Below are 69274 nucleotides of genomic sequence, written 5' to 3' on the forward strand. Positions count from 1 at the left end.
GAACAAGACTGTTCAGACCGTTGAGTCTACCCTTTTCTCTGAACTGTTTTATAACACTGTATTCTCTCTGTCATCAAACCTGCCTACCCTTATCTTTATAATATCCCCAGTCTCCAACTCTACCTCAGTGCTGTTGCTGAATTAGCCACCATCTGCCTCCTTCATAACCTCATATTCTGTGGCTCCAATCCTTTTCTGACCACTCTTCCAGTTACAAGTATTTTGACCACAAACCTTTTCTTGTCTCTCCAGTTATTTCATAATAGGGACCTCATATCAGAGTAATAATGTCCCTGGCCGTGTAATTCAGATGGAATTCACAGGCACAAGTTATGACTTTAAATGCATTGTTTCAAATCCTACCACAGCCGATGTTAGAACTTAAATTTGAATGGCAACCATTGGATGAAACCTCATTTTACAAACGGCAACCATAAACAATCAGGATTTCTTTTATTATTTCACTGATAGCCTTTGGTAAAGGAACTACGTGTGACAAAAAAAAGATCAGCTCCATATGGACTTAACAAATGGTCTCGCAGTCAACGGCAATTAGTGATGGATGACAAATGCTGGCCTTGCCAGTGATGCAGACATTCTGTGAAACAACAGCATTAAAGGTGAAATAAACCAAGGAACTGTAAATGATGCAGATCTGAAATAAAATTCTCCAGTGTCTGAAAACATTGGAGAATCTCAGCAAGTATGACAGCGTCTATCAGGAGAGAAAAAACATATAAAGAGTGAAAGAGAAATGCAAAGCGAACAAAGGGACTGCTGATGATGAACCAGAAGGAAAATAAAATGGGAGTTTATTCTCAGATTTCCCCTTGTCACATCTTCCTGAATATCATGTTAATTTTGGTGTGTCCCTGTTTAAACTGAATTATATTCCCTCTGCCCTTCTTTTCGAAGTGTGGTGATCTACTCCATCTGCAATACAAGTGCTGCCATTGTAGTTGCTGAGATACAGAGAAAGGCAATGTTACATTGTCGTCTGCTTCTTTGGAGAGAGGAACTGTGAGTGTGGGACTGTGGAGAGATGTAACGGTTTTTTCCGCTAAGAAGAGAAACACTTTCAGCACTAAATGGGTGCACCGTGTGTGTGAGGATTTGACTTGCTCGTGTCATTACAAAGTAAAGAGAGGTTCTATGGACACTTTTTCCGGGTTTGTGTTATCAGCTGCTGCGTCCATTCAGAGAGACCCAAACATATGGTTACCGTCTAAGCGTCACGACATAGAGAGAGAACACAGGGGGCCAACACCGTCGACATATTGTCTAGCTTTCACCATAGTGAACAGCTAATCAGACAATGAAACTTTTTAAAAAATGTTTTGAGATTTATGCATGAAAGAACTGAAACTATCACGGTATTCTAACAGATGAAAGGCTAAACAGACAGTCAATTTTTCGAAGTATCATTTCAGTTGCATCATACTGTACATTTTTGCTAAAAATCCTGCGTGTTAGGATTGAGCCCTCCACTACCACCTGATGAAGGAGCGACGCTCTGAGAGCTAGTGTGCTTCCAATTCAACCTGTTGGACTATAATCTGGTGTTGTGTGATTTTCAACTAAATATTTATAACAGGATGGAGAAGACAACCAGGAAAATAAATAGCTTTACATCAGCTGTGAGCAACACATTGTAACACTTTATAAGGAACGTGACAACTGACGCTTTGAGAATAATGATATGATATGGTAGAGTCAGCCTCGATTCAGGAAAGGGAAATTATCTTTGACAAACCTGCTGGAGGTGGTGGAGATTGTCCGTTGTGATATCGACAACTGAGAATCAATGGGAGTAGAGCATTTGAATTTTCACAAAAAGTTTGGCATGGTTGAATGCTGGTGATTGGGGAATGTTAGAGTCCATGGGTAGGTCGGGGTGGAATACACCAAATGGATCAAAATTGGATAATTGGCAAAATGAAGGGAGTAGTGTTTTTCTTTGGGTAGAAGTCTTGTGTTGTATCAGAAGGATCAGTGCTTGGGAAATAACTGTTCGCTTCGTATAAAATGATTCAGATGGGTACAACAAATATTATGATTCTCATTTATATTTATTAAATGGTGAGAGGTTGGGAAGTTCTGTTGTTGAAAAGGACCTAAATGCCCTTGGTTATAAATCAGTAACATAATGCATATGGGACAGGAAGTAAATGATATATGGCTTTTCGTACAAAATGATTGAAGTACCAGAGTTAGTATATCTTTCCTAATGGTGTATTTTGTTGAGAGAGTATTTTATTTCATTGTGTACACATTTGGTCAGCTTTATCAATAATGATCTCTTTGTCACCAAGACAATGCAAAGGAGTTTCTACGGACTAAACCCTGGTACGATGGCACCATGTGGAGAGAGGGCATAACTCTGTGTTTAATCTGTAGCCTTGTGACAGAATAAGAAGCTGAACCTTGATGGCTATGGACGAATACTCATTACATCCCAAACAGCTGAATAAGGTGAAAATTCCGTATTTTTAACTGGATGATTGACTCCCGATAGTTTACATGCCTGTGCAGAACCCTCATGTCTATTGACAGAGAGGTACATGCTCTGAATGAACCCTGACATTTTAATACACAGTTACTGTGTTGCACTGAATTGAATGTCACTTTGGACACAATCCTGTCAGCAGTCACAATACCATCAATATGAAAGAGTTAACAATTCTGCAACACCTTCTGACCCCTTGGAGATGCAAGACACCTCGGTGAATGAGTATAAAAAGTTGGCTTCATTACTACTGCCAGAAAACCATGTTAAAGTTACACATATGTATTAGAGTAATTAAGGGACGAGGAACAAGGTGGTGCAGTCTATCTGTTTAGTCCATGCTCCATTTGTTTGTGAAGTTGGAGCATTTCTGACACCTTCCTGTTCCTGGGTTGGTGACTTGAGAAGGTGAATTATCGCTTTCTGCCCCTCAGTAAGTAACTCCAGTTGCAACACACTCTCTTTCTGATCCCATGTAAGTGAGGGAGTGAGCAGATTCCTTCTCTTGCTGTGTATTTGGCAGGAGGGACTGAATGAGCTATCACACAACTTGTCCAATAGTTTGATTGGTTGAATGACTTCTACATATTCTTGTGAACCCAGATTGAGGTGTCGAATGAGCTGTACCTTTTACTGTGGAAATGTACAGTGTCTAGCAGTGCTGTTACATGAATGCTATCCAGACTTTAACAGCACAATCTTGAATGATGTCCAGGTCTTGTTGCACATAGACACAGCTTCAATAGCTGAGCAGGGTCACCTTGTTCTGAAAACTATGTAAACGTCAGTGAATATCCCCAATTCTGCTCAGCTTGGACTCAATGGGCTGAATGGCCTCCTTCCATGCTGTAAGGATTCTATGATGACAAATTGGGGATGCCTGGGCTGAGGGAGCTACCCTGAGAATCTCTTGCAGTGATGCCCCACGGCTGCGATAATTGATGTCCACTGATGATAAATATCTTCCCTTGTGATGTGAATGATTCCAAACAGTGTAGAGACCGTAATCAATTCTTATTAAGTGCGATTTTCCTCAGACTCCTTGATGTCAACCACAGTCTAATACTGCCTTGAGTTCAGGGCCAGTCGCTCTGTCTAATCCCTCGTGTTTCCTCTTTTGTTCATATTAACACGTCATGGTGTAGAAGCACAGAATGCTTTCTTCATACATAGGATAGTGAATGTCAGGAATTCTCTTGCACAGAGAGTTAGGGGAGTTAGATCTCTGAAAGCGACAAGTGGTGTTCCGCATGGATCAGTTCTGGGACCTCTTCTCTTTGTGATTTTTATAACTGACTTGGATGAGGAAATGGGATGGTGGGTTAGTAAGTTTTCCGATGACACAAAGGTTTGTAAAGTGTTACAAGGGTGTTTGCAGGGCTTTTGTAGGTTGCAACAGGACATTAAGATAATGCAGAGTTGGGCTAAGAAGTGGCCAATGGAATTCAAGCTGGAAAAGCGTGAAGTAATTCCCTTTGAATGTTCAAATTTGCAGAATATAGGGTTATAGGCAGGGTTCCTGGCAGTGTGGAAGGACAGAGGGATTTTGGCGTCCATGTCCATAGATACCTCAAAGTTGCTACCTAAATTGATAGGGTTGTTAAGGAGGCGAATGGTGTGTTAGCTTTCATTAGAAGGGAGATTGACTTTAAGAGCAGTGTGGTTATGCTGCAGCTCTGTAGAGACCTGGTTAGACCGCACCTGGTATATTTTGTTCACTTCTGATCATCCCATTATTGGAAGGATGAGGAAGCTTTAGAAAGAGTGCACAGTAAATTTACCAGAATGCTGGCTGGACTGGAGGGCAGGTCTTATGAAGAAAGGTTGAAGGAGCTAGGGCTTTTCTCATTTACATTAAGAAAAATGAGAGGGGACTTGATAGAGGTGTAAAAGGTGATGAGAGGCAAAGAGAGAGTGAATAGCCAGAGACTTTTCACCAGGGCAGAAATGTCTATCACCATCGGCCATAATTTTAAGGTAATTAAAGGAAGGTTTAGGGGAGATGTCAGTGATAAGTTTTTTTCCACACAGAGACTGGTGGGTGTAGAGTCAATTACGTGAGGAAAACGTGGGAGATTCTTGGATAGGCACATGGAAGAAAGTGCACGGAAGAATGCAGGCAATTCTGATCTTAGAGTAGGATAACAGGGTGGTACAACATCAAGGGTCGAGGGCCTTTACTGTGCTGTACTGTTCAATGTTCTGTGTTCGATGGATGTGTTTGGAGAGGTTGGAGATGGATTTTGACCTGTCAGAGAGTTGAGAGTTATGAAGATTTGGACTTTAAAGAGGATTTGAGACTAGGAACAGATCAGTCACGATCTTAGTGAAGGGCAAGGCAGGCTTGTTTGGCGGGTGGGGTGGTGGTGAACAACATACTCTTGTTTCTGATGTTCTCACATTCTGTTATTGGAAAGTTAGCGGTGTTATTTTCCTGGAAGGTCTATTTGAATGCTGTGGCCTGGGAGACTAGAGAATCTTGTGAGCCATCTCTTGGTGTGGTATGGGGGCTGTATTCACAATGAATCTGGGTCTGCAACATGACCACTAAATGACACACAAGTTGCAGAGAGGGGCAGCTCTGTAACGAGAGATGAGGGTTTTCTTCCATAATCATTCTGGGATTTCCGATTACATTTTCCAAATCTCCCCAAATTGTATGTGACAGCATTAAGGGACTGAATGGCAGCCTCTATTTCTGGCACCAGTTTACAGCAGCAAGTGGTCTCCAACTGCTCCTGTCTAGCAGGTTTTAGGGGCTCAATGGATTACAGAAACATGAGACTGAGGAGCTGGAGGGGGTCATGTGATACTTCGAGCTTTTTCCACCAGGCACTAAGATTGTGGCTGATCAGGTTGTGTTGACAACCCCACTTTAATGTCTGTATTCCAATATCCGTGATTCACTTCTCTGTCAAATATTCAACTAACTCAGCTTTGAATTCTTGTAATCAGAGAGGCACCTCAAACTTCTGGGGAAGAGAATTTTCACTTGAAAGACCCACTTCAGAATGTTTCCTCGTCCTTCTGATTCAATTCCAGAGTCATACAGCGTTGACACAGATCCTTTATTCCAGCTCGTCCGTGCTGACCAGATATCATAATCTGACCTAGTCCCACTTACCAGCATTTAGCTCATATCATTCTGAACCATTCCTATTCATGTTCCTGTACAGATATATTTAAACATATAATTGTACCCGCTTCCATCACTTTCTCTGACAGCACTTTCTGTACATGCACTACGCTCTGCATGAAAAAACTTACCCCTAAGGTCCCTTTTAAATCTTTAACAGTCACCTTCAACTTATGACTCTACTTGTGGACTCCCCGACTCTGGGGAAAAGACCTTGGCCATTCAGGCTACCAAACCCCTTATGATTTTATAAACCACTTTCATGTCACCCCTCAGCATCTGACAGTCCAGGGGAAAAAAAACTTTAACCTGTTCATCCTCTCCCTGTAGATGAATCCTTCAGGTTCCAGAAAGCCATTATAAATGTTTTCTGCACCCTTTCCAGCTTAACAAGATCAATCCTTTAGCAGAACCAACCAAATTGTACGCAGGATTCTTAATGTGGCCTCACAAGCGTCCCTGTGCAAGCGCAACATTCTACCCCAACATCTATACTCAATGTTCTGACCGATTCAGGCAAGAATTCCAACTGCATTGTTCACCACCCTGTTTACCTGCAACTACACTTTCAATGAACTATGAACCGGCATCAGGAGATCACTTTGTTCAGCAACATTCCCCAGGGCACGACCCTGCTTTAACTTACCGAAATGCAAAACCTCATAAATATCTAAATTAAACTTTCTCTCCCCGTCCTTGGCTCTTTGATGGTCAACGGTGCCGTTGTACTCTGAGATAATCTACTTCACTGAATCTTCTACTGCACCATGATTTTGATGTTATCTGCAAACTTAATAACCATGCCTCCGATATTCCCATCCAAGTTATTTATGTCCATGATGAAAAGCGATGTTTTCAGTACTGATTTTTTCAGCATATCGCTGGCGACAGGCCTCCAGTCTGGAAAACAATCCGTTGCCTTCAGGACAATTTTGTCTCCAACTGGTTAGCTTTCCCTGGATTCCTTGTGATCTAACCTTAGTAACCTGTCTCTGATGGGGAACCTTATTAAACACCTTGCTGAAGTCTGTGTAAACAATATATACAACAGTGCCTTCTTCACTCTTCTTCGTCACATCTTCAAAATACTCAAACACATCAATGAGACATGATTTTCATCACACAAAGCCATGTTGACTATCCCTAATCAGTCCTTGTCTATCTAAATGGATGGAAATCCTATTCCTCAGAATCCCCTCAACCAAACTCCTCTACACTGACGTTAGGCTCACTGAGTCTATAATTTGTTATGCTTTTGGAACGCGGTTACCTTTTCTCGCGCCACTCCTCCACAAAAAAATATAACTAGTATGGTGATGTGGCCAAGGATATAGTTCTGAGTGTGTGTCAGAGTCAGTGTTAGGAACAAGTCAGATGGATTTTTTAAATCTGCTAAAACAACACCTTTATGACAAAAGCAAAATTCGTCAAACTGTGATGGAAACAAGAATGAAGAGAGGATTTGCAAATATGTACATTGAAATTTCCCTCTAAAAACTACTGTGGAACACACACACACACACACACACACACACACACACACAAAAACAAACCGAAAAGCAAAATTTCTGCAAAGTTAACTTGAAAGAACCTTTACCAAATATTATTCGAACTCATGATCAAAGGTAAAACGAGAGTTTGAAACAAATGCTGTTCTATTGATACAGTAATCAAGTCCTACAGCATGGACAGAGGCTCTTTGACCCAAACGGGTCCATGCTGACCCAAATGTCCATCCACACTAACCCCATTCCCCAGCACTTGGCCCATAGACTTCTCTTCCTTTCCTGCCCATGTACCTGTCCAAATGACGTTTAAATATTGTTATTATGAATGCTTCAACCACTTCCACTGGCAGCGCATTCCCTCTGCGTACTACTCATTGTGTAAAACAGTTTCCAACAGTTTCCCTTTACTCTTTCCCCTCTCACCTTAAAGTGATGTCCTCTCGTCCTCAATTCCACAACTCTGGTAAAATAGGCTGAGTCCATTCACCCTATCCATGCCTGTCATAATCTTGTGCACTTCTATTGGATCCCTCTCAGTCTCCTACACTCAAAAGAAGAACGTTCTCCCTTGTCCTACCTCTCCCTATAAGTCACAATGTTGAGTCCTGGCAACATATTTGTAAATTCCATCTACACACATTCCAATTTAAAAATATCCTTCTTATTGCAATGTGACCAAAACTGAACACAACACTATAACTGCAGCCGCACCAACATCCTGTATAACTGCAACATTTAATCCCAATTTTCTCCTCCATGTCCTGACCAATGAATGCCAGTGTGCCAAAAGCCTTCTTCACTGCCACGTCCACCTGTGACTCCAATTTCAGAGAACGGTGTACCTGAACTTCATGGTCCATCTGCTCAGCTGCACTCCTTAAGCCCTACCATTTACCATGAAACTCCTGCCTTGATCTAACAGCACTTCTCCAGTTGACCAAGGTCGTGCTGCAATTTCTGAAGTACTTCCTCACTGCTCACAATACCACCTATTTTAGTGTCATCCTCAAATTTACTAATCATGCCTTGTACATTCTCAAGAATATAATTGACATAGATAATAAACAGAAATGGACCCAGCACTGACCCCAGAGCAACGTCTTGTGTCTCAGGAAGTCCTATTCATCAGAATTCCCTCCAACAAACTCCTGTACACTGACGTTAGGCTCACTGAGTCCAAGAGCATCTTTCCACTATTATGCTCTGCTTACTACCATCAAGCCAATTGTATATCCAATTTGCCAGCTCCCGCTGTATTCTTTGCGATTGTAACCTTCCAGAACAGCCTGTCAAAGCCTTACTGAAAACCATGCAGACTATGTCTACCGCCCTGCCCACATCAACGTTACTGGTCACTTCATCAATGAACTCAAACAAATTTGTGAGGCGTGATCTCCCACTCACCAAGCCATGCAATCTGTTAAGTTTAAAAACAACAATTAATAATAATTATTAAAATGAATAATAACAATCAATATGAAATAATAATAATATGACATTTTCAGTGGAGAATAAACTATCCATGGTATGTTTTATTGGATCTTGCATCATGGGTGAAGGGCAGAATAGATTTTGTACCTGTGTCTTTGAACTGTGTTGACAACAAGCAAGTGTGGCATGGTGGCTCACTGCTGCCTCGTTGCCCCATGGATCTGGGCTTGATTCCAGCTTCTGGTGACTCTCTGTGTGGAGTTTGCACATTCTCTCTGTGTTTGTGTGGATTTACTCTGCGTGCTCCATTTTCCGCCCACAATCCAAAGATGTACAGGTTACGTGAATTGGCCATGCTAAGTTACCCATCGTGTTATGTGCGTTCGTCAGGGGTGAATATAGGGTAGGGGAATGGGACTGGGTGAGTTACTGTTTGGAGGGTCTGTGTGGCCCTGTTTCCATACTGTAGAGAATCTGATAAAAGCAATTTCTAATCAAACGCTGTCTTTCCAAATCCATGTGCATGTTAGCCCTCAGACTCTTCTTAAGTAACCTACGTGCCACAGATGTTAGAGTTCCTGGCCTATAGTTCGCAGATTTTTCTTTCCTTCCCATCCTGAATTATGGCACAACATTTGCTACCCTCCAATATTCGGGACCCTAACCTGTAGCTAATGATGATGCAAAAATATCAACAGGTTCCTGCAATTTCTTCTGTAGACTCTTGCAGTGCTCTTGGATACATCTGCTTAAGATCAGGAGATTTATTCTTCTTCATACATTCTAATACATCCAACACGTCCTCTCCTGTGATATTGACTCACCCCCAAGATAACATCACGACCTTTGTTAAGCTCTCAAGTCTTCATGTATTTCTCCACGGTAACGACAGATGAGAAATATTCATTGAGAATCTCGCAAATCTCCTATGGTTCCAAACATGCGTCCACATTGGAACTTGAGAGGTCATATTCTCATTTAGTTATTCCTTTTACTTTAATATACTTTAATAATGTCTTTGGATTCACCCTAATCTTCTCAGGCAAGGCTATCTTATGCCCCCTTTTCGATCTTCTGATTTCCATCTTCAGTAAACTCCTGTATCCCCTGCACACCTCCACGGATTCCCTTGATCCCAGCTGCATGGATCTGAGCCACGCCTCATATTTGCTGGTCAAAGCCTCAATATATCCTGAAATCCAGGGTTCCCTATTCCTCCCAACCTTGCCTTTTACCCTCACAGGAACACATAGACCTTGAGCTGTAGACATTTCACTTCTAAAGTCCTCCTACTTGCCAGAAGTCCTTCCGCCTGCAAACAAACTCCTCCAACCAACCTCTACAAAGTCCTGTCTAATTCCATCAAATTTTGCCTTGCCCCAATTTAGAACTTGAACATATGGACCAGTTTTGTCCTTCTCCATAACTATTGAAAAATGAATACAACAATGGTCACTGGTCCCATAGTGCTCCCCCACTGTCACCTGTCCTGCCTTAGTTCTTAGAGTATGTTAAGTATTGTCCCTTCCCGAGTGGCACCCTATACATACTGCTTGAGGAAACTTTTCTGAGCACACTTAATAGATACAACCCATCTATTCCTTAATTCTCGGTCATTCCCAGTCTATGATAGGAAAATTAAAATCTCCTACTATGGCAATCCTATTGACCCTGCAAGGCTCCCCAATCTCTTTACATATTTTTATTACTCAAACTCCCCATTTACTATTTGGGAGCCTCTAGAACAACCCAAATACTGTCACCATTCCCTTCTCATTTCTTACCTCTACCCACAAATCATCACAGGATGATCCATCAATTATTTTATCTCTGATTACTGCTGTGATACTTGCCTTTATCAAAAATGAAACTCCCCGTCCCCTCCTTCCACCGTCTCTGTCCCGCATAAAGCACCTGTACCCTGGTACATTAAGCTGCCAATCCTGTCCGTCCCTTAGCCATGTTTCTGTAATGGCTATAATATCCAAGTCCCACATACCTATTCACATCCTGAGTTCATCGGGCTTACCTGTCAGCCATCGTGCATTGAAACAGTTGCAATTTAATTCAACAGACATTCCTTGCTCCCTGTCGTGTTCAGTCTAACCTGTCTCTTCAATTTTCTGTTTCTGATTACTGTATCTCTTTCCAGCCTCACAGTTGCCAACCTGCTGTTGAGGATCCCACCCCTCCCCAACCCCAGCCAAACTCGTTGAAACACTCCTTGCAAAGCCACCAAACATATGCAGTCGGTTAGCTCAGCTGGTTAGAGCGTGGTGCTAATAACGCCAAGGGCGTGGGTTCAATCCCCACACTGACCATGTGCAGCGCTCGTCTCGTCAGCTGTGCTGTGTCAAGGTTTGTCGTGGCTTTTGCTTTCACCGTCTGCAAGAATTGTCACATGATCGATTCAGATGTCTATTCATTCGAAAGCCGACCATCGCTGTCATGGAACATCAACTCGTTGGTCCTATGCCGGATCTCAGCTGCGTTGCTGTATTTCCAAACAAAGTGCACCACGAAACCACAAAATCACCAAGCAGAAAGCCTCACCGGCGCAATAAAACATTTGACAAGGATAGACGCACAACTCGATCACCGTACCCATGATGACTGGTGGATGTTGTCTGCAGCAAATCAATCAGTCTCAATTGTTTTCACAAAGAAATGCAAAACATGAAATATATAAAGTATTAAGTCGACCTGGCACAGTCTCGGAGGAGAACCAGAGTTCAGGCTTCAATTCACTTCAAAGATTCGTTCAACGCATTTTCCTGGATCTCTGTTACTACATTTCCCGCGACTTCCAGAGGCAATTCATTCGCTTGCTCACCTCTCATGCATCGACACTGGAGTCATCATATCCCCAGCAATATCACAGAGTCATTAATAAAAGCAAATTACTGCAGATGCTGGAATTCGAAAGCAAAAGATAAAATGCTGGAAAATCTCAGCAGGTCTGGCACCATCTGCAAGGAGAGAAAAGAGTGACGTTTCGAGTCTAACTGACCCTTTGGTAAAGATTTTGAAAAAAGGGGAGATTTACAGAGCTATTAACACCAGGCTGAGAGAAGGTGAGTCAGGGCTCCAGATGCAAAGCTGATAATGACAGTGCACGGAGAGATTAAAGGGAGATTAGGAGCCGCGAATGACCAAGACTGAAGCCAGTGTTACGAGACAAAATATGTGGGGGATGTGTGAAACAGAGACAAAATGGAAAACAGGGGAGAAGCGTAGCAAAGCGGGAAGAGGAGAGGAAAAATGTATTGACAGAGTGGGAAGCGACAGAAAGAGAGACAATCAAGAAATAAGAGGTACACAACAGTGAGAAAAACGCAAATAAAAAAGGTAAGTAAAATAATTGAAATAAAATTATCTGAAGTTGTTTGAATTTAACAACTTCAGACAATTTTACTTCATTATTTTATTCATCTCTTTTATCATTTCACCTGCAATATCATAGAGCCATTAGATATGGACAGCACTGAAAACACAATCTTCGGTCTGGCTCGTCCATTCCGAACAGATATCCTCAACTGATCCAGCCACGATTGCATGCACTTGACCCATGTCTCTCTAAACCCTTCCGATTCAAATACACATCCAAATTCCTTAAAAATATTGGAATTGTAACAGCCATCACCAACTCGTCCGGCAACTTATTGCAGACACTCACCACCCTTTGCGTGACGCCGTTGCTCCTCACTGCCTGTCGAATTCTCACCCTCCCACACCAGATTTATACCCTGTCGTGCTGCACTGCCCCACCTGAGCGAAACGAACTTATCTATTTACCCGAAAAATGCCCCTCATGATTGAAAAACCTTCATAAGGTCAGCTCCCAGCCTCTGACGCGCCAGGCAAAATAGTGAGAGAGTGTTCAGCCTGTAAGCGTTTGCACCTTTTCCATTTTCAAATGTAGGATGTAGCATGCTGTCTGAAGCAGTCAGCTTAGCAGCTGATCTGTCGCTGACAAACGCTGCAGGAAGGCGTGATAACCTGCTAAATATGCTGTCAAACGAAGATTGCAAAAGCAACATGAGTCATTGAGCAAAAGGTGCAATTGAGTTCTGCGCTGTTGCTGACTCTAAAGCAACTGCGTCCTTCGGGAGCAGAAAGAATCCCACAGTTGGGTTACAATTCCAATGCATTTGGCACAAGGTTCGCAGCAGTTTATCAGCAGCACGTAACCCTGACTCCAAAGGTCTGTGAGTTTCCAGAAGCACAGGGAGCGATCGTTGAAGGTACGTCTCAACCAGATGATATTTGTCAACATGACAAGCTGCAGCTGAGCTGGTGGCATTGCGATTGAAATTGCATGCGTCCGAATATTGTGCTTAATTTTGGATATCAGAGCAAATGGTTACCTCGAGTGTGCGCGTTCGGAAAAGTCAATGATTTTTTTTGTTAAAAAACTTTGCAACAGAAGGAAATACTTCAGACGATCATGCGATCGATTGCTAATCAGAAAACGAATAGCCGCCGTGGTTGTGAGCGCAGGCAATATAAGCCTTTGTTTTGAGCGAAGGGCTCCGTCGGTCGGTTAGCTCAGCTGGTTAGAGCGTGGTGCTAATAACGCCAAGGTCGTGGGTTCAATCCCCACACTGACCATGTGCAGCGCTCGTCTCGTCAGCTGTGCTGAGTCAAGGTTTGTCGTGGCTTTTGCTTTCACCGTCTGCAAGAACTTGTCACATGATCGATTCAGATGTCTATTCATTCGAAAGCCGACCATCGCTGTCATGGAACATCAACTCGTTGGTCCTATGCCGGATCTCAGCTGCGTTGCTGTATTTCCAAACAACGTGCACCACGAAACCACAAAATCACCAAGCAGAAAGCCTCACCGGCGCAATAAAACATTTGACAAGGATAGACGCACAACTCGATCACCGTACCCATGATGACTGGTGGATGTTGTCTGCAGCAAATCAATCAGTCTCAATTGTTTTCACAAAGAAATGCAAAACATGAAATATATAAAGTATTAAGTCGACCTGGCACAGTCTCGGAGGAGAACCAGAGTTCAGGCTTCAATTCACTTCAAAGATTCGTTCAACGCATTTTCCTGGATCTCTGTTACTACATTTCCCGCGACTTCCAGAGGCAATTCATTCGCTTGCTCACCTCTCATGCATCGACACTGGAGTCATCATATCCCCAGCAATATCACAGAGTCATTAATAAAAGCAAATTACTGCAGATGCTGGAATTCGAAAGCAAAAGAGAAAATGCTGGAAAATCTCAGCAGGTCTGGCACCATCTGCAAGGAGAGAAAAGAGTGACGTTTCGAGTCTAACTGACCCTTTGGTAAAGATTTTGAAAAAAGGGGAGATTTACAGAGCTATTAACACCAGGCTGAGAGAAGGTGAGTCAGGGCTCCAGATGCAAAGCTGATAATGACAGTGCACGGAGAGATTAAAGGGAGATTAGGAGCCGCGAATGACCAAGACTGAAGCCAGTGTTACGAGACAAAATATGTGGGGGATGTGTGAAACAGAGACAAAATGGAAAACAGGGGAGAAGCGTAGCAAAGCGGGAAGAGGAGAGGAAAAATGTATTGACAGAGTGGGAAGCGACAGAAAGAGAGACAATCAAGAAATAAGAGGTACACAACAGTGAGAAAAACGCAAATAAAAAAGGTAAGTAAAATAATTGAAATAAAATTATCTGAAGTTGTTTGAATTTAACAACTTCAGACAATTTTACTTCATTATTTTATTCATCTCTTTTATCATTTCACCTGCAATATCATAGAGCCATTAGATATGGACAGCACTGAAAACACAATCTTCGGTCTGGCTCGTCCATTCCGAACAGATATCCTCAACTGATCCAGCCACGATTGCATGCACTTGACCCATGTCTCTCTAAACCCTTCCGATTCAAATACACATCCAAATTCCTTAAAAATATTGGAATTGTAACAGCCATCACCAACTCGTCCGGCAACTTATTGCAGACACTCACCACCCTTTGCGTGACGCCGTTGCTCCTCACTGCCTGTCGAATTCTCACCCTCCCACACCAGATTTATACCCTGTCGTGCTGCACTGCCCCACCTGAGCGAAACGAACTTATCTATTTACCCGAAAAATGCCCCTCATGATTGAAAAACCTTCATAAGGTCAGCTCCCAGCCTCTGACGCGCCAGGCAAAATAGTGAGAGAGTGTTCAGCCTGTAAGCGTTTGCACCTTTTCCATTTTCAAATGTAGGATGTAGCATGCTGTCTGAAGCAGTCATCTTAGCAGCTGATCTGTCGCTGACAAACGCTGCAGGAAGGCGTGATAACCTGCTAAATATGCTGTCAAACGAAGATTGCAAAAGCAACATGAGTCATTGAGCAAAAGGTGCAATTGAGTTCTGCGCTGTTGCTGACTCTAAAGCAACTGCGTCCTTCGGGAGCAGAAAGAATCCCACAGTTGGGTTACAATTCCAATGCATTTGGCACAAGGTTCGCAGCAGTTTATCAGCAGCACGTAACCCTGACTCCAAAGGTCTGTGAGTTTCCAGAAGCACAGTGAGCGATCGTTGAAGGTACGTCTCAACCAGATGATATTTGTCAACATGACAAGCTGCAGCTGAGCTGGTGGCATTGCGATTGAAATTGCATGCGTCCGAATATTGTGCTTAATTTTGGATATCAGAGCAAATGGTTACCTCGAGTGTGCGCGTTCGGAAAAGTCAATGTTTTTTTTTGTTAAAAAACTTTGCAACAGAAGGAAATACTTCAGACGATCATGCGATCGATTGCTCATCAGAAAACGAATAGCCGCCGTGGTTGTGAGCGCAGGCAATATAAGCCTTTGTTTTGAGCGAAGGGCTCCGTCGGTCGGTTAGCTCAGCTGGTTAGAGCGTGGTGCTAATAACGCCAAGGTCGTGGGTTCAATCCCCACACTGACCATGTGCAGCGCTCGTCTCGTCAGCTGTGCTGAGTCAAGGTTTGTCGTGGCTTTTGCTTTCACCGTCTGCAAGAACTTGTCACATGATCGATTCAGATGTCTATTCATTCGAAAGCCGACCATCGCTGTCATGGAACATCAACTCGTTGGTCCTATGCCGGATCTCAGCTGCGTTGCTGTATTTCCAAACAAAGTGCACCACGAAACCACAAAATCACCAAGCAGAAAGCCTCACCGGTGCAATAAAACATTTGACAAGGATAGACGCACAACTCGATCACCGTATCCATGATGACTGGTGGATGTTGTCTGCAGCAAATCAATCAGTCTCAATTGTTTTCACAAAGAAATGCAAAACATGAAATATATAAAGTATTAAGTCGACCTGGCACAGTCTCGGAGGAGAACCAGAGTTCAGGCTTCAATTCACTTCAAAGATTCGTTCAACGCATTTTCCTGGATCTCTGTTACTACATTTCCCGCGACTTCCAGAGGGAATTCATTCGCTTGCTCACCTCTCATGCATCGACACTGGAGTCATCATATCCCCAGCAATATCACAGAGTCATTAATAAAAGCAAATTACTGCAGATGCTGGAATTCGAAAGCAAAAGAGAAAATGCTGGAAAATCTCAGCAGGTCTGGCACCATCTGCAAGGAGAGAAAAGAGTGACGTTTCGAGTCTAACTGACCCTTTGGTAAAGATTTTGAAAAAAGGGGAGATTTACAGAGCTATTAACACCAGGCTGAGAGAAGGTGAGTCAGGGCTCCAGATACAAAGCTGATAATGACAGTGCACGGAGAGATTAAAGGGAGATTAGGAGCCGCGAATGACCAAGGCTGAAGCCAGTGTTACGAGACAAAATATGTGGGGGATGTGTGAAACAGAGACAAAATGGAAAACAGGGGAGAAGCGTAGCAAAGCGGGAAGAGGAGAGGAAAAATGTATTGACAGAGTGGGAAGCGACAGAAAGAGAGACAATCAAGAAATAAGAGGTACACAACAGTGAGAAAAACGCAAATAAAAAAGGTAAGTAAAATAATTGAAATAAAATTATCTGAAGTTGTTTGAATTTAACAACTTCAGACAATTTTACTTCATTATTTTATTCATCTCTTTTATCATTTCACCTGCAATATCATAGAGCCATTAGATATGGACAGCACTGAAAACACAATCTTCGGTCTGGCTCGTCCATTCCGAACAGATATCCTCAACTGATCCAGCCACGATTGCATGCACTTGACCCATGTCTCTCTAAACCCTTCCGATTCAAATACACATCCAAATTCCTTAAAAATATTGGAATTGTAACAGCCATCACCAACTCGTCCGGCAACTTATTGCAGACACTCACCACCCTTTGCGTGACGCCGTTGCTCCTCACTGCCTGTCGAATTCTCACCCTCCCACACCAGATTTATACCCTGTCGTGCTGCACTGCCCCACCTGAGCGAAACGAACTTATCTATTTACCCGAAAAATGCCCCTCATGATTGAAAAACCTTCATAAGGTCAGCTCCCAGCCTCTGACGCGCCAGGCAAAATAGTGAGAGAGTGTTCAGCCTGTAAGCGTTTGCACCTTTTCCATTTTCAAATGTAGGATGTAGCATGCTGTCTGAAGCAGTCATCTTAGCAGCTGATCTGTCGCTGACAAACGCTGCAGGAAGGCGTGATAACCTGCTAAATATGCTGTCAAACGAAGATTGCAAAAGCAACATGAGTCATTGAGCAAAACGTGCAATTGAGTTCTGCGCTGTTGCTGACTCTAAAGCAACTGCGTCCTTCGGGAGCAGAAAGAATCCCACAGTTGGGTTACAATTCCAATGCATTTGGCACAAGGTTCGCAGCAGTTTATCAGCAGCACATAACCCTGACTCCAAAGGTCTGTGAGTTTCCAGAAGCACAGTGAGCGATCGTTGAAGGTACGTCTCAACCAGATGATATTTGTCAACATGACAAGCTGCAGCTGAGCTGGTGGCATTGCGATTGAAATTGCATGCGTCCGAACATTGTGCTTAATTTTGGATATCAAAGCAAATGGTTACCTCGAGTGTGCGCGTTCGGAAAAGTCAATTTTTTTTTGTAAAAAAACTTTGCAACGGAAGGAAATACTTCAGACGATCATGCGATCGATTGCAAATCAGAAAACGGACAGCCGCCGTGGTTGTGAGCGCAGGCAATATAAGCCTTTGTTTTGAGCGACGGGCTCCGTCGGTCGGTTAGCTCAGCTGGTTAGAGCGTGGTGCTAATAACGCCAAGGTCGTGGGTTCAATACCCACACTGACCATGTGCAGCGCTCGTCTCGTCAGCTGTGCTGTGTCAAGGTTTGTCGTGGCTTTTGCTTTCACCGTCTGCAAGAATTTGTCACATGATCGATTCAGATGTCTATTCATTCGCTGTCATGGAACATCAACTCGTTGGTCCTATGCCGGATCTCAGCTGCGTTGCTGTATTTCCAAACAAAGTGCACCACGAAACCACAAAATCACCAAGCAGAAAGCCTCACCGGCGCAATAAAACATTTGACAGGGATAGACGCACAACTCGATCACCGTACCCATGATGACTGGTGGATGTTGTCTGCAGCAAATCAATCAGTCTCAATTGTTTTCACAAAGAAATGCAAAACATGAAATATATAAAGTATTAAGTCGACCTGGCACAGTCTCGGAGGAGAACCAGAGTTCAGGCTTCAATTCACTTCAAAGATTCGTTCAACGCATTTTCCTGGATCTCTGTTACTACATTTCCCGCGACTTCCAGAGGGAATTCATTCGCTTGCTCACCTCTCATGCATCGACACTGGAGTCATCATATCCCCAGCAATATCACAGAGTCATTAATAAAAGCAAATTACTGCAGATGCTGGAATTCGAAAGCAAAAGAGAAAATGCTGGAAAATCTCAGCAGGTCTGGCACCATCTGCAAGGAGAGAAAAGAGTGACGTTTCGAGTCTAACTGACCCTTTGGTAAAGATTTTGAAAAAAGGGGAGATTTACAGAGCTATTAACACCAGGCTGAGAGAAGGTGAGTCAGGGCTCCAGATACAAAGCTGATAATGACAGTGCACGGAGAGATTAAAGGGAGATTAGGAGCCGCGAATGACCAAGGCTGAAGCCAGTGTTACGAGACAAAATATGTGGGGGATGTGTGAAACAGAGACAAAATGGAAAACAGGGGAGAAGCGTAGCAAAGCGGGAAGAGGAGAGGAAAAATGTATTGACAGAGTGGGAAGCGACAGAAAGAGAGACAATCAAGAAATAAGAGGTACACAACAGTGAGAAAAACGCAAATAAAAAAGGTAAGTAAAATAATTGAAATAAAATTATCTGAAGTTGTTTGAATTTAACAACTTCAGACAATTTTACTTCATTATTTTATTCATCTCTTTTATCATTTCACCTGCAATATCATAGAGCCATTAGATATGGACAGCACTGAAAACACAATCTTGGGTCTGGCTCGTCCATTCCAAACAGATATCCTCAACTGATCCAGCCACGATTGCATGCACTTGACCCATGTCTCTCTAAACCCTTCCGATTCAAATACACATCCAAATTCCTTAAAAATATTGGAATTGTAACAGCCATCACCAGCTCGTCCGGCAACTTATTGCAGACACTCACCACCCTTTGCGTGACGCCGTTGCTCCTCACTGCCTGTCGAATTCTCACCCTCCCACACCAGATTTATACCCTGTCGTGCTGCACTGCCCCACCTGAGCGAAACGAACTTATCTATTTACCCGAAAAATGCCCCTCATGATTGAAAAACCTTCATAAGGTCAGCTCCCAGCCTCTGACGCGCCAGGCAAAATAGTGAGAGAGTGTTCAGCCTGTAAGCGTTTGCACCTTTTCCATTTTCAAATGTAGGATGTAGCATGCTGTCTGAAGCAGTCATCTTAGCAGCTGATCTGTCGCTGACAAACGCTGCAGGAAGGCGTGATAACCTGCTAAATATGCTGTCAAACGAAGATTGCAAAAGCAACATGAGTCATTGAGCAAAACGTGCAATTGAGTTCTGCGCTGTTGCTGACTCTAAAGCAACTGCGTCCTTCGGGAGCAGAAAGAATCCCACAGTTGGGTTACAATTCCAATGCATTTGGCATAAGGTTCGCAGCAGTTTACCAGCAGCACATAACCCTGACTCCAAAGGTCTGTGAGTTTCCAGAAGCACAGTGAGCGATCGTTGAAGGTACGTCTCAACCAGATGATATTTGTCAACATGACAAGCTGCAGCTGAGCTGGTGGCATTGCGATTGAAATTGCATGCGTCCGAACATTGTGCTTAATTTTGGATATCAGAGCAAATGGTTACCTCGAGTGTGCGCGTTCGGAAAAGTCAATGTTGTTTTTTGTTAAAAAACTTTGCAACGGAAGGAAATACTTCAGACGATCATGCGATCGATTGCTAACCAGAAAACGAACAGCCGCCGTGGTTGTGAGCGCAGGCAATATAAGCCTTTGTTTTGAGCGACGGGCTCCGTCGGTCGGTTAGCTCAGCTGGTTAGAGCGTGGTGCTAATAACGCCAAGGTCGTGGGTTCAATCCCCACACTGACCATGTGCAGCGCTCGTCTCGTCAGCTGTGCTGTGTCAAGGTTTGTCGTGGCTTTTGCTTTCACCGTCTGCAAGAACTTGTCACATGATCGATTCAGATGTCTATTCATTCGAAAGCCGACCATCGCTGTCATGGAACATCAACTCGTTGGTCCTATGCCGGATCTCAGCTGCGTTGCTGTATTTCCAAACAAAGTGCACCACGAAACCACAAAATCACCAAGCAGAAAGCCTCACCGGCGCAATAATACTTTTGACAAGGATAGACACACGACTCAATCACCGTACCCATGATGACTGGTGGATGTTGTCTGCAGCAAATCAATCAGTCTCAATTGTTTTCACAAAGAAATGCAAAACATGAAATATATAAAGTATTAAGTCGACCTGGCACAGTCTCGGAGGAGAACCAGAGTTCAGGCTTCAATTCACTTCAAAGATTCGTTCAACGCATTTTCCTGGATCTCTGTTACTACATTTCCCGCGACTTCCAGAGGGAATTCATTCGCTTGCTCACCTCTCATGCATCGACACTGGAGTCATCATATCCCCAGCAATATCACAGAGTCATTAATAAAAGCAAATTACTGCAGATGCTGGAATTCGAAAGCAAAAGAGAAAATGCTGGAAAATCTCAGCAGGTCTGGCACCATCTGCAAGGAGAGAAAAGAGTGACGTTTCGAGTCTAACTGACCCTTTGGTAAAGATTTTGAAAAAAGGGGAGATTTACAGAGCTATTAACACCAGGCTGAGAGAAGGTGAGTCAGGGCTCCAGATGCAAAGCTGATAATGACAGTGCACGGAGAGATTAAAGGGAGATTAGGAGCCGCGAATGACCAAGACTGAAGCCAGTGTTACGAGACAAAATATGTGGGGGATGTGTGAAACAGAGACAAAATGGAAAACAGGGGAGAAGCGTAGCAAAGCGGGAAGAGGAGAGGAAAAATGTATTGACAGAGTGGGAAGCGACAGAAAGAGAGACAATCAAGAAATAAGAGGTACACAACAGTGAGAAAAACGCAAATAAAAAAGGTAAGTAAAATAATTGAAATAAAATTATCTGAAGTTGTTTGAATTTAACAACTTCAGACAATTTTACTTCATTATTTTATTCATCTCTTTTATCATTTCACCTGCAATATCATAGAGCCATTAGATATGGACAGCACTGAAAACACAATCTTCGGACTGGCTCGTCCATTCCGAACAGATATCCTCAACTGATCCAGCCACGATTGCATGCACTTGACCCATGTCTCTCTAAACCCTTCCGATTCAAATACACATCCAAATTCCTTAAAAATATTGGAATTGTAACAGCCATCACCAACTCGTCCGGCAACTTATTGCAGACACTCACCACCCTTTGCGTGACGCCGTTGCTCCTCACTGCCTGTCGAATTCTCACCCTCCCACACCAGATTTATACCCTGTCGTGCTGCACTGCCCCACCTGAGCGAAACGAACTTATCTATTTACCCGAAAAATGCCCCTCATGATTGAAAAACCTTCATAAGGTCAGCTCCCAGCCTCTGACGCGCCAGGCAAAATAGTGAGAGAGTGTTCAGCCTGTAAGCGTTTGCACCTTTTCCATTTTCAAATGTAGGATGTAGCATGCTGTCTGAAGCAGTCATCTTAGCAGCTGATCTGTCGCTGACAAACGCTGCAGTAAGGCGTGATAACCTGCTAAATATGCTGTCAAACGAAGATTGCAAAAGCAACATGAGTCATTGAGCAAAACGTGCAATTGAGTTCTGCGCTGTTGCTGACTCTAAAGCAACTGCGTCCTTCGGGAGCAGAAAGAATCCCACAGTTGGGTTACAATTCCAATGCATTTGGCACAAGGTTCGCAGCAGTTTATCAGCAGCACGTAACCCTGACTCCAAAGGTCTGTGAGTTTCCAGAAGCACAGTGAGCGATCGTTGAAGGTACGTCTCAACCAGATGATATTTGTCAACATGACAAGCTGCAGCTGAGCTGGTGGCATTGCGATTGAAATTGCATGCGTCCGAACATTGTGCTTAATTTTGGATATCAGAGCAAATGGTTACCTCGAGTGTGCGCGTTCGGAAAAGTCAATATTTTTTTTTGTTAAAAAACTTTGCAACAGAAGGAAATACTTCAGACGATCATGCGATCGATTGCTAATCAGAAAACGAATAGCCGCCGTGGTTGTGAGCGCAGGCAATATAAGCCTTTGTTTTGAGCGAAGGGCTCCGTCGGTCGGTTAGCTCAGCTGGTTAGAGCGTGGTGCTAATAACGCCAAGGTCGTGGGTTCAATCCCCACACTGACCATGTGCAGCGCTCGTCTCGTCAGCTGTGCTGTGTCAAGGTTTGTCGTGGCTTTTGCTTTCACCGTCTGCAAGAACTTGTCACATGATCGATTCAGATGTCTATTCATTCGAAAGCCGACCATCGCTGTCATGGAACATCAACTCGTTGGTCCTATGCCGGATCTCAGCTGCGTTGCTGTATTTCCAAACAAAGTGCACCACGAAACCACAAAATCACCAAGCAGAAAGCCTCACCGGCGCAATAAAACATTTGACAGGGATAGACGCACAACTCGATCACCGTACCCATGATGACTGGTGGATGTTGTCTGCAGCAAATCAATCAGTCTCAATTGTTTTCACAAAGAAATGCAAAACATGAAATATATAAAGTATTAAGTCGACCTGGCACAGTCTCGGAGGAGAACCAGAGTTCAGGCTTCAATTCACTTCAAAGATTCGTTCAACGCATTTTCCTGGATCTCTGTTACTACATTTCCCGCGACTTCCAGAGGCAATTCATTCGCTTGCTCACCTCTCATGCATCGACACTGGAGTCATCATATCCCCAGCAATATCACAGAGTCATTAATAAAAGCAAATTACTGCAGATGCTGGAATTCGAAAGCAAAAGAGAAAATGCTGGAAAATCTCAGCAGGTCTGGCACCATCTGCAAGGAGAGAAAAGAGTGACGTTTCGAGTCTAACTGACCCTTTGGTAAAGATTTTGAAAAAAGGGGAGATTTACAGAGCTATTAACACCAGGCTGAGAGAAGGTGAGTCAGGGCTCCAGATGCAAAGCTGATAATGACAGTGCACGGAGAGATTAAAGGGAGATTAGGAGCCGCGAATGACCAAGGCTGAAGCCAGTGTTACGAGACAAAATATGTGGGGGATGTGTGAAACAGAGACAAAATGGAAAACAGGGGAGAAGCGTAGCAAAGCGGGAAGAGGAGAGGAAAAATGTATTGACAGAGTGGGAAGCGACAGAAAGAGAGACAATCAAGAAATAAGAGGTACACAACAGTGAGAAAAACGCAAATAAAAAAGGTAAGTAAAATAATTGAAATAAAATTATCTGAAGTTGTTTGAATTTAACAACTTCAGACAATTTTACTTCATTATTTTATTCATCTCTTTTATCATTTCACCTGCAATATCATAGAGCCATTAGATATGGACAGCACTGAAAACACAATCTTCGGTCTGGCTCGTCCATTCCAAACAGATATCCTCAACTGATCCAGCCACGATTGCATGCACTTGACCCATGTCTCTCTAAACCCTTCCGATTCAAATACACATCCAAATTCCTTAAAAATATTGGAATTGTAACAGCCATCACCAGCTCGTCCGGCAACTTATTGCAGACACTCACCACCCTTTGCGTGACGCCGTTGCTCCTCACTGCCTGTCGAATTCTCACCCTCCCACACCAGATTTATACCCTGTCGTGCTGCACTGCCCCACCTGAGCGAAACGAACTTATCTATTTACCCGAAAAATGCCCCTCATGATTGAAAAACCTTCATAAGGTCAGCTCCCAGCCTCTGACGCGCCAGGCAAAATAGTGAGAGAGTGTTCAGCCTGTAAGCGTTTGCACCTTTTCCATTTTCAAATGTAGGATGTAGCATGCTGTCTGAAGCAGTCATCTTAGCAGCTGATCTGTCGCTGACAAACGCTGCAGGAAGGCGTGATAACCTGCTAAATATGCTGTCAAACGAAGATTGCAAAAGCAACATGAGTCATTGAGCAAAACGTGCAATTGAGTTCTGCGCTGTTGCTGACTCTAAAGCAACTGCGTCCTTCGGGAGCAGAAAGAATCCCACAGTTGGGTTACAATTCCAATGCATTTGGCATAAGGTTCGCAGCAGTTTATCAGCAGCACATAACCCTGACTCCAAAGGTCTGTGAGTTTCCAGAAGCACAGTGAGCGATCGTTGAAGGTACGTCTCAACCAGATGATATTTGTCAACATGACAAGCTGCAGCTGAGCTGGTGGCATTGCGATTGAAATTGCATGCGTCCGAACATTGTGCTTAATTTTGGATATCAAAGCAAATGGTTACCTCGAGTGTGCGCGTTCGGAAAAGTCAATGTTTTTTTTTGTAAAAAAACTTTGCAACGGAAGGAAATACTTCAGACGATCATGCGATCGATTGCAAATCAGAAAACGGATAGCCGCCGTGGTTGTGAGCGCAGGCAATATAAGCCTTTGTTTTGAGCGACGGGCTCCGTCGGTCGGTTAGCTCAGCTGGTTAGAGCGTGGTGCTAATAACGCCAAGGTCGTGGGTTCAATCCCCACACTGACCATGTGCAGCGCTCGTCTCGTCAGCTGTGCTGTGTCAAGGTTTGTCGTGGCTTTTGCTTTCACCGTCTGCAAGAACTTGTCACATGATCGATTCAGATGTCTATTCATTCGAAAGCCGACCATCGCTGTCATGGAACATCAACTCGTTGGTCCTATGCCGGATCTCAGCTGCGTTGCTGTATTTCCAAACAAAGTGCACCACGAAACCACAAAATCACCAAGCAGAAAGCCTCACCGGCGCAATAAAACATTTGACAAGGATAGACGCACAACTCGATCACCGTACCCATGATGACTGGTGGATGTTGTCTGCAGCAAATCAATCAGTCTCAATTGTTTTCACAAAGAAATGCAAAACATGAAATATATAAAGTATTAAGTCGACCTGGCACAGTCTCGGAGGAGAACCAGAGTTCAGGCTTCAATTCACTTCAAAGATTCGTTCAACGCATTTTCCTGGATCTCTGTTACTACATTTCCCGCGACTTCCAGAGGGAATTCATTCGCTTGCTCACCTCTCATGCATCGACACTGGAGTCATCATATCCCCAGCAATATCACAGAGTCATTAATAAAAGCAAATTACTGCAGATGCTGGAATTCGAAAGCAAAAGAGAAAATGCTGGAAAATCTCAGCAGGTCTGGCACCATCTGCAAGGAGAGAAAAGAGTGACGTTTCGAGTCTAACTGACCCTTTGGTAAAGATTTTGAAAAAAGGGGAGATTTACAGAGCTATTAACACCAGGCTGAGAGAAGGTGAGTCAGGGCTCCAGATGCAAAGCTGATAATGACAGTGCACGGAGAGATTAAAGGGAGATTAGGAGCCGCGAATGACCAAGGCTGAAGCCAGTGTTACGAGACAAAATATGTGGGGGATGTGTGAAACAGAGACAAAATGGAAAACAGGGGAGAAGCGTAGCAAAGCGGGAAGAGGAGAGGAAAAATGTATTGACAGAGTGGGAAGCGACAGAAAGAGAGACAATCAAGAAATAAGAGGTACACAACAGTGAGAAAAACGCAAATAAAAAAGGTAAGTAAAATAATTGAAATAAAATTATCTGAAGTTGTTTGAATTTAACAACTTCAGACAATTTTACTTCATTATTTTATTCATCTCTTTTATCATTTCACCTGCAATATCATAGAGCCATTAGATATGGACAGCACTGAAAACACAATCTTCGGACTGGCTCGTCCATTCCGAACAGATATCCTCAACTGATCCAGCCACGATTGCATGCACTTGACCCATGTCTCTCTAAACCCTTCCGATTCAAATACACATCCAAATTCCTTAAAAATATTGGAATTGTAACAGCCATCACCAGCTCGTCCGGCAACTTATTGCAGACACTCACCACCCTTTGCGTGACGCCGTTGCTCCTCACTGCCTGTCGAATTCTCACCCTCCCACACCAGATTTATACCCTGTCGTGCTGCACTGCCCCACCTGAGCGAAACGAACTTATCTATTTACCCGAAAAATGCCCCTCATGATTGAAAAACCTTCATAAGGTCAGCTCCCAGCCTCTGACGCGCCAGGCAAAATAGTGAGAGAGTGTTCAGCCTGTAAGCGTTTGCACCTTTTCCATTTTCAAATGTAGGATGTAGCATGCTGTCTGAAGCAGTCATCTTAGCAGCTGATCTGTCGCTGACAAACGCTGCAGGAAGGCGTGATAACCTGCTAAATATGCTGTCAAACGAAGATTGCAAAAGTAACATGAGTCATTGAGCAAAACGTGCAATTGAGTTCTGCGCTGTTGCTGACTCTAAAGCAACTGCGTCCTTCGGGAGCAGAAAGAATCCCACAGTTGGGTTACAATTCCAATGCATTTGGCATAAGGTTCGCAGCAGTTTATCAGCAGCACATAACCCTGACTCCAAAGGTCTGTGAGTTTCCAGAAGCACAGTGAGCGATCGTTGAAGGTACGTCTCAACCAGATGATATTTGTCAACATGACAAGCTGCAGCTGAGCTGGTGGCATTGCGATTGAAATTGCATGCGTCCGAACATTGTGCTTAATTTTGGATATCAGAGCAAATGGTTACCTCGAGTGTGCGCGTTCGGAAAAGTCAATGTTTTTTTTTGTTAAAAAACTTTGCAACAGAAGGAAATACTTCAGACGATCATGCGATCGATTGCTAATCAGAAAACGAATAGCCGCCGTGGTTGTGAGCGCAGGCAATATAAGCCTTTGTTTTGAGTACAGTGCTCCGTCGGACGGTTAGCTCAGCTGGTTAGAGCGTGGTGCTAATAACGCCAAGGTCGTGGGTTCAATCCCCACACTGACCATGTGCAGCGCTCGTCTCGTCAGCTGTGCTGTGTCAAGGTTTGTCGTGGCTTTTGCTTTCACCGTCTGCAAGAACTTGTCACATGATCGATTCAGATGTCTATTCATTCGAAAGCCGACCATCGCTGTCATGGAACATCAACTCGTTGGTCCTATGCCGGATCTCAGCTGCGTTGCTGTATTTCCAAACAAAGTGCACCACGAAACCACAAAATCACCAAGCAGAAAGCCTCACCGGCGCAATAAAACATTTGACAGGGATAGACGCACAACTCGATCACCGTACCCATGATGACTGGTGGATGTTGTCTGCAGCAAATCAAACAGTCTCAATTGTTTTCACAAAGAAATGCAAAACATGAAATATATAAAGTATTAAGTCGACCTGGCACAGTCTCGGAGGAGAACCAGAGTTCAGGCTTCAATTCACTTCAAAGATTCGTTCAACGCATTTTCCTGGATCTCTGTTACTACATTTCCCGCGACTTCCTGAGGCAATTCATTCGCTTGCTCACCTCTCATGCATCGACACTGGAGTCATCATATCCCCAGCAATATCACAGAGTCATTAATAAAAGCAAATTACTGCAGATGCTGGAATTCGAAAGCAAAAGAGAAAATGCTGGAAAATCTCAGCAGGTCTGGCACCATCTGCAAGGAGAGAAAAGAGTGACGTTTCGAGTCTAACTGACCCTTTGGTAAAGATTTTGAAAAAAGGGGAGATTTACAGAGCTATTAACACCAGGCTGAGAGAAGGTGAGTCAGGGCTCCAGATGCAAAGCTGATAATGACAGTGCACGGAGAGATTAAAGGGAGATTAGGAGCCGCGAATGACCAAGGCTGAAGCCAGTGTTACGAGACAAAATATGTGGGGGATGTGTGAAACAGAGACAAAATGGAAAACAGGGGAGAAGCGTAGCAAAGCGGGAAGAGGAGAGGAAAAATGTATTGACAGAGTGGGAAGCGACAGAAAGAGAGACAATCAAGAAATAAGAGGTACACAACAGTGAGAAAAACGCAAATAAAAAAGGTAAGTAAAATAATTGAAATAAAATTATCTGAAGTTGTTTGAATTTAACAACTTCAGACAATTTTACTTCATTATTTTATTCATCTCTTTTATCATTTCACCTGCAATATCATAGAGCCATTAGATATGGACAGCACTGAAAACACAATCTTCGGTCTGGCTCGTCCATTCCGAACAGATATCCTCAACTGATCCAGCCACGATTGCATGCACTTGACCCATGTCTCTCTAAACCCTTCCGATTCAAATACACATCCAAATTCCTTAAAAATATTGGAATTGTAACAGCCATCACCAGCTCGTCCGGCAACTTATTGCAGACACTCACCACCCTTTGCGTGACGCCGTTGCTCCTCACTGCCTGTCGAATTCTCACCCTCCCACACCAGATTTATACCCTGTCGTGCTGCACTGCCCCACCTGAGCGAAACGAACTTATCTATTTACCCGAAAAATGCCCCTCATGATTGAAAAACCTTCATAAGGTCAGCTCCCAGCCTCTGACGCGCCAGGCAAAATAGTGAGAGAGTGTTCAGCCTGTAAGCGTTTGCACCTTTTCCATTTTCAAATGTAGGATGTAGCATGCTGTCTGAAGCAGTCATCTTAGCAGCTGATCTGTCGCTGACAAACGCTGCAGGAAGGCGTGATAACCTGCTAAATATGCTGTCAAACGAAGATTGCAAAAGTAACATGAGTCATTGAGCAAAACGTGCAATTGAGTTCTGCGCTGTTGCTGACTCTAAAGCAACTGCGTCCTTCGGGAGCAGAAAGAATCCCACAGTTGGGTTACAATTCCAATGCATTTGGCATAAGGTTCGCAGCAGTTTATCAGCAGCACATAACCCTGACTCCAAAGGTCTGTGAGTTTCCAGAAGCACAGTGAGCGATCGTTGAAGGTACGTCTCAACCAGATGATATTTGTCAACATGACAAGCTGCAGCTGAGCTGGTGGCATTGCGATTGAAATTGCATGCGTCCGAACATTGTGCTTAATTTTGGATATCAGAGCAAATGGTTACCTCGAGTGTGCGCGTTCGGAAAAGTCAATGTTTTTTTTGTTAAAAAACTTTGCAACAGAAGGAAATACTTCAGACGATCATGCGATCGATTGCTAATCAGAAAACGAACAGCCGCCGTGGTTGTGAGCGCAGGCAATATAAGCCTTTGTTTTGAGTACAGGGCTCCGTCAGTCGGTTAGCTCAGCTGGTTAGAGCGTGGTGCTAATAACGCCAAGGTCGTGGGTTCAATCCCCACACTGACCATGTGCAGCGCTCGTCTCGTCAGCTGTGCTGTGTCAAGGTTTGTCGTGGCTTTTGCTTTCACCGTCTGCAAGAACTTGTCACATGATCGATTCAGATGTCTATTCATTCGAAAGCCGACCATCGCTGTCATGGAACATCAACTCGTTGGTCCTATGCCGGATCTCAGCTGCGTTGCTGTATTTCCAAACAAAGTGCACCACGAAACCACAAAATCACCAAGCAGAAAGCCTCACCGGCGCAATAAAACATTTGACAGGGATAGACGCACAACTCGATCACCGTACCCATGATGACTGGTGGATGTTGTCTGCAGCAAATCAAACAGTCTCAATTGTTTTCACAAAGAAATGCAAAACATGAAATATATAAAGTATTAAGTCGACCTGGCACAGTCTCGGAGGAGAACCAGAGTTCAGGCTTCAATTCACTTCAAAGATTCGTTCAACGCATTTTCCTGGATCTCTGTTACTACATTTCCCGCGACTTCCTGAGGCAATTCATTCGCTTGCTCACCTCTCATGCATCGACACTGGAGTCATCATATCCCCAGCAATATCACAGAGTCATTAATAAAAGCAAATTACTGCAGATGCTGGAATTCGAAAGCAAAAGAGAAAATGCTGGAAAATCTCAGCAGGTCTGGCACCATCTGCAAGGAGAGAAAAGAGTGACGTTTCGAGTCTAACTGACCCTTTGGTAAAGATTTTGAAAAAAGGGGAGATTTACAGAGCTATTAACACCAGGCTGAGAGAAGGTGAGTCAGGGCTCCAGATGCAAAGCTGATAATGACAGTGCACGGAGAGATTAAAGGGAGATTAGGAGCCGCGAATGACCAAGGCTGAAGCCAGTGTTACGAGACAAAATATGTGGGGGATGTGTGAAACAGAGACAAAATGGAAAACAGGGGAGAAGCGTAGCAAAGCGGGAAGAGGAGAGGAAAAATGTATTGACAGAGTGGGAAGCGACAGAAAGAGAGACAATCAAGAAATAAGAGGTACACAACAGTGAGAAAAACGCAAATAAAAAAGGTAAGTAAAATAATTGAAATAAAATTATCTGAAGTTGTTTGAATTTAACAACTTCAGACAATTTTACTTCATTATTTTATTCATCTCTTTTATCATTTCACCTGCAATATCATAGAGCCATTAGATATGGACAGCACTGAAAACACAATCTTCGGTCTGGCTCGTCCATTCCGAACAGATATCCTCAACTGATCCAGCCACGATTGCATGCACTTGACCCATGTCTCTCTAAACCCTTCCGATTCAAATACACATCCAAATTCCTTAAAAATATTGGAATTGTAACAGCCATCACCAGCTCGTCCGGCAACTTATTGCAGACACTCACCACCCTTTGCGTGACGCCGTTGCTCCTCACTGCCTGTCGAATTCTCACCCTCCCACACCAGATTTATACCCTGTCGTGCTGCACTGCCCCACCTGAGCGAAACGAACTTATCTATTTACCCGAAAAATGCCCCTCATGATTGAAAAACCTTCATAAGGTCAGCTCCCAGCCTCTGACGCGCCAGGCAAAATAGTGAGAGAGTGTTCAGCCTGTAAGCGTTTGCACCTTTTCCATTTTCAAATGTAGGATGTAGCATGCTGTCTGAAGCAGTCATCTTAGCAGCTGATCTGTCGCTGACAAACGCTGCAGGAAGGCGTGATAACCTGCTAAATATGCTGTCAAACGAAGATTGCAAAAGCAACATGAGTCATTGAGCAAAACGTGCAATTGAGTTCTGCGCTGTTGCTGACTCTAAAGCAACTGCGTCCTTCGGGAGCAGAAAGAATCCCACAGTTGGGTTACAATTCCAATGCATTTGGCATAAGGTTCGCAGCAGTTTATCAGCAGCACATAACCCTGACTCCAAAGGTCTGTGAGTTTCCAGAAGCACAGTGAGCGATCGTTGAAGGTACGTCTCAACCAGATGATATTTGTCAACATGACAAGCTGCAGCTGAGCTGGTGGCATTGCGATTGAAATTGCATGCGTCCGAACATTGTGCTTAATTTTGGATATCAGAGCAAATGGTTACCTCGAGTGTGCGCGTTCGGAAAAGTCAATGTTGTTTTTTGTTAAAAAACTTTGCAACGGAAGGAAATACTTCAGACGATCATGCGATCGATTGCTAACCAGAAAACGAACAGCCGCCGTGGTTGTGAGCGCAGGCAATATAAGCCTTTGTTTTGAGCGACGGGCTCCGTCGGTCGGTTAGCTCAGCTGGTTAGAGCGTGGTGCTAATAACGCCAAGGTCGTGGGTTCAATCCCCACACTGACCATGTGCAGCGCTCGTCTCGTCAGCTGTGCTGTGTCAAGGTTTGTCGTGGCTTTTGCTTTCACCGTCTGCAAGAACTTGTCACATGATCGATTCAGATGTCTATTCATTCGAAAGCCGACCATCGCTGTCATGGAACATCAACTCGTTGGTCCTATGCCGGATCTCAGCTGCGTTGCTGTATTTCCAAACAAAGTGCACCACGAAACCACAAAATCACCAAGCAGAAAGCCTCACCGGCGCAATAATACTTTTGACAAGGATAGACACACGACTCAATCACCGTACCCATGATGACTGGTGGATGTTGTCTGCAGCAAATCAATCAGTCTCAATTGTTTTCACAAAGAAATGCAAAACATGAAATATATAAAGTATTAAGTCGACCTGGCACAGTCTCGGAGGAGAACCAGAGTTCAGGCTTCAATTCACTTCAAAGATTCGTTCAACGCATTTTCCTGGATCTCTGTTACTACATTTCCCGCGACTTCCAGAGGGAATTCATTCGCTTGCTCACCTCTCATGCATCGACACTGGAGTCATCATATCCCCAGCAATATCACAGAGTCATTAATAAAAGCAAATTACTGCAGATGCTGGAATTCGAAAGCAAAAGAGAAAATGCTGGAAAATCTCAGCAGGTCTGGCACCATCTGCAAGGAGAGAAAAGAGTGACGTTTCGTGTCTAACTGACCCTTTGGTAAAGATTTTGAAAAAAGGGGAGATTTACAGAGCTATTAACACCAGGCTGAGAGAAGGTGAGTCAGGGCTCCAGATACAAAGCTGATAATGACAGTGCACGGAGAGATTAAAGGGAGATTAGGAGCCGCGAATGACCAAGGCTGAAGCCAGTGTTACGAGACAAAATATGTGGGGGATGTGTGAAACAGAGACAAAATGGAAAACAGGGGAGAAGCGTAGCAAAGCGGGAAGAGGAGAGGAAAAATGTATTGACAGAGTGGGAAGCGACAGAAAGAGAGACAATCAAGAAATAAGAGGTACACAACAGTGAGAAAAACGCAAATAAAAAAGGTAAGTAAAATAATTGAAATAAAATTATCTGAAGTTGTTTGAATTTAACAACTTCAGACAATTTTACTTCATTATTTTATTCATCTCTTTTATCATTTCACCTGCAATATCATAGAGCCATTAGATATGGACAGCACTGAAAACACAATCTTCGGTCTGGCTCGTCCATTCCAAACAGATATCCTCAACTGATCCAGCCACGATTGCATGCACTTGACCCATGTCTCTCTAAACCCTTCCGATTCAAATACACATCCAAATTCCTTAAAAATATTGGAATTGTAACAGCCATCACCAGCTCGTCCGGCAACTTATTGCAGACACTCACCACCCTTTGCGTGACGCCGTTGCTCCTCACTGCCTGTCGAATTCTCACCCTCCCACACCAGATTTATACCCTGTCGTGCTGCACTGCCCCACCTGAGCGAAACGAACTTATCTATTTACCCGAAAAATGCCCCTCATGATTGAAAAACCTTCATAAGGTCAGCTCCCAGCCTCTGACGCGCCAGGCAAAATAGTGAGAGAGTGTTCAGCCTGTAAGCGTTTGCACCTTTTCCATTTTCAAATGTAGGATGTAGCATGCTGTCTGAAGCAGTCATCTTAGCAGCTGATCTGTCGCTGACAAACGCTGCAGGAAGGCGTGATAACCTGCTAAATATGCTGTCAAACGAAGATTGCAAAAGCAACATGAGTCATTGAGCAAAACGTGCAATTGAGTTCTGCGCTGTTGCTGACTCTAAAGCAACTGCGTCCTTCGGGAGCAGAAAGAATCCCACAGTTGGGTTACAATTCCAATGCATTTGGCATAAGGTTCGCAGCAGTTTATCAGCAGCACATAACCCTGACTCCAAAGGTCTGTGAGTTTCCAGAAGCACAGTGAGCGATCGTTGAAGGTACGTCTCAACCAGATGATATTTGTCAACATGACAAGCTGCAGCTGAGCTGGTGGCATTGCGATTGAAATTGCATGCGTCCGAACATTGTGCTTAATTTTGGATATCAGAGCAAATGGTTACCTCGAGTGTGCGCGTTCGGAAAAGTCAATGTTTTTTTTTGTTAAAAAACTTTGCAACAGAAGGAAATACTTCAGACGATCATGCGATCGATTGCTAATCAGAAAACGAACAGCCGCCGTGGTTGTGAGCGCAGGCAATATAAGCCTTTGTTTTGAGCGACAGGCTCCGTCGGTCGGTTAGCTCAGCTGGTTAGAGCGTGGTGCTAATAACGCCAAGGTCGTGGGTTCAATCCCCACACTGACCATGTGCAGCGCTCGTCTCGTCAGCTGTGCTGTGTCAAGGTTTGTCGTGGCTTTTGCTTTCACCGTCTGCAAGAACTTGTCACATGATCGATTCAGATGTCTATTCATTCGAAAGCCGACCATCGCTGTCATGGAACATCAACTCGTTGGTCCTATGCCGGATCTCAGCTGCGTTGCTGTATTTCCAAACAAAATGCACCACGAAACCACAAAATCACCAAGCAGAAAGCCTCACCGGCGCAATAAAACATTTGACAAGGATAGACGCACAACTCGATCACCGTACCCATGATGACTGGTGGATGTTGTCTGCAGCAAATCAATCAGTCTCAATTGTTTTCACAAAGAAATGCAAAACATGAAATATATAAAGTATTAAGTCGACCTGGCACAGTCTCGGAGGAGAACCAGAGTTCAGGCTTCAATTCACTTCAAAGATTCGTTCAACGCATTTTCCTGGATCTCTGTTACTACATTTCCCGCGACTTCCAGAGGGAATTCATTCGCTTGCTCACCTCTCATGCATCGACACTGGAGTCATCATATCCCCAGCAATATCACAGAGTCATTAATAAAAGCAAATTACTGCAGATGCTGGAATTCGAAAGCAAAAGAGAAAATGCTGGAAAATCTCAGCAGGTCTGGCACCATCTGCAAGGAGAGAAAAGAGTGACGTTTCGAGTCTAACTGACCCTTTGGTAAAGATTTTGAAAAAAGGGGAGATTTACAGAGCTATTAACACCAGGCTGAGAGAAGGTGAGTCAGGGCTCCAGATGCAAAGCTGATAATGACAGTGCACGGAGAGATTAAAGGGAGATTAGGAGCCGCGAATGACCAAGGCTGAAGCCAGTGTTACGAGACAAAATATGTGGGGGATGTGTGAAACAGAGACAAAATGGAAAACAGGGGAGAAGCGTAGCAAAGCGGGAAGAGGAGAGGAAAAATGTATTGACAGAGTGGGAAGCGACAGAAAGAGAGACAATCAAGAAATAAGAGGTACACAACAGTGAGAAAAACGCAAATAAAAAAGGTAAGTAAAATAATTGAAATAAAATTATCTGAAGTTGTTTGAATTTAACAACTTCAGACAATTTTACTTCATTATTTTATTCATCTCTTTTATCATTTCACCTGCAATATCATAGAGCCATTAGATATGGACAGCACTGAAAACACAATCTTCGGACTGGCTCGTCCATTCCGAACAGATATCCTCAACTGATCCAGCCACGATTGCATGCACTTGACCCATGTCTCTCTAAACCCTTCCGATTCAAATACACATCCAAATTCCTTAAAAATATTGGAATTGTAACAGCCATCACCAGCTCGTCCGGCAACTTATTGCAGACACTCACCACCCTTTGCGTGACGCCGTTGCTCCTCACTGCCTGTCGAATTCTCACCCTCCCACACCAGATTTATACCCTGTCGTGCTGCACTGCCCCACCTGAGCGAAACGAACTTATCTATTTACCCGAAAAATGCCCCTCATGATTGAAAAACCTTCATAAGGTCAGCTCCCAGCCTCTGACGCGCCAGGCAAAATAGTGAGAGAGTGTTCAGCCTGTAAGCGTTTGCACCTTTTCCATTTTCAAATGTAGGATGTAGCATGCTGTCTGAAGCAGTCATCTTAGCAGCTGATCTGTCGCTGACAAACGCTGCAGGAAGGCGTGATAACCTGCTAAATATGCTGTCAAACGAAGATTGCAAAAGCAACATGAGTCATTGAGCAAAACGTGCAATTGAGTTCTGCGCTGTTGCTGACTCTAAAGCAACTGCGTCCTTCGGGAGCAGAAAGAATCCCACAGTTGGGTTACAATTCCAATGCATTTGGCATAAGGTTCGCAGCAGTTTATCAGCAGCACATAACCCTGACTCCAAAGGTCTGTGAGTTTCCAGAAGCACAGTGAGCGATCGTTGAAGGTACGTCTCAACCAGATGATATTTGTCAACATGACAAGCTGCAGCTGAGCTGGTGGCATTGCGATTGAAATTGCATGCGTCCGAACATTGTGCTTAATTTTGGATATCAGAGCAAATGGTTACCTCGAGTGTGCGCGTTCGGAAAAGTCAATGTTTTTTTTTGTTAAAAAACTTTGCAACAGAAGGAAATACTTCAGACGATCATGCGATCGATTGCTAATCAGAAAACGAACAGCCGCCGTGGTTGTGAGCGCAGGCAATATAAGCCTTTGTTTTGAGCGAAGGGCTCCGTCGGTCGGTTAGCTCAGCTGGTTAGAGCGTGGTGCTAATAACGCCAAGGTCGTGGGTTCAATCCCCACACTGACCATGTGCAGCGCTCGTCTCGTCAGCTGTGCTGTGTCAAGGTTTGTCGTGGCTTTTGCTTTCACCGTCTGCAAGAACTTGTCACATGATCGATTCAGATGTCTATTCATTCGAAAGCCGACCATCGCTGTCATGGAACATCAACTCGTTGGTCCTATGCCGGATCTCAGCTGCGTTGCTGTATTTCCAAACAAAATGCACCACGAAACCACAAAATCACCAAGCAGAAAGCCTCACCGGCGCAATAAAACTTTTGACAAGGATAGACGCACAACTCGATCACCGTACCCATGATGACTGGTGGATGTTGTCTGCAGCAAATCAATCAGTCTCAATTGTTTTCACAAAGAAATGCAAAACATGAAATATATAAAGTATTAAGTCGACCTGGCACAGTCTCGGAGGAGAACCAGAGTTCAGGCTTCAATTCACTTCAAAGATTCGTTCAACGCATTTTCCTGGATCTCTGTTACTACATTTCCCGCGACTTCCAGAGGGAATTCATTCGCTTGCTCACCTCTCATGCATCGACACTGGAGTCATCATATCCCCAGCAATATCACAGAGTCATTAATAAAAGCAAATTACTGCAGATGCTGGAATTCGAAAGCAAAAGAGAAAATGCTGGAAAATCTCAGCAGGTCTGGCACCATCTGCAAGGAGAGAAAAGAGTGACGTTTCGAGTCTAACTGACCCTTTGGTAAAGATTTTGAAAAAAGGGGAGATTTACAGAGCTATTAACACCAGGCTGAGAGAAGGTGAGTCAGGGCTCCAGATGCAAAGCTGATAATGACAGTGCACGGAGAGATTAAAGGGAGATTAGGAGCCGCGAATGACCAAGGCTGAAGCCAGTGTTACGAGACAAAATATGTGGGGGATGTGTGAAACAGAGACAAAATGGAAAACAGGGGAGAAGCGTAGCAAAGCGGGAAGAGGAGAGGAAAAATGTATTGACAGAGTGGGAAGCGACAGAAAGAGAGACAATCAAGAAATAAGAGGTACACAACAGTGAGAAAAACGCAAATAAAAAAGGTAAGTAAAATAATTGAAATAAAATTATCTGAAGTTGTTTGAATTTAACAACTTCAGACAATTTTACTTCATTATTTTATTCATCTCTTTTATCATTTCACCTGCAATATCATAGAGCCATTAGATATGGACAGCACTGAAAACACAATCTTCGGTCTGGCTCGTCCATTCCGAACAGATATCCTCAACTGATCCAGCCACGATTGCATGCACTTGACCCATGTCTCTCTAAACCCTTCCGATTCAAATACACATCCAAATTCCTTAAAAATATTGGAATTGTAACAGCCATCACCAGCTCGTCCGGCAACTTATTGCAGACACTCACCACCCTTTGCGTGACGCCGTTGCTCCTCACTGCCTGTCGAATTCTCACCCTCCCACACCAGATTTATACCCTGTCGTGCTGCACTGCCCCACCTGAGCGAAACGAACTTATCTATTTACCCGAAAAATGCCCCTCATGATTGAAAAACCTTCATAAGGTCAGCTCCCAGCCTCTGACGCGCCAGGCAAAATAGTGAGAGAGTGTTCAGCCTGTAAGCGTTTGCACCTTTTCCATTTTCAAATGTAGGATGTAGCATGCTGTCTGAAGCAGTCATCTTAGCAGCTGATCTGTCGCTGACAAACGCTGCAGGAAGGCGTGATAACCTGCTAAATATGCTGTCAAACGAAGATTGCAAAAGCAACATGAGTCATTGAGCAAAACGTGCAATTGAGTTCTGCGCTGTTGCTGACTCTAAAGCAACTGCGTCCTTCGGGAGCAGAAAGAATCCCACAGTTGGGTTACAATTCCAATGCATTTGGCATAAGGTTCGCAGCAGTTTATCAGCAGCACATAACCCTGACTCCAAAGGTCTGTGAGTTTCCAGAAGCACAGTGAGCGATCGTTGAAGGTACGTCTCAACCAGATGATATTTGTCAACATGACAAGCTGCAGCTGAGCTGGTGGCATTGCGATTGAAATTGCATGCGTCCGAACATTGTGCTTAATTTTGGATATCAGAGCAAATGGTTACCTCGAGTGTGCGCGTTCGGAAAAGTCAATGTTTTTTTTTGTTAAAAAACTTTGCAACAGAAGGAAATACTTCAGACGATCATGCGATCGATTGCTAATCAGAAAACGAACAGCCGCCGTGGTTGTGAGCGCAGGCAATATAAGCCTTTGTTTTGAGCGATGGGCTCTGTCGGTCGGTTAGCTCAGCTGGTTAGAGCGTGGTGCTAATAACGCCAAGGTCGTGGGTTCAATCCCCACACTGACCATGTGCAGCGCTCGTCTCGTCAGCTGTGCTGTGTCAAGGTTTGTCGTGGCTTTTGCTTTCACCGTCTGCAAGAACTTGTCACATGATCGATTCAGATGTCTATTCATTCGAAAGCCGACCATCGCTGTCATGGAACATCAACTCGTTGGTCCTATGCCGGATCTCAGCTGCGTTGCTGTATTTCCAAACAAAGTGCACCACGAAACCACAAAATCACCAAGCAGAAAGCCTCACCGGCGCAATAAAACATTTGACAGGGATAGACACACAACTCGATCACCGTACCCATGATGACTGGTGGATGTTGTCTGCAGCAAATCAATCAGTCTCAATTGTTTTCACAAAGAAATGCAAAACATGAAATATATAAAGTATTAAGTCGACCTGGCACAGTCTCGGAGGAGAACCAGAGTTCAGGCTTCAATTCACTTCAAAGATTCGTTCAACGCATTTTCCTGGATCTCTGTTACTACATTTCCCGCGACTTCCAGAGGGAATTCATTCGCTTGCTCACCTCTCATGCATCGACACTGGAGTCATCATATCCCCAGCAATATCACAGAGTCATTAATAAAAGCAAATTACTGCAGATGCTGGAATTCGAAAGCAAAAGAGAAAATGCTGGAAAATCTCAGCAGGTCTGGCACCATCTGCAAGGAGAGAAAAGAGTGACGTTTCGAGTCTAACTGACCCTTTGGTAAAGATTTTGAAAAAAGGGGAGATTTACAGAGCTATTAACACCAGGCTGAGAGAAGGTGAGTCAGGGCTCCAGATGCAAAGCTGATAATGACAGTGCACGGAGAGATTAAAGGGAGATTAGGAGCCGCGAATGACCAAGGCTGAAGCCAGTGTTACGAGACAAAATATGTGGGGGATGTGTGAAACAGAGACAAAATGGAAAACAGGGGAGAAGCGTAGCAAAGCGGGAAGAGGAGAGGAAAAATGTATTGACAGAGTGGGAAGCGACAGAAAGAGAGACAATCAAGAAATAAGAGGTACACAACAGTGAGAAAAACGCAAATAAAAAAGGTAAGTAAAATAATTGAAATAAAATTATCTGAAGTTGTTTGAATTTAACAACTTCAGACAATTTTACTTCATTATTTTATTCATCTCTTTTATCATTTCACCTGCAATATCATAGAGCCATTAGATATGGACAGCACTGAAAACACAATCTTCGGTCTGGCTCGTCCATTCCAAACAGATATCCTCAACTGATCCAGCCACGATTGCATGCACTTGACCCATGTCTCTCTAAACCCTTCCGATTCAAATACACATCCAAATTCCTTAAAAATATTGGAATTGTAACAGCCATCACCAGCTCGTCCGGCAACTTATTGCAGACACTCACCACCCTTTGCGTGACGCCGTTGCTCCTCACTGCCTGTCGAATTCTCACCCTCCCACACCAGATTTATACCCTGTCGTGCTGCACTGCCCCACCTGAGCGAAACGAACTTATCTATTTACCCGAAAAATGCCCCTCATGATTGAAAAACCTTCATAAGGTCAGCTCCCAGCCTCTGACGCGCCAGGCAAAATAGTGAGAGAGTGTTCAGCCTGTAAGCGTTTGCACCTTTTCCATTTTCAAATGTAGGATGTAGCATGCTGTCTGAAGCAGTCATCTTAGCAGCTGATCTGTCGCTGACAAACGCTGCAGGAAGGCGTGATAACCTGCTAAATATGCTGTCAAACGAAGATTGCAAAAGCAACATGAGTCATTGAGCAAAACGTGCAATTGAGTTCTGCGCTGTTGCTGACTCTAAAGCAACTGCGTCCTTCGGGAGCAGAAAGAATCCCACAGTTGGGTTACAATTCCAATGCATTTGGCATAAGGTTCGCAGCAGTTTATCAGCAGCACATAACCCTGACTCCAAAGGTCTGTGAGTTTCCAGAAGCACAGTGAGCGATCGTTGAAGGTACGTCTCAACCAGATGATATTTGTCAACATGACAAGCTGCAGCTGAGCTGGTGGCATTGCGATTGAAATTGCATGCGTCCGAACATTGTGCTTAATTTTGGATATCAGAGCAAATGGTTACCTCGAGTGTGCGCGTTCGGAAAAGTCAATGTTGTTTTTTGTTAAAAAACTTTGCAACGGAAGGAAATACTTCAGACGATCATGCGATCGATTGCTAATCAGAAAACGAACAGCCGCCGTGGTTGTGAGCGCAGGCAATATAAGCCTTTGTTTTGAGCGACGGGCTCCGTCGGTCGGTTAGCTCAGCTGGTTAGAGCGTGGTGCTAATAACGCCAAGGTCGTGGGTTCAATCCCCACACTGACCATGTGCAGCGCTCGTCTCGTCAGCTGTGCTGTGTCAAGGTTTGTCGTGGCTTTTGCTTTCACCGTCTGCAAGAACTTGTCACATGATCGATTCAGATGTCTATTCATTCGAAAGCCGACCATCGCTGTCATGGAACATCAACTCGTTGGTCCTATGCCGGATCTCAGCTGCGTTGCTGTATTTCCAAACAAAGTGCACCACGAAACCACAAAATCACCAAGCAGAAAGCCTCACCGGCGCAATAAAACTTTTGACAAGGATAGACGCACGACTCGATCACCGTACCCATGATGACTGGTGGATGTTGTCTGCAGCAAATCAATCAGTCTCAATTGTTTTCACAAAGAAATGCAAAACATGAAATATATAAAGTATTAAGTCGACCTGGCACAGTCTCGGAGGAGAACCAGAGTTCAGGCTTCAATTCACTTCAAAGATTCGTTCAACGCATTTTCCTGGATCTCTGTTACTACATTTCCCGCGACTTCCAGAGGGAATTCATTCGCTTGCTCACCTCTCATGCATCGACACTGGAGTCATCATATCCCCAGCAATATCACAGAGTCATTAATAAAAGCAAATTACTGCAGATGCTGGAATTCGAAAGCAAAAGAGAAAATGCTGGAAAATCTCAGCAGGTCTGGCACCATCTGCAAGGAGAGAAAAGAGTGACGTTTCGAGTCTAACTGACCCTTTGGTAAAGATTTTGAAAAAAGGGGAGATTTACAGAGCTATTAACACCAGGCTGAGAGAAGGTGAGTCAGGGCTCCAGATGCAAAGCTGATAATGACAGTGCACGGAGAGATTAAAGGGAGATTAGGAGCCGCGAATGACCAAGGCTGAAGCCAGTGTTACGAGACAAAATATGTGGGGGATGTGTGAAACAGAGACAAAATGGAAAACAGGGGAGAAGCGTAGCAAAGCGGGAAGAGGAGAGGAAAAATGTATTGACAGAGTGGGAAGCGACAGAAAGAGAGACAATCAAGAAATAAGAGGTACACAACAGTGAGAAAAACGCAAATAAAAAAGGTAAGTAAAATAATTGAAATAAAATTATCTGAAGTTGTTTGAATTTAACAACTTCAGACAATTTTACTTCATTATTTTATTCATCTCTTTTATCATTTCACCTGCAATATCATAGAGCCATTAGATATGGACAGCACTGAAAACACAATCTTCGGTCTGGCTCGTCCATTCCAAACAGATATCCTCAACTGATCCAGCCACGATTGCATGCACTTGACCCATGTCTCTCTAAACCCTTCCGATTCAAATACACATCCAAATTCCTTAAAAATATTGGAATTGTAACAGCCATCACCAGCTCGTCCGGCAACTTATTGCAGACACTCACCACCCTTTGCGTGACGCCGTTGCTCCTCACTGCCTGTCGAATTCTCACCCTCCCACACCAGATTTATACCCTGTCGTGCTGCACTGCCCCACCTGAGCGAAACGAACTTATCTATTTACCCGAAAAATGCCCCTCATGATTGAAAAACCTTCATAAGGTCAGCTCCCAGCCTCTGACGCGCCAGGCAAAATAGTGAGAGAGTGTTCAGCCTGTAAGCGTTTGCACCTTTTCCATTTTCAAATGTAGGATGTAGCATGCTGTCTGAAGCAGTCATCTTAGCAGCTGATCTGTCGCTGACAAACGCTGCAGGAAGGCGTGATAACCTGCTAAATATGCTGTCAAACGAAGATTGCAAAAGCAACATGAGTCATTGAGCAAAACGTGCAATTGAGTTCTGCGCTGTTGCTGACTCTAAAGCAACTGCGTCCTTCGGGAGCAGAAAGAATCCCACAGTTGGGTTACAATTCCAATGCATTTGGCATAAGGTTCGCAGCAGTTTATCAGCAGCACATAACCCTGACTCCAAAGGTCTGTGAGTTTCCAGAAGCACAGTGAGCGATCGTTGAAGGTACGTCTCAACCAGATGATATTTGTCAACATGACAAGCTGCAGCTGAGCTGGTGGCATTGCGATTGAAATTGCATGCGTCCGAACATTGTGCTTAATTTTGGATATCAGAGCAAATGGTTACCTCGAGTGTGCGCGTTCGGAAAAGTCAATGTTTTTTTTTGTTAAAAAACTTTGCAACGGAAGGAAATACTTCAGACGATCATGCGATCGATTGCTAACCAGAAAACGAACAGCCGCCGTGGTTGTGAGCGCAGGCAATATAAGCCTTTGTTTTGAGCGACGGGCTCCGTCGGTCGGTTAGCTCAGCTGGTTAGAGCGTGGTGCTAATAACGCCAAGGTCGTGGGTTCAATCCCCACACTGACCATGTGCAGCGCTCGTCTCGTCAGCTGTGCTGTGTCAAGGTTTGTCGTGGCTTTTGCTTTCACCGTCTGCAAGAACTTGTCACATGATCGATTCAGATGTCTATTCATTCGAAAGCCGACCATCGCTGTCATGGAACATCAACTCGTTGGTCCTATGCCGGATCTCAGCTGCGTTGCTGTATTTCCAAACAAAGTGCACCACGAAACCACAAAATCACCAAGCAGAAAGCCTCACCGGCGCAATAAAACTTTTGACAAGGATAGACGCACGACTCGATCACCGTACCCATGATGACTGGTGGATGTTGTCTGCAGCAAATCAATCAGTCTCAATTGTTTTCACAAAGAAATGCAAAACATGAAATATATAAAGTATTAAGTCGACCTGGCACAGTCTCGGAGGAGAACCAGAGTTCAGGCTTCAATTCACTTCAAAGATTCGTTCAACGCATTTTCCTGGATCTCTGTTACTACATTTCCCGCGACTTCCAGAGGGAATTCATTCGCTTGCTCACCTCTCATGCATCGACACTGGAGTCATCATATCCCCAGCAATATCACAGAGTCATTAATAAAAGCAAATTACTGCAGATGCTGGAATTCGAAAGCAAAAGAGAAAATGCTGGAAAATCTCAGCAGGTCTGGCACCATCTGCAAGGAGAGAAAAGAGTGACGTTTCGAGTCTAACTGACCCTTTGGTAAAGATTTTGAAAAAAGGGGAGATTTACAGAGCTATTAACACCAGGCTGAGAGAAGGTGAGTCAGGGCTCCAGATGCAAAGCTGATAATGACAGTGCACGGAGAGATTAAAGGGAGATTAGGAGCCGCGAATGACCAAGGCTGAAGCCAGTGTTACGAGACAAAATATGTGGGGGATGTGTGAAACAGAGACAAAATGGAAAACAGGGGAGAAGCGTAGCAAAGCGGGAAGAGGAGAGGAAAAATGTATTGACAGAGTGGGAAGCGACAGAAAGAGAGACAATCAAGAAATAAGAGGTACACAACAGTGAGAAAAACGCAAATAAAAAAGGTAAGTAAAATAATTGAAATAAAATTATCTGAAGTTGTTTGAATTTAACAACTTCAGACAATTTTACTTCATTATTTTATTCATCTCTTTTATCATTTCACCTGCAATATCATAGAGCCATTAGATATGGACAGCACTGAAAACACAATCTTCGGTCTGGCTCGTCCATTCCAAACAGATATCCTCAACTGATCCAGCCACGATTGCATGCACTTGACCCATGTCTCTCTAAACCCTTCCGATTCAAATACACATCCAAATTCCTTAAAAATATTGGAATTGTAACAGCCATCACCAGCTCGTCCGGCAACTTATTGCAGACACTCACCACCCTTTGCGTGACGCCGTTGCTCCTCACTGCCTGTCGAATTCTCACCCTCCCACACCAGATTTATACCCTGTCGTGCTGCACTGCCCCACCTGAGCGAAACGAACTTATCTATTTACCCGAAAAATGCCCCTCATGATTGAAAAACCTTCATAAGGTCAGCTCCCAGCCTCTGACGCGCCAGGCAAAATAGTGAGAGAGTGTTCAGCCTGTAAGCGTTTGCACCTTTTCCATTTTCAAATGTAGGATGTAGCATGCTGTCTGAAGCAGTCATCTTAGCAGCTGATCTGTCGCTGACAAACGCTGCAGGAAGGCGTGATAACCTGCTAAATATGCTGTCAAACGAAGATTGCAAAAGCAACATGAGTCATTGAGCAAAACGTGCAATTGAGTTCTGCGCTGTTGCTGACTCTAAAGCAACTGCGTCCTTCGGGAGCAGAAAGAATCCCACAGTTGGGTTACAATTCCAATGCATTTGGCATAAGGTTCGCAGCAGTTTACCAGCAGCACATAACCCTGACTCCAAAGGTCTGTGAGTTTCCAGAAGCACAGTGAGCGATCGTTGAAGGTACGTCTCAACCAGATGATATTTGTCAACATGACAAGCTGCAGCTGAGCTGGTGGCATTGCGATTGAAATTGCATGCGTCCGAACATTGTGCTTAATTTTGGATATCAGAGCAAATGGTTACCTCGAGTGTGCGCGTTCGGAAAAGTCAATGTTGTTTTTTGTTAAAAAACTTTGCAACGGAAGGAAATACTTCAGACGATCATGCGATCGATTGCTAACCAGAAAACGAACAGCCGCCGTGGTTGTGAGCGCAGGCAATATAAGCCTTTGTTTTGAGCGACGGGCTCCGTCGGTCGGTTAGCTCAGCTGGTTAGAGCGTGGTGCTAATAACGCCAAGGTCGTGGGTTCAATCCCCACACTGACCATGTGCAGCGCTCGTCTCGTCAGCTGTGCTGTGTCAAGGTTTGTCGTGGCTTTTGCTTTCACCGTCTGCAAGAACTTGTCACATGATCGATTCAGATGTCTATTCATTCGAAAGCCGACCATCGCTGTCATGGAACATCAACTCGTTGGTCCTATGCCGGATCTCAGCTGCGTTGCTGTATTTCCAAACAAAGTGCACCACGAAACCACAAAATCACCAAGCAGAAAGCCTCACCGGCGCAATAATACTTTTGACAAGGATAGACACACGACTCAATCACCGTACCCATGATGACTGGTGGATGTTGTCTGCAGCAAATCAATCAGTCTCAATTGTTTTCACAAAGAAATGCAAAACATGAAATATATAAAGTATTAAGTCGACCTGGCACAGTCTCGGAGGAGAACCAGAGTTCAGGCTTCAATTCACTTCAAAGATTCGTTCAACGCATTTTCCTGGATCTCTGTTACTACATTTCCCGCGACTTCCAGAGGGAATTCATTCGCTTGCTCACCTCTCATGCATCGACACTGGAGTCATCATATCCCCAGCAATATCACAGAGTCATTAATAAAAGCAAATTACTGCAGATGCTGGAATTCGAAAGCAAAAGAGAAAATGCTGGAAAATCTCAGCAGGTCTGGCACCATCTGCAAGGAGAGAAAAGAGTGACGTTTCGAGTCTAACTGACCCTTTGGTAAAGATTTTGAAAAAAGGGGAGATTTACAGAGCTATTAACACCAGGCTGAGAGAAGGTGAGTCAGGGCTCCAGATGCAAAGCTGATAATGACAGTGCACGGAGAGATTAAAGGGAGATTAGGAGCCGCGAATGACCAAGGCTGAAGCCAGTGTTACGAGACAAAATATGTGGGGGATGTGTGAAACAGAGACAAAATGGAAAACAGGGGAGAAGCGTAGCAAAGCGGGAAGAGGAGAGGAAAAATGTATTGACAGAGTGGGAAGCGACAGAAAGAGAGACAATCAAGAAATAAGAGGTACACAACAGTGAGAAAAACGCAAATAAAAAAGGTAAGTAAAATAATTGAAATAAAATTATCTGAAGTTGTTTGAATTTAACAACTTCAGACAATTTTACTTCATTATTTTATTCATCTCTTTTATCATTTCACCTGCAATATCATAGAGCCATTAGATATGGACAGCACTGAAAACACAATCTTGGGTCTGGCTCGTCCATTCCAAACAGATATCCTCAACTGATCCAGCCACGATTGCATGCACTTGACCCATGTCTCTCTAAACCCTTCCGATTCAAATACACATCCAAATTCCTTAAAAATATTGGAATTGTAACAGCCATCACCAGCTCGTCCGGCAACTTATTGCAGACACTCACCACCCTTTGCGTGACGCCGTTGCTCCTCACTGCCTGTCGAATTCTCACCCTCCCACACCAGATTTATACCCTGTCGTGCTGCACTGCCCCACCTGAGCGAAACGAACTTATCTATTTACCCGAAAAATGCCCCTCATGATTGAAAAACCTTCATAAGGTCAGCTCCCAGCCTCTGACGCGCCAGGCAAAATAGTGAGAGAGTGTTCAGCCTGTAAGCGTTTGCACCTTTTCCATTTTCAAATGTAGGATGTAGCATGCTGTCTGAAGCAGTCATCTTAGCAGCTGATCTGTCGCTGACAAACGCTGCAGGAAGGCGTGATAACCTGCTAAATATGCTGTCAAACGAAGATTGCAAAAGCAACATGAGTCATTGAGCAAAACGTGCAATTGAGTTCTGCGCTGTTGCTGACTCTAAAGCAACTGCGTCCTTCGGGAGCAGAAAGAATCCCACAGTTGGGTTACAATTCCAATGCATTTGGCATAAGGTTCGCAGCAGTTTACCAGCAGCACATAACCCTGACTCCAAAGGTCTGTGAGTTTCCAGAAGCACAGTGAGCGATCGTTGAAGGTACGTCTCAACCAGATGATATTTGTCAACATGACAAGCTGCAGCTGAGCTGGTGGCATTGCGATTGAAATTGCATGCGTCCGAACATTGTGCTTAATTTTGGATATCAGAGCAAATGGTTACCTCGAGTGTGCGCGTTCGGAAAAGTCAATGTTGTTTTTTGTTAAAAAACTTTGCAACGGAAGGAAATACTTCAGACGATCATGCGATCGATTGCTAACCAGAAAACGAACAGCCGCCGTGGTTGTGAGCGCAGGCAATATAAGCCTTTGTTTTGAGCGACGGGCTCCGTCGGTCGGTTAGCTCAGCTGGTTAGAGCGTGGTGCTAATAACGCCAAGGTCGTGGGTTCAATCCCCACACTGACCATGTGCAGCGCTCGTCTCGTCAGCTGTGCTGTGTCAAGGTTTGTCGTGGCTTTTGCTTTCACCGTCTGCAAGAACTTGTCACATGATCGATTCAGATGTCTATTCATTCGAAAGCCGACCATCGCTGTCATGGAACATCAACTCGTTGGTCCTATGCCGGATCTCAGCTGCGTTGCTGTATTTCCAAACAAAGTGCACCACGAAACCACAAAATCACCAAGCAGAAAGCCTCACCGGCGCAATAATACTTTTGACAAGGATAGACACACGACTCAATCACCGTACCCATGATGACTGGTGGATGTTGTCTGCAGCAAATCAATCAGTCTCAATTGTTTTCACAAAGAAATGCAAAACATGAAATATATAAAGTATTAAGTCGACCTGGCACAGTCTCGGAGGAGAACCAGAGTTCAGGCTTCAATTCACTTCAAAGATTCGTTCAACGCATTTTCCTGGATCTCTGTTACTACATTTCCCGCGACTTCCAGAGGGAATTCATTCGCTTGCTCACCTCTCATGCATCGACACTGGAGTCATCATATCCCCAGCAATATCACAGAGTCATTAATAAAAGCAAATTACTGCAGATGCTGGAATTCGAAAGCAAAAGAGAAAATGCTGGAAAATCTCAGCAGGTCTGGCACCATCTGCAAGGAGAGAAAAGAGTGACGTTTCGAGTCTAACTGACCCTTTGGTAAAGATTTTGAAAAAAGGGGAGATTTACAGAGCTATTAACACCAGGCTGAGAGAAGGTGAGTCAGGGCTCCAGATGCAAAGCTGATAATGACAGTGCACGGAGAGATTAAAGGGAGATTAGGAGCCGCGAATGACCAAGGCTGAAGCCAGTGTTACGAGACAAAATATGTGGGGGATGTGTGAAACAGAGACAAAATGGAAAACAGGGGAGAAGCGTAGCAAAGCGGGAAGAGGAGAGGAAAAATGTATTGACAGAGTGGGAAGCGACAGAAAGAGAGACAATCAAGAAATAAGAGGTACACAACAGTGAGAAAAACGCAAATAAAAAAGGTAAGTAAAATAATTGAAATAAAATTATCTGAAGTTGTTTGAATTTAACAACTTCAGACAATTTTACTTCATTATTTTATTCATCTCTTTTATCATTTCACCTGCAATATCATAGAGCCATTAGATATGGACAGCACTGAAAACACAATCTTGGGTCTGGCTCGTCCATTCCAAACAGATATCCTCAACTGATCCAGCCACGATTGCATGCACTTGACCCATGTCTCTCTAAACCCTTCCGATTCAAATACACATCCAAATTCCTTAAAAATATTGGAATTGTAACAGCCATCACCAGCTCGTCCGGCAACTTATTGCAGACACTCACCACCCTTTGCGTGACGCCGTTGCTCCTCACTGCCTGTCGAATTCTCACCCTCCCACACCAGATTTATACCCTGTCGTGCTGCACTGCCCCACCTGAGCGAAACGAACTTATCTATTTACCCGAAAAATGCCCCTCATGATTGAAAAACCTTCATAAGGTCAGCTCCCAGCCTCTGACGCGCCAGGCAAAATAGTGAGAGAGTGTTCAGCCTGTAAGCGTTTGCACCTTTTCCATTTTCAAATGTAGGATGTAGCATGCTGTCTGAAGCAGTCATCTTAGCAGCTGATCTGTCGCTGACAAACGCTGCAGGAAGGCGTGATAACCTGCTAAATATGCTGTCAAACGAAGATTGCAAAAGCAACATGAGTCATTGAGCAAAACGTGCAATTGAGTTCTGCGCTGTTGCTGACTCTAAAGCAACTGCGTCCTTCGGGAGCAGAAAGAATCCCACAGTTGGGTTACAATTCCAATGCATTTGGCATAAGGTTCGCAGCAGTTTACCAGCAGCACATAACCCTGACTCCAAAGGTCTGTGAGTTTCCAGAAGCACAGTGAGCGATCGTTGAAGGTACGTCTCAACCAGATGATATTTGTCAACATGACAAGCTGCAGCTGAGCTGGTGGCATTGCGATTGAAATTGCATGCGTCCGAACATTGTGCTTAATTTTGGATATCAGAGCAAATGGTTACCTCGAGTGTGCGCGTTCGGAAAAGTCAATGTTGTTTTTTGTTAAAAAACTTTGCAACGGAAGGAAATACTTCAGACGATCATGCGATCGATTGCTAACCAGAAAACGAACAGCCGCCGTGGTTGTGAGCGCAGGCAATATAAGCCTTTGTTTTGAGCGACGGGCTCCGTCGGTCGGTTAGCTCAGCTGGTTAGAGCGTGGTGCTAATAACGCCAAGGTCGTGGGTTCAATCCCCACACTGACCATGTGCAGCGCTCGTCTCGTCAGCTGTGCTGTGTCAAGGTTTGTCGTGGCTTTTGCTTTCACCGTCTGCAAGAACTTGTCACATGATCGATTCAGATGTCTATTCATTCGAAAGCCGACCATCGCTGTCATGGAACATCAACTCGTTGGTCCTATGCCGGATCTCAGCTGCGTTGCTGTATTTCCAAACAAAGTGCACCACGAAACCACAAAATCACCAAGCAGAAAGCCTCACCGGCGCAATAATACTTTTGACAAGGATAGACACACGACTCAATCACCGTACCCATGATGACTGGTGGATGTTGTCTGCAGCAAATCAATCAGTCTCAATTGTTTTCACAAAGAAATGCAAAACATGAAATATATAAAGTATTAAGTCGACCTGGCACAGTCTCGGAGGAGAACCAGAGTTCAGGCTTCAATTCACTTCAAAGATTCGTTCAACGCATTTTCCTGGATCTCTGTTACTACATTTCCCGCGACTTCCAGAGGGAATTCATTCGCTTGCTCACCTCTCATGCATCGACACTGGAGTCATCATATCCCCAGCAATATCACAGAGTCATTAATAAAAGCAAATTACTGCAGATGCTGGAATTCGAAAGCAAAAGAGAAAATGCTGGAAAATCTCAGCAGGTCTGGCACCATCTGCAAGGAGAGAAAAGAGTGACGTTTCGAGTCTAACTGACCCTTTGGTAAAGATTTTGAAAAAAGGGGAGATTTACAGAGCTATTAACACCAGGCTGAGAGAAGGTGAGTCAGGGCTCCAGATGCAAAGCTGATAATGACAGTGCACGGAGAGATTAAAGGGAGATTAGGAGCCGCGAATGACCAAGGCTGAAGCCAGTGTTACGAGACAAAATATGTGGGGGATGTGTGAAACAGAGACAAAATGGAAAACAGGGGAGAAGCGTAGCAAAGCGGGAAGAGGAGAGGAAAAATGTATTGACAGAGTGGGAAGCGACAGAAAGAGAGACAATCAAGAAATAAGAGGTACACAACAGTGAGAAAAACGCAAATAAAAAAGGTAAGTAAAATAATTGAAATAAAATTATCTGAAGTTGTTTGAATTTAACAACTTCAGACAATTTTACTTCATTATTTTATTCATCTCTTTTATCATTTCACCTGCAATATCATAGAGCCATTAGATATGGACAGCACTGAAAACACAATCTTGGGTCTGGCTCGTCCATTCCAAACAGATATCCTCAACTGATCCAGCCACGATTGCATGCACTTGACCCATGTCTCTCTAAACCCTTCCGATTCAAATACACATCCAAATTCCTTAAAAATATTGGAATTGTAACAGCCATCACCAGCTCGTCCGGCAACTTATTGCAGACACTCACCACCCTTTGCGTGACGCCGTTGCTCCTCACTGCCTGTCGAATTCTCACCCTCCCACACCAGATTTATACCCTGTCGTGCTGCACTGCCCCACCTGAGCGAAACGAACTTATCTATTTACCCGAAAAATGCCCCTCATGATTGAAAAAACCTTCATAAGGTCAGCTCCCAGCCTCTGACGCGCCAGGCAAAATAGTGAGAGAGTGTTCAGCCTGTAAGCGTTTGCACCTTTTCCATTTTCAAATGTAGGATGTAGCATGCTGTCTGAAGCAGTCATCTTAGCAGCTGATCTGTCGCTGACAAACGCTGCAGGAAGGCGTGATAACCTGCTAAATATGCTGTCAAACGAAGATTGCAAAAGCAACATGAGTCATTGAGCAAAACGTGCAATTGAGTTCTGCGCTGTTGCTGACTCTAAAGCAACTGCGTCCTTCGGGAGCAGAAAGAATCCCACAGTTGGGTTACAATTCCAATGCATTTGGCATAAGGTTCGCAGCAGTTTACCAGCAGCACATAACCCTGACTCCAAAGGTCTGTGAGTTTCCAGAAGCACAGTGAGCGATCGTTGAAGGTACGTCTCAACCAGATGATATTTGTCAACATGACAAGCTGCAGCTGAGCTGGTGGCATTGCGATTGAAATTGCATGCGTCCGAACATTGTGCTTAATTTTGGATATCAGAGCAAATGGTTACCTCGAGTGTGCGCGTTCGGAAAAGTCAATGTTGTTTTTTGTTAAAAAACTTTGCAACGGAAGGAAATACTTCAGACGATCATGCGATCGATTGCTAACCAGAAAACGAACAGCCGCCGTGGTTGTGAGCGCAGGCAATATAAGCCTTTGTTTTGAGCGACGGGCTCCGTCGGTCGGTTAGCTCAGCTGGTTAGAGCGTGGTGCTAATAACGCCAAGGTCGTGGGTTCAATCCCCACACTGACCATGTGCAGCGCTCGTCTCGTCAGCTGTGCTGTGTCAAGGTTTGTCGTGGCTTTTGCTTTCACCGTCTGCAAGAACTTGTCACATGATCGATTCAGATGTCTATTCATTCGAAAGCCGACCATCGCTGTCATGGAACATCAACTCGTTGGTCCTATGCCGGATCTCAGCTGCGTTGCTGTATTTCCAAACAAAGTGCACCACGAAACCACAAAATCACCAAGCAGAAAGCCTCACCGGCGCAATAATACTTTTGACAAGGATAGACACACGACTCAATCACCGTACCCATGATGACTGGTGGATGTTGTCTGCAGCAAATCAATCAGTCTCAATTGTTTTCACAAAGAAATGCAAAACATGAAATATATAAAGTATTAAGTCGACCTGGCACAGTCTCGGAGGAGAACCAGAGTTCAGGCTTCAATTCACTTCAAAGATTCGTTCAACGCATTTTCCTGGATCTCTGTTACTACATTTCCCGCGACTTCCAGAGGGAATTCATTCGCTTGCTCACCTCTCATGCATCGACACTGGAGTCATCATATCCCCAGCAATATCACAGAGTCATTAATAAAAGCAAATTACTGCAGATGCTGGAATTCGAAAGCAAAAGAGAAAATGCTGGAAAATCTCAGCAGGTCTGGCACCATCTGCAAGGAGAGAAAAGAGTGACGTTTCGAGTCTAACTGACCCTTTGGTAAAGATTTTGAAAAAAGGGGAGATTTACAGAGCTATTAACACCAGGCTGAGAGAAGGTGAGTCAGGGCTCCAGATGCAAAGCTGATAATGACAGTGCACGGAGAGATTAAAGGGAGATTAGGAGCCGCGAATGACCAAGGCTGAAGCCAGTGTTACGAGACAAAATATGTGGGGGATGTGTGAAACAGAGACAAAATGGAAAACAGGGGAGAAGCGTAGCAAAGCGGGAAGAGGAGAGGAAAAATGTATTGACAGAGTGGGAAGCGACAGAAAGAGAGACAATCAAGAAATAAGAGGTACACAACAGTGAGAAAAACGCAAATAAAAAAGGTAAGTAAAATAATTGAAATAAAATTATCTGAAGTTGTTTGAATTTAACAACTTCAGACAATTTTACTTCATTATTTTATTCATCTCTTTTATCATTTCACCTGCAATATCATAGAGCCATTAGATATGGACAGCACTGAAAACACAATCTTGGGTCTGGCTCGTCCATTCCAAACAGATATCCTCAACTGATCCAGCCACGATTGCATGCACTTGACCCATGTCTCTCTAAACCCTTCCGATTCAAATACACATCCAAATTCCTTAAAAATATTGGAATTGTAACAGCCATCACCAGCTCGTCCGGCAACTTATTGCAGACACTCACCACCCTTTGCGTGACGCCGTTGCTCCTCACTGCCTGTCGAATTCTCACCCTCCCACACCAGATTTATACCCTGTCGTGCTGCACTGCCCCACCTGAGCGAAACGAACTTATCTATTTACCCGAAAAATGCCCCTCATGATTGAAAAACCTTCATAAGGTCAGCTCCCAGCCTCTGACGCGCCAGGCAAAATAGTGAGAGAGTGTTCAGCCTGTAAGCGTTTGCACCTTTTCCATTTTCAAATGTAGGATGTAGCATGCTGTCTGAAGCAGTCATCTTAGCAGCTGATCTGTCGCTGACAAACGCTGCAGGAAGGCGTGATAACCTGCTAAATATGCTGTCAAACGAAGATTGCAAAAGCAACATGAGTCATTGAGCAAAACGTGCAATTGAGTTCTGCGCTGTTGCTGACTCTAAAGCAACTGCGTCCTTCGGGAGCAGAAAGAATCCCACAGTTGGGTTACAATTCCAATGCATTTGGCATAAGGTTCGCAGCAGTTTATCAGCAGCACATAACCCTGACTCCAAAGGTCTGTGAGTTTCCAGAAGCACAGTGAGCGATCGTTGAAGGTACGTCTCAACCAGATGATATTTGTCAACATGACAAGCTGCAGCTGAGCTGGTGGCATTGCGATTGAAATTGCATGCGTCCGAACATTGTGCTTAATTTTGGATATCAGAGCAAATGGTTACCTCGAGTGTGCGCGTTCGGAAAAGTCAATGTTGTTTTTTGTTAAAAAAACTTTGCAACGGAAGGAAATACTTCAGACGATCATGCGATCGATTGCTAACCAGAAAACGAACAGCCGCCGTGGTTGTGAGCGCAGGCAATATAAGCCTTTGTTTTGAGCGACGGGCTCCGTCGGTCGGTTAGCTCAGCTGGTTAGAGCGTGGTGCTAATAACGCCAAGGTCGTGGGTTCAATCCCCACACTGACCATGTGCAGCGCTCGTCTCGTCAGCTGTGCTGTGTCAAGGTTTGTCGTGGCTTTTGCTTTCACCGTCTGCAAGAACTTGTCACATGATCGATTCAGATGTCTATTCATTCGAAAGCCGACCATCGCTGTCATGGAACATCAACTCGTTGGTCCTATGCCGGATCTCAGCTGCGTTGCTGTATTTCCAAACAAAGTGCACCACGAAACCACAAAATCACCAAGCAGAAAGCCTCACCGGCGCAATAATACTTTTGACAAGGATAGACACACGACTCAATCACCGTACCCATGATGACTGGTGGATGTTGTCTGCAGCAAATCAATCAGTCTCAATTGTTTTCACAAAGAAATGCAAAACATGAAATATATAAAGTATTAAGTCGACCTGGCACAGTCTCGGAGGAGAACCAGAGTTCAGGCTTCAATTCACTTCAAAGATTCGTTCAACGCATTTTCCTGGATCTCTGTTACTACATTTCCCGCGACTTCCAGAGGGAATTCATTCGCTTGCTCACCTCTCATGCATCGACACTGGAGTCATCATATCCCCAGCAATATCACAGAGTCATTAATAAAAGCAAATTACTGCAGATGCTGGAATTCGAAAGCAAAAGAGAAAATGCTGGAAAATCTCAGCAGGTCTGGCACCATCTGCAAGGAGAGAAAAGAGTGACGTTTCGAGTCTAACTGACCCTTTGGTAAAGATTTGAAAAAAGGGGAGATTTACAGAGCTATTAACACCAGGCTGAGAGAAGGTGAGTCAGGGCTCCAGATGCAAAGCTGATAATGACAGTGCACGGAGAGATTAAAGGGAGATTAGGAGCCGCGAATGACCAAGGCTGAAGCCAGTGTTACGAGACAAAATATGTGGGGGATGTGTGAAACAGAGACAAAATGGAAAACAGGGGAGAAGCGTAGCAAAGCGGGAAGAGGAGAGGAAAAATGTATTGACAGAGTGGGAAGCGACAGAAAGAGAGACAATCAAGAAATAAGAGGTACACAACAGTGAGAAAAACGCAAATAAAAAAGGTAAGTAAAATAATTGAAATAAAATTATCTGAAGTTGTTTGAATTTAACAACTTCAGACAATTTTACTTCATTATTTTATTCATCTCTTTTATCATTTCACCTGCAATATCATAGAGCCATTAGATATGGACAGCACTGAAAACACAATCTTGGGTCTGGCTCGTCCATTCCAAACAGATATCCTCAACTGATCCAGCCACGATTGCATGCACTTGACCCATGTCTCTCTAAACCCTTCCGATTCAAATACACATCCAAATTCCTTAAAAATATTGGAATTGTAACAGCCATCACCAGCTCGTCCGGCAACTTATTGCAGACACTCACCACCCTTTGCGTGACGCCGTTGCTCCTCACTGCCTGTCGAATTCTCACCCTCCCACACCAGATTTATACCCTGTCGTGCTGCACTGCCCCACCTGAGCGAAACGAACTTATCTATTTACCCGAAAAATGCCCCTCATGATTGAAAAACCTTCATAAGGTCAGCTCCCAGCCTCTGACGCGCCAGGCAAAATAGTGAGAGAGTGTTCAGCCTGTAAGCGTTTGCACCTTTTCCATTTTCAAATGTAGGATGTAGCATGCTGTCTGAAGCAGTCATCTTAGCAGCTGATCTGTCGCTGACAAACGCTGCAGGAAGGCGTGATAACCTGCTAAATATGCTGTCAAACGAAGATTGCAAAAGCAACATGAGTCATTGAGCAAAACGTGCAATTGAGTTCTGCGCTGTTGCTGACTCTAAAGCAACTGCGTCCTTCGGGAGCAGAAAGAATCCCACAGTTGGGTTACAATTCCAATGCATTTGGCATAAGGTTCGCAGCAGTTTACCAGCAGCACATAACCCTGACTCCAAAGGTCTGTGAGTTTCCAGAAGCACAGTGAGCGATCGTTGAAGGTACGTCTCAACCAGATGATATTTGTCAACATGACAAGCTGCAGCTGAGCTGGTGGCATTGCGATTGAAATTGCATGCGTCCGAACATTGTGCTTAATTTTGGATATCAGAGCAAATGGTTACCTCGAGTGTGCGCGTTCGGAAAAGTCAATGTTGTTTTTTGTTAAAAAACTTTGCAACGGAAGGAAATACTTCAGACGATCATGCGATCGATTGCTAACCAGAAAACGAACAGCCGCCGTGGTTGTGAGCGCAGGCAATATAAGCCTTTGTTTTGAGCGACAGGCTCCGTCGGTCGGTTAGCTCAGCTGGTTAGAGCGTGGTGCTAATAACGCCAAGGTCGTGGGTTCAATCCCCACACTGACCATGTGCAGCGCTCGTCTCGTCAGCTGTGCTGTGTCAAGGTTTGTCGTGGCTTTTGCTTTCACCGTCTGCAAGAACTTGTCACATGATCGATTCAGATGTCTATTCATTCGAAAGCCGACCATCGCTGTCATGGAACATCAACTCGTTGGTCCTATGCCGGATCTCAGCTGCGTTGCTGTATTTCCAAACAAAGTGCACCACGAAACCACAAAATCACCAAGCAGAAAGCCTCACCGGCGCAATAATATTTTTGACAAGGATAGACACACGACTCAATCACCGTACCCATGATGACTGGTGGATGTTGTCTGCAGCAAATCAATCAGTCTCAATTGTTTTCACAAAGAAATGCAAAGGGACAATCGGGACATGAAGCCAGAGGAAGGAGGTGAGGTCTTCAATGAATACTTCCCATCTGTATTCACACAGGAGCAAGGCATTATAGCTGGGGATTTCAGTTGGAATGGTGATTTTCTCAAACATATTACGATCAATAAGGAAGAGGTATTTTATGTTTTCACAGGCTTAAATGTGGAGAAATCCCCAGTGCCCAATTGAATGTATCCCACGCTGCTATGGGAGGTAAGGGAGGAGATTGGTCGGGCCCTGGTGGATATATTTAATACTTTGCTGGCCACAGGTAAAGAGCTGAATGACTGGAGGTCGCTACTGTGGTTTCTTTTTTTTTTTGGTGGACACCGTGTGCTCCTTCTCCAAGGACACCCAGGCCCGTAATGTGGTTTCTTTGTTCAAGAAGGGCAGCAGGGATAGGCCAGCTAATTAAAGAGCAGACAGTCTGACAGCAGGGGGAGAGAAATTGTTGGGAACAATTCTGAGGAACAGAATGAATCAAAAATTGGAAAGGCAGAGATCGATTTGGGATACTCATCATACATTTGGTAGAGTAAGATCCTTTCCCAAATTCAGCCGAGATTTTTATTTGAAATTATGATTGAGGATTTTGATGAGGGCTGTGCAGATGATGTGGGTTACATGGAGTTCATTACATCGTTTGACGAGGTCCCACATTGAAGGCTGGTCCAACAGACCAATGGGATCCAAGGCAATTTGGCAAACAGGATCCAACTGGTGGAGGGCTGTTTTACGATTGAAATTCTTTCACTAACGGATGTACCACAGGGATCTGTGCGGGAGCCGTTGCTGTTTATTATATACATTAATAACTCTGATGTGAAAGCAGAAGGTATCATTAGTAGTTTTGCAGATGACATGAAAGCTGAGGGTGTTGCCCATAGTGAGGTGGATGGTGCCAGGCTGCAGTCTGAATGTAGAGGCTGGGACAGAATTTCAAGACAGGAACTCAAGTAGAAACATCAGGAAAGAGCACAGCAGACATTGAGGGAAAACTGAGTGACTAAAGTGCATTCATTTCAAAATAAAAGGCGTAATAATTAAGGCAAATGAAGTCAGCGCATGGATGAGAACATGGGACTGGAATACCATAGATATGGCAGAAACACAGCTGAGAGTGGGACAGGACTGGGAGCTCAATGTTCCAGGGTACAGATTCCATACGAAGGATAGAACAGGAGGTGAGAGAGGAGGGGTGGAGTTTTTTGATCAGTGAAATATCACTGCAGCACTTGGAGAGGATATTCCTGGGGAACACCCATTGAAGCTATAATGGTGCAATTGAGATATGGGAATGGGCCATCAGTTTGATATGACTGTACTACAGGCCACAACAGTCAGCGAGAGTTTGAGCAGCAAATATGTTGGGAGATCTCAGATATCTGTAAGAATGATAGGGTTGGAATGGTCAGGGATTTTAACTTTCCAAACCTAGTCTGGGACTGCCAGAGTGCTCAGAGCTTGAATGGGTGGATTTGTTAGGCATGTACAAGAAAAATGTCTCAGTCAGAATGTAAATGGTTGGACTGCAGGAAGGGGTAAAACCTGACTACGCCTTGGGGAACAAGGTAGGGAAAGGGACTGAGGCACTAGTGGGACAACACTTTGGCAAAGTGAGCACAATTGTATTAGTTTGAATATAGTGATGGAAATGCACAAGCCTAGTCCACAAGTTAAAGATCAAAATTTGTCTTGCCGCAATCCAGAAGGTATTGGTGAAGAGCTTTTGGCAATTGATTGTGGAGGTTATTTGCAGGTAAAGGGACGTCAGGCAGGTGGGAAGCTTTCAAAAGAGCGATAAAATGATATTTGAGGGATATCATATTTCTGTTAGTGTGAAGGACAATGCTGACACAAGTGGGATACACTGATGAATTGGGGTATTGAGACTCTGGTCAACAAAAAGGGGGCACGTGTCACATAGCCAGCTGGATTCAGGGAATCTATTGAAGAACATTGCAGGTGGAGTATTCACTTAAGAGGGAAATCAGGAGGGCACAAAGGGGACTACAGAAAGCATTGCCAGATCAGGCTGAGGAAAATCCAAAGTGATTCTTCAAGTATATTCTTCAGGAGATTAACTAGGGGAAGAATGTGGCTCCTTGACGACGAATGGGGCCATCCAAGTGTGGAAACACAGAAGATGGGTGAGATCCTGAACAAAAATTTCATGTTTGAACTTAACTTGGTGAAATACTGGGCAAGTCAGGGAATAAGGAACAATAACGTCTTCAAAAGACTCCACTTAACTTAACAGGCGGTAGTGAAGGTTCTATAATGCGTATAAGATGGACAAATCCTTGGGAACTAATCATGTATATCCTAGGATATTGCGGGAAGCTCAGGAAGAAATTGTGGGGGTCCCATAAAGAGATATTTCTATCACTGATAGCCATGGGAGAATGGAATAGGGAAGGTTAGATGGGCTTCAGATTGGGTCCACAGGTTAGCACACATTGAGGGCCGAAGGGCCTGTACTGTACTGTCATGTTCTTATGTTCTGTGTCTGGAGGATATAAGGAGGAGATGGGAGAGAAAAAAAACTTCAAAGAATTTGGAGGAGAAGATTTTCCACACAGAGTACAGTGCAGGTAGGAAATGGGATTCGAGGGGAAGTGATAGAGAAAAGTACAATAACAACATGGAAAAGACATTTGTGCAGGTACATGGAGAGGAGAAGGTTTGAAGGGATATGGGTCAAGTGCAGGGAAACGCGACTCGTTCATAGACTCTGTTCAGCATGGACTAGTTCGATCGAAGGAACCTGTTCCGTGCTGGATGACCCTGTCTCCTGTTATTGTAGGAGACTACTGAGATAAGGCACGTTATAGACACTGAAGCAAGTTGCAGCGATAGGGCTGGTAGTCAGGAATGCAGTACAATCCAAATATGTGGAGAGAGTATAGGGAAGGGAGGATTCCAATATGTAGAGGGAGTATAGGGAAGGGAGGATGTTACCGGGATAGGAACTGTTATAGGAGTTACAAATTATTGAAGACACTAAGTCACCATGACATTCCATAGATAGATTGTTGCAGAGTAGTGAGTCTTAGCACAACAGAACTTACTATAAGGTTTTGATTGAGCCTGGGGTGTGTCTGTACTGTGCACCCCCTCCAGCACTGTATCTGTGTCATGTTTTGTTATCTGATGTTGGGAGCTCTGTCTTTGCTGTCTGCTCTGTTCACTGTAGTGATCTTACCTCACTGCAGGACTTATTGAACACTCCAAATCTCCCTTCTCTTTGTCTCCCTGGCTGATCAACCATCTTCAATGTGGCGATGGACGAGACATCCAGCAGCTGGGAAGTCTATTGAGTCAGGCCGTTCCTAATACCTACAGGAGTCAGAGGAATCAACAATTTGGGAAATTAGACTGATCCCGTGAGGGATACACATGGACAATGAAACTAAGTCCAACAGAGATCTGAAAAACCCTGTCTCCATCCCTTGCATATGCTGCTGCGTCTCTCTGGAGTAAAGACTTCAATTGGTTCAGGATCCGGAGAAGCTGCAAGAGTGAGAGACGCTGACAGGGGCAGCAATTCGACCCTCACAGTGAGGGACACCTCATGAAGAGAGTCTGAGTGATATCACCAGAGGGCAGGAAAATTTCATAACGAAACAATCATGTAGGAAGAACAGGTTTAGGTTCCGGATGTCCTGGTGTCAGTGCTCAGGAATGAGCAACCTTTCAGCAGGTGAAGTGATGGCCTCGTGGTATTATTGCGAGAGCATGTATCCAAAAGCTCACCCAATGTTCAGTGGAGGCAGGTTTAAATCCCACCATCAGAAATGGTGGAATTTGCAATCATCATTTTTTTTAAAATTGCAATTAACAATCTATGAATATGTCTGAAATCATTCCTGATGTCCAAAACAATGTTTGTTCATCAAAAATACACTAGGGGGCAACTACCATTCTCACATGGTTTGTACGACAAAGTGTTTGCCTCTGAAATGGCCGTGCAAGTTACTCAGCTCAAGGGCAGCGAGGGCTGTGCAGGAAAGGCTGGTCAGCCAGAGACACCAACATCCCATACCTGAGTTTAAAAATAAACCATTCGGATTGTCCCACTGGAAGTATGCTGGGACCAGTGTCCTGGCCAATCACGTCGGTAGTTTAGGGACAGGGATTTAAACTGACAGAGAGGATGCAGGGACAGGTTTCAGGTGAAAGGAGCTTTCCAAATCCAAATAGAAAAGGTGAAGCTTTGGAACAGCATGGGGATGTGGCTGAAGACAAGCAGAAAGGAACAGGATGGGACCAAGTTTAACTAAAACTGTGCATCAGCGAATCACTTTGTGACAGGAAATTGTAGGAAACAGTTAAATTATGTTTTTTTTTGGAATGGACAAAGTCTCTGCCATAAGGTAGATGAATTTGTGACAGAGATAAAAGAGAGTTAGACACCAGGGTGACGTGGTTACAGGTGAAAAAAGGTGGACATAAATATTCAAATGGTTCACAACTTTGTGGAAACTCATGCAAAGTGGACAACGCTAACAATAATTGATAACAAAGGCATTACAGAGAAAGTATTTGGCCGCAGATCATGAAGTAGAGTCAGTCTGAATGTAAATTCTGGCTACTACTTGCCAAGGACACAAGCAGCAGAACAGTTTTAGGCCACTGAACAGCATTTCATTGCTCATCACTGCATCACACAGGAACTCATTGGAATTTTTAATAAAGGCATTAAGAAAAATTCAGTGAAAATTCAAAATTCGCATAATCCTGACAATCACACTGACAACAGTGATATTGGAAGGGAAGTTCGGAGAAATTTTTTCAGTGTTTCTTTAAATAACACATTGTGCACTGGCTCGGGATGTAACTAAGTCAGATCGACCGTTGCGTGATGAAACTTAGTGAATGAGTAATGTCACCTGGAGAGATCCTCTGGAAATTGTGATAAAGTGCAGTTTAAAAGAAATATAAAGTTTTAAAGTGAATCACAGAAAGGACAAGCTACAACTAAAAACAAAAATTGCCAATTGCATGAGTTTGAGAGAAGAACTGACCAAGGTAAACAACCTAACAGACTGAAACATGTGTGTGCGTAAATGAACAGTGGTAAACATTTGAAGGAACAGTGTAAATCACTGAACAAAAGAATATTCCATTGAAACAGACAAAACCTTAACAAGAAACTCACACCTGTCCCCTCACTCAGAACAAAATGGATCATATTAGATTATGAGGCTGAGAAGATCACCAAAAAGTACTTAAAATCCTGAAGTGCGAGTGTGCTTTAGGAGTAAGATTTTAAAGGGGTTGCAAAGGGTCTGCTTGCAGGAGGAGGGCAATTGGAAGAGGAATCCCTGTGAGGGTATAATTGTCACAATAGGAACAGGGAGAGGTGAAGGTGCTGGTGGTGGTGAGAGTGTTACAGAGAGTGGTCAGGGCTGAAGTGTGTTTCACAAACTAAGTATGAGTGTTGCAGCTGGAGGGGTTTGCAGAGGTAGGGAGGGACATATGTATTTTATTTAATCATTTCTGGGATGTGGGGTGTCACTGCCTGACTTACATTCTTGACCCCACTCTTAATTACCCAAGAGCAGCTCAGAGTCAGCCTTCTTGTTGTGGGTCTGGAGTCACATGTTGGCCAGACCAGTGATGAAAATTTGTTGTCCTTCCCTAAAGCAGGGAAGTGAACCTGATGAGTTCTTCCTACTGATCAGCAATGCATTTATGGTGGCCTCGCCAATGTCTTGTACAGATAAACAACATGACATCCCAACTCCTACTCTCCATGCTCTGCCCAATGAAGGTAACCATCCCAAACGCCTGCTTCACCAGCCTGCCTGCCTGTGATGCAACTTCCAAAGAATTGTGTACCTGCATCCCCGTGTCTCTGACTGACAACACCACCCAGGGCCCGAACATTAAGGTACAAGTCCCACCCTGGTTTGTTCACCACAATGGAACACTTCACATTTATCTAATTCAACTCCATCTGCTATTCTTCAGCCCACTCGTCTCCCGCAGTACTGTTCATCCTGTTGTATCACAGATAACCTCATCACTGTCCAGTTTACCACCAATTTTAGTATCACCCAAAAACCTTACTTACCAGGAAACCATTTACCCAAATGACAAACAACAGGAGACCCACTACACCGCTGGTCACATGCCTCCAGTCAGAAAAAACAACATGTCTCCCATCACCCTCTGTCTCCTACCATCAAGACCAATTTTGTACCCATTTGACTAGCTTCTCCTGAATGCCATATCCTTTTACACTGATCTGAGCTTATTATCCATTTACCATACGGAACGTAGAACACAGAACAGTACAGCACAAGACCCTTTGGCCATGATGCCATGCCAACATTTTATCCGACTATAAGACCAAACTAACTTCCATAAGCTTAATTTTACTATCATCCATGTGCTTATCCAAGAGTCTATTAAATGTCCCGAAAGTATCTAACTTTACTCCACCATAGTCAGTGCATTCCAACCACCTACCATTCTCTATTCTTTATCCATCCTCCATTCCCCCCCCCCCCCCTTGTAATAGCCATTTATGCCATAGGAAAAAAGTCTCTGACTATTAACTCTCTCTGAGCCTCTCATCATCTTGTTCACCTCTACCACCTTGGCCCACCCCTTTCTACGCCAATGAGAAAAGCCTTAGCTCCCTCAGCCTTTCTTCATAAGAAATGCCCTCCATTCCAGGCAGCATCCTGGTAAATCTCCTGTGTACGCTCTCTAAAACGTGCACATCCTTCCTGAATAGAGGGGGACCAGAACTGAACACAATATTCCAAGTGTGGTCTCACCAGGATGCTATAAAGATGCAGTAAACCCTCATTGTTCTTCAAATAAATCCCCTTGCTAAGGAAAGCAAACACAACATATGCATTTTTAACAACCCTTTCAACGTGCATGGCAACTTTGAGGAATCTATGAACATGGACACCTTAATCTCTCTGATCCTCCATACGGCCAAGCATTCTGCCTTTCACCCTGCATTCTGTACTCAAATTCCACCTTCCAGAATGAAACTCCACCAGATTGGCAAACTTACTAACCCACTCTCCAACATCCACATCAAAGTCATTTATAAAAATCACAGAGAGCAGAGCAGAGTCCCAAACCGACTGTTACAGAACACCACTGGTCACTGAGCTCCAGGCTCAATACTGTCCATCTGCTGCCATACACTGTCTTCTCTGGGCCATCCAATCATGTATCCAGACAGACTGATTTCCCTGTATCCCATGCCTACTCAGTTTCTGAATGAGCTTCAAAATATTCTGTCATATCTTCAAAGAATTCAATAAGGTTTGTGAGGCATGACCTGCCCCTCACAAACCCATGCTGACTGTCTAAAATTTAACTATGGTATTCCAAGTAGTCATAAACCCTGTCTGTCAAGTCCTCTCCAATAATCTGCACACCACAGACATTAGACCAAATCTGTAATTCCCAGGATTCTACCTCCGTAACATGGCCCGGACTCTACAATTCTTCTCTCCTCTGCTAGCTTCCCCAAAAGGGCAATGGCGGGTGGTGGGGGTTACAGAGATAGGGAAGGATATCAGGTCAGGAGGATTTACAGACATTCGAAGGGTTGCAGTGCGAAAAGGAGGATTCAGTAATTGGGAGTTACATGATTATGACCGCATTTGAGGAGGGAGGGAGGGAGGATTGTACCGAAATGAAAGGTTTCACAGTTTAGGTGCTTTGTTAGGACTGCAAGAGGTTACTGAGTTGGGGAAAGTTTAAGCACTGGTGGATTTTACAGAAACATGATTTTGATTGCAATGTCAGGAAGAGGATTCAGGAAGCTGGAGAGTATGGGGTCTGAATGAAGTTACACAAATGGGAAGAGTTGGCAGAGGTGGAGGTGTTAACAGAGACACAATAACTGATCTGGAGGAGAGGGGGGGAGGGGGGGGTGGAGGTTAGTGTTTTGAGGGGAGGGGAATGGGAGCCTCAAGAGGTTACAGAAATGCAAAGAGCTGTAGGGCCTGCAGGAGTTCATGGAGATGGGCAGGTTGGGAGGGATGGAGCAGTTTACAGGGATAAGGATAGTGATAGGACAGTGCTGGTTTATACTGACAGGGACTATTTAGGGAATGGAGCAGATTACAGAGATAATATAGGTTGTATAGACTGGAAGAAAAAACATACATACAGAGGGTAGTTGGGACTGAACAGGTTTAGAGATATCAAAATTCTTAGGTTCTGGTGTTATTTAGACATGGAGGATGTGGAATCGGACAGGTTTTCCTGGAGATGAGAATAGCAATTTTGATTGGAGACAGTTACACAGATAAAAGGAGCATTAGTAATCTCCTCCAGTTTGACCTAAGTGGGCAAGTGTTGTATGGGGAGGTTGTCATTAACACAGATAGGGGTGTAAGAGCTGGAGAAGTTTATGCAGATGATAGAGATGGTGGAAATATTGGAAGAGCTTACATTGACAGGGTGGGTGACAATGATGAGAGCATGTTACACAGATCGCAGGTCCTTGAGGAACTGGATTGGAACAGTCACAGGGACAGGAGTGGGTTCGACAGATCAGAGTGTGGCAGAGACCTGAGAAGATTATAGGTCTCCACAGATTGATTCTGTCTTTAGGGCTGGAAGAGGTTCGTAGATACGGAACCCTTAAACCCAATGTATACCATCTTCATTTGCCAGGCCAGAGCCTCAATATCACTCATCAGCCAGGGATCCCTAAACCTGCCATTTTCCTTTTCACCTAACAGATACATACTGACCCTGGATTTTCAGTATCACACTTTTAAAAGGTTCCCATTTTCCAGTCGTTTCTTTTCCTTCAAACAGACTCACCCACCCAACCTCTGCTAGGTCCTGCTTCATGGTCCCAAAACTGGCTGTGTTCCAGCATAGCTCCCTAACCTGTGGACCTCTCCTATCTTTTTTATAGTTATGTTAAAACTAAGACAGTTGCGGTCACTGGACCCAAAGTGCTCTCTGACTGACACATCAGTCACTTCCTCATCTCGTTTTCTCAGGGGAGATTCAATGTTCCGCCACTCTGAGTAGAGTAGAACCGTACTTATTGCTCAAGGAAACTTTCTTGGAACCATTTGACAAATTTTTATCCATATGGGCCTTTATTCTCTGAATGCATAAGTCAATCCAGTGGAAATTAAAATCTCCAATCAATACTACTCTCTTATTCCTACAGCTATCTACAATCTCTCTAACATCTGCTCTTCTCATACCCGCTGGCTATCTGCGAGTCTGTAATACAGTCCCAACAAAGTGACCGCCCCTTTCTTCTTTATAACTCCTAACCATATGGCCTCATTTGATGACTCTTTAGGAATATCCTCTCTGAACACTGTTGTTATGTTCTCCCTTATCAAAAGTGCACTCCCCTCCTCATTTACATGTCTTTCTGTCACAACACTGAGCTGCCAGTTCTGCCCTTCTCTCAGCCATATTTCTGTTATGCTATAATATCCCAGTACCCAGAGCCCAATCCATGCTCTGAGCTCACCTGCCTTACCAGTCAGGCCTCATGTGTCAAACTAAATGTCCTTTAAACCAGAAGTCTTTTCCCTCCTTGACTGCTCCCCTGGATATCCTGAATAGGAAACGTGCTCTCGGTGGCTGGTGTATTTTCCTCTGACTGGCCGATGGTCTCTCTCTTTTTCAGAATCCCCCTTGTCCAGGTCACCTCTACCCCAGAAGAGACCCAATGATCCAAGACATAAAAACCCTTCCCCCTCCACCAGCTCCTCAGGCACTCATCCATCCGACTAGTCTTTTATTTCCATATTCACTGCGAGCAGCACTGGGAGTAATCTGGGGCTCACTACCCTTGTAGTCCTGCTTTTTATCTTCTTACCTAACTCCTAATGCTCACTTGACCAGATTCCATCCAACTGTATCTATGCCGTGTGTACTGATGTGCACATTACCACTGGTTGTTTGCCCTCCCCTTGAGAAAGGGCAAAACCTGACTTCCCTTGGGGAACAATGTAGGGAAAGGGACTGAGGTGTTAGTTGGGGAGCACTTTGACAAAGTGACCACAACTGTATTAATTTGAAAACAGTTATGGAAAAGGACAGGCCGGTCCATAAGTGAAACATCAACATTGTCCTGCCCCAATCCAGAAGGTATTGGTCAAGAGCTTTTACAGTTGATTGTGGACACTATTGGCAGGTAAATGCACCTCAGGCCGGTGAGAAGCTTTCACAAGAAAGGTAAAATGAGAGTTCAGGGTGAGGATATTTCTCTTTGTGTGAAGGACAATGCTGATTTACAAGTAGAAAATTCTGGATGACTGGGGATATTGACGTTCTGGTCAAGAAAAGCGGTCCATGTCATATATGGCCAGCTGGATTCCTCAAAGAACATTGTGGTACAGTAATACCCTGAAGTGGGAAAAGCAGTAAGGCAAACAGGAGACCTGAGAAAGCTTTGGCTGATAATGCTGAGGAAAATCCAAAGGGATTTGACATGAATACTAACGACAGAAGATTAACTAGGGACAGAATGTGCCCCCTAAAGATCAATGGATAATCCATGTGTGGAACCACAGGATGGGTGAGATCCTTGATGAAAATTTCACATCAGTCCTTAAAGACTGGGGAAGTCGGGAAATATAGGCATCAGAAGTGTCCGCATAACAAAACAGAGGGTGTGGAGACTTTAAAACGCCTAAAAAATAGACAAATCCCTGGAGCTAATCATGTATATCAGAGGACACTGGGATAAACTAAGGAAGAAGTGCCCCTTAAAGAAGTATTTATATCAGTGACAGCCACGGGTGATGGGCTGGAAGCCTGGAGGGTGTTAAATGTTGTGCCAGTGTTTAAAACTGCTGTGAGGGAAAGCAAGGCACCGAAAGACCAATTGGCTTGACATTAGTGGTGCGTATGGTGTTGGAGGGGGCTCTGAGGGACAGGAGTTACATGCATTTCAAAAGGCCAAGATTGATTAGGGACAGTTGACGCAAAGTACACAAGTAGTGTCTCACAAACTTGCCTGAGTTTATTGTAGACGTGACTAAGAAAGATAGAACAGGAAACTGTGTCTATACTGACCAGAGCAAGGCCTTGGACAGGGTTTAGCGTGGAACACTGGTTAGTAAGGTTAGATCACATGGGATCAGGGACAGATAGCCGACTGGATACAAAATTGGCTTGACATTAGGAGACAGAGTGATGGGAGAGGGTTGTTTTGCAGACTAGGGGCCTATGACCCCAGTGTGCCATAAGGAACAGTGCTGGTTCCACTGTTATGCATCATTTACAAAAAAACATTTCAGTAAGAACATGGGAGTCATTGTTAGTAAGTTTGTTGATAAAAGTCCGGATAGAACACGGGTTATAGTGGGTAGGGAATACAGTTATCGAAGGGGATATCGAACAACTGAGCCAATGGGCCAAAGAATGAAAGATGGAGCTGAATTCAGGTGATGGATTCTGTTCAGACAAACTAGGAGGACTAACACATTTAATGGTCGGGCCCTGGATAGTGCTATCGAACAGAGAGAGACCAAGGATGCAGGTCCTTGGACATTGCATCATAGGTGGACAAGGTGGGGAAAGTGGAATTGGAACACTTGCCTCATGGGTCAGAGAATTGAATACATAAGTTGGCACATCATGGTACGGCTGTACAAGGCATTGCTGGGTCCCCAGTTGGAGTACTGTGGAGAATTCTGATCCTCCTGCTTTAGGAAGCATTTCCGGAAACTGTAAATGGAGCAAAGATGATGATGAAGATGTTACTGATACTGGAGGTTTTGAGAAACGGAGAAGCCGGATAAAGCTGGGAAAGCAAATGGGGGATGAGATAGCTTTGGCAGATAAGGTAAAAGAGATTGCAAGAAAATTCTACAGCACACAAGTACAAAAGCAACTAGAGAGACAGGGCCCTGCAAAGATCAATAAGGACATTCATGTGTGGAACCACAGGAGATGGGTAAGACCCTAAATGAACATTTATGTCAGAAATACTGCGGTCAGGTCAGTGAAAGAGACAGTGATGGCTTGTAAAGAGTTCCCATTATCGAAGTGGTAGTGCTGGAGGTCTTCAAATGCAAAGGTATGAGAAAGCCCTAAGTCCTGAATAAGTGTATCCCAGAACATTGTGGCAAAGTAGTGGCAGGGACAAGAGCAGACCTATTTGTATCATTGTCCTTCGATGATACAAATTGCAGGACAATGATTAAAACCACGAGGGATACAGTAAGGTGA

At 44.2% G+C, this 69274-nt stretch overlaps 21 non-coding genes across 21 annotated transcripts; all 21 read left to right on the forward strand.

The window, feature by feature from the left end:
• Positions 1 to 10828: 10828 nt before the first annotated feature.
• Positions 10829 to 10902, forward strand: trnai-aau (transfer RNA isoleucine (anticodon AAU)). The gene has a single exon. It is a non-coding gene; the product is annotated as a tRNA-Ile (tRNA).
• Positions 10903 to 13118: 2216 nt separating this feature from the next.
• trnai-aau (transfer RNA isoleucine (anticodon AAU)) lies at positions 13119 to 13192 on the forward strand. The gene has a single exon. It is a non-coding gene; the product is annotated as a tRNA-Ile (tRNA).
• A 2217-nt stretch (positions 13193 to 15409) lies between these two features.
• On the forward strand, positions 15410 to 15483 carry trnai-aau (transfer RNA isoleucine (anticodon AAU)). The gene has a single exon. It is a non-coding gene; the product is annotated as a tRNA-Ile (tRNA).
• Positions 15484 to 17698: 2215 nt separating this feature from the next.
• trnai-aau (transfer RNA isoleucine (anticodon AAU)) lies at positions 17699 to 17772 on the forward strand. Its single transcript has one exon. It is a non-coding gene; the product is annotated as a tRNA-Ile (tRNA).
• A 2203-nt stretch (positions 17773 to 19975) lies between these two features.
• trnai-aau (transfer RNA isoleucine (anticodon AAU)) lies at positions 19976 to 20049 on the forward strand. The gene has a single exon. It is a non-coding gene; the product is annotated as a tRNA-Ile (tRNA).
• A 2217-nt stretch (positions 20050 to 22266) lies between these two features.
• On the forward strand, positions 22267 to 22340 carry trnai-aau (transfer RNA isoleucine (anticodon AAU)). The gene has a single exon. It is a non-coding gene; the product is annotated as a tRNA-Ile (tRNA).
• A 2217-nt stretch (positions 22341 to 24557) lies between these two features.
• Positions 24558 to 24631, forward strand: trnai-aau (transfer RNA isoleucine (anticodon AAU)). Its single transcript has one exon. It is a non-coding gene; the product is annotated as a tRNA-Ile (tRNA).
• A 2217-nt stretch (positions 24632 to 26848) lies between these two features.
• Positions 26849 to 26922, forward strand: trnai-aau (transfer RNA isoleucine (anticodon AAU)). The gene has a single exon. It is a non-coding gene; the product is annotated as a tRNA-Ile (tRNA).
• A 2216-nt stretch (positions 26923 to 29138) lies between these two features.
• trnai-aau (transfer RNA isoleucine (anticodon AAU)) lies at positions 29139 to 29212 on the forward strand. The gene has a single exon. It is a non-coding gene; the product is annotated as a tRNA-Ile (tRNA).
• A 2217-nt stretch (positions 29213 to 31429) lies between these two features.
• Positions 31430 to 31503, forward strand: trnai-aau (transfer RNA isoleucine (anticodon AAU)). Its single transcript has one exon. It is a non-coding gene; the product is annotated as a tRNA-Ile (tRNA).
• Positions 31504 to 33720: 2217 nt separating this feature from the next.
• Positions 33721 to 33794, forward strand: trnai-aau (transfer RNA isoleucine (anticodon AAU)). The gene has a single exon. It is a non-coding gene; the product is annotated as a tRNA-Ile (tRNA).
• Positions 33795 to 36011: 2217 nt separating this feature from the next.
• On the forward strand, positions 36012 to 36085 carry trnai-aau (transfer RNA isoleucine (anticodon AAU)). Its single transcript has one exon. It is a non-coding gene; the product is annotated as a tRNA-Ile (tRNA).
• Positions 36086 to 38302: 2217 nt separating this feature from the next.
• trnai-aau (transfer RNA isoleucine (anticodon AAU)) lies at positions 38303 to 38376 on the forward strand. Its single transcript has one exon. It is a non-coding gene; the product is annotated as a tRNA-Ile (tRNA).
• A 2217-nt stretch (positions 38377 to 40593) lies between these two features.
• On the forward strand, positions 40594 to 40667 carry trnai-aau (transfer RNA isoleucine (anticodon AAU)). Its single transcript has one exon. It is a non-coding gene; the product is annotated as a tRNA-Ile (tRNA).
• A 2217-nt stretch (positions 40668 to 42884) lies between these two features.
• Positions 42885 to 42958, forward strand: trnai-aau (transfer RNA isoleucine (anticodon AAU)). Its single transcript has one exon. It is a non-coding gene; the product is annotated as a tRNA-Ile (tRNA).
• A 2217-nt stretch (positions 42959 to 45175) lies between these two features.
• On the forward strand, positions 45176 to 45249 carry trnai-aau (transfer RNA isoleucine (anticodon AAU)). Its single transcript has one exon. It is a non-coding gene; the product is annotated as a tRNA-Ile (tRNA).
• A 2217-nt stretch (positions 45250 to 47466) lies between these two features.
• Positions 47467 to 47540, forward strand: trnai-aau (transfer RNA isoleucine (anticodon AAU)). Its single transcript has one exon. It is a non-coding gene; the product is annotated as a tRNA-Ile (tRNA).
• A 2217-nt stretch (positions 47541 to 49757) lies between these two features.
• Positions 49758 to 49831, forward strand: trnai-aau (transfer RNA isoleucine (anticodon AAU)). The gene has a single exon. It is a non-coding gene; the product is annotated as a tRNA-Ile (tRNA).
• A 2218-nt stretch (positions 49832 to 52049) lies between these two features.
• trnai-aau (transfer RNA isoleucine (anticodon AAU)) lies at positions 52050 to 52123 on the forward strand. The gene has a single exon. It is a non-coding gene; the product is annotated as a tRNA-Ile (tRNA).
• Positions 52124 to 54341: 2218 nt separating this feature from the next.
• On the forward strand, positions 54342 to 54415 carry trnai-aau (transfer RNA isoleucine (anticodon AAU)). Its single transcript has one exon. It is a non-coding gene; the product is annotated as a tRNA-Ile (tRNA).
• Positions 54416 to 56631: 2216 nt separating this feature from the next.
• On the forward strand, positions 56632 to 56705 carry trnai-aau (transfer RNA isoleucine (anticodon AAU)). The gene has a single exon. It is a non-coding gene; the product is annotated as a tRNA-Ile (tRNA).
• Positions 56706 to 69274: the final 12569 nt, after the last annotated feature.

Source organism: Hemiscyllium ocellatum, unplaced genomic scaffold (genome assembly GCF_020745735.1).
Source record: "Hemiscyllium ocellatum isolate sHemOce1 unplaced genomic scaffold, sHemOce1.pat.X.cur. scaffold_827_pat_ctg1, whole genome shotgun sequence".
Classification (NCBI taxonomy): Eukaryota; Metazoa; Chordata; class Chondrichthyes; order Orectolobiformes; family Hemiscylliidae; genus Hemiscyllium; species Hemiscyllium ocellatum.